This window comes from Oncorhynchus tshawytscha, linkage group LG22 (genome assembly GCF_018296145.1).
Source record: "Oncorhynchus tshawytscha isolate Ot180627B linkage group LG22, Otsh_v2.0, whole genome shotgun sequence".
NCBI lineage: Eukaryota > Metazoa > Chordata > Actinopteri > Salmoniformes > Salmonidae > Oncorhynchus > Oncorhynchus tshawytscha.
In genome coordinates this window covers 25321246-25393334 of record NC_056450.1, presented here as the reverse complement: position 1 = coordinate 25393334, position 72089 = coordinate 25321246, and the positions used below count along the sequence as shown (strand labels likewise).

Genomic DNA, 72089 nt, shown 5'->3' with positions numbered 1-72089 from the left:
CTTCACTTGCTATATGTGGAAATAAAAAAAAGAGGGTTGCTGTCAAAATTATTTATTTTAAAAATGTATAACATTCAGACATAGGTGTGATATGACGGGCGCATGGGCCCCCTGAGCTCGTGGACTCCCCAGCCTTGCAGGGGCTGCGGGGATTTCCGTTTTGCCAGTGGTTGTTGTGCATGAATGATACCTTCAGGCACTAATATACATTCCGACTTCTACAAATGACTTAAGTGTTTGGTACAGTACAGCTGAAGTTGCCTGAGGTTCTTAAAGGGGCAACCCCCCAGAGGAACTCTCCAGGGAAGAAGCCTTGATGGGATGACAGGCAGTGTTGTATTGTGTGTCTCCTGTGTGTAATGTTGCAGGAATGTTTCTGTAACCAAGCTGGTCTCATAGAGTCGTCGTAACATATTAAATTAAAATCCGGGACACTCAAATGAGTATATGTTATGTTTGGTATGCTTACATAAGACAGGAGGTTACTTAAGGCAACAGCTAAATGAGAGTGGTTGGTCGGGGTGGACAGGTGCGCATATAACGTGAACATCTAGCTACCCAAAGGTTGTGTGTTCAAATCTCATCACAGACCACTTTAGCTGATTAGCAACTACCTATTACTTTGTACCTACTTTGCATGTTAGCTTACCCTTCCCCAAACCCACGTGTCAAACTCATTCCACGGAGGGCCGAGTGTCTGCAGGTTTTTGCTCCTCCCTTGTACTTGATTGATGAATTAAGGTAATTAATTAGTAAGGAACCTGGTTGTCTAAGTCTTAATTGAAAGGGAAAAAACTAAAACCAGCAAGTTAGGAGTTAGGTTAAAAAGTTGACCCTTTAACCTAACTCTAACCTTAAGCCTAACCTTAACCCTAACCCTAACCTCTAGCCTAGCAAACATTAGCAACCTTACTAACGCTAAATAAAATGACATTTTATTGGTCACATACACATGGTAAGCAGATGTTATTGCGAGTGTAGAGAAATGCTTGTGCTTCTGTCACGGCTGATGAAAGGAGTGGACCAAGGTGCAGCGTGGTGAGCATACATGTTCTTTAATTAAGAAAAGACGCCGAGCCGAACAAAACAATACACACTACAAAACCGTGACGCTTAAGGCTAAGTGCAATAAAGAAAGTCAACTTCCCACAAACACAGGTGGGAAAAAGGGTACCTAAGTATAGTTCCCAATCAGAGACAACGACAGACAGCTGTCCCTGATTGAGAACCATACCCGGCCAAAACATAGAGAGAGAAAATCATAGAAACACAAAACATAGAAATGCCCACCCCAACTCACGCCCTGACCAAACCAAAATAGAGACATAAAAAGTATCTCCAAGGTCAGGGCGTGACATTCTAGTTCCGACAGTGCAGCAATATTACAATATCTAAGTAATCTAACAATTCCACAACAACTACCTAATACAAGATATGTAAACATTATTTAAAGTGGCATTATTAAAGTGACTAGTGAATAATTTATTAAAGTGGCCAATGATTTCAAGTCTAAGTAGGCAGCAGCCTCTCTGTGTTAGGGATGGCTGTGTAACAGTCTGATAGCCACAACAAGTTGAAATTCGTAACATATCGCACAAATTTTAATTCGTAACATATCATATGAAATGGATATCCACAATTTAATACATACCATATGTAACATATTATATTAATTTGAGTGTCCCGGATATGTATTTACTATGTTACATCTACCCCTGAGTCCAGGTTGCTGTAACAGTCAGACAGCGTGAGGTGACCTTCAGGGAACAGGTGTTGGTGTCAGCGTTTACTCTGTCATGGCACATTTAGCAGCACTCTGCAAACAAACAGACAGACAGACAGACAGACACAGAGAGATGCACAAACACTGCAGATAGTTGTGAAAATATTTAATATTTCCCAATACCGTGGATCAGGTTTATAAAGGGGATACCTAGTCAGTTGCACAACTGAATGCATTCAACCAAAATGTGTCTTCCACATTTAACCCAACCCCTGCGAATCAGAGAGGTGCCGGGGGGCTGCCTTAATCGACTTCCACATCACCGGTGCCCGGGGAGCAGTTGTTGTCTGTGTACATCTGAGGGTTGGAATTAAGATTAGAGAATATACTGTATATGTGACAGGCAGTGGAGGCTGCTGAGGGAAGGACGGCTCATAATAATGGCTGGAATGGAGTGAATGGAACGGCATCAAGCACATGGAATCTATGTGTTTGACATATTTCATACCATTCCACCAACTCTGCTCCAGGCATTACCACGAGACCGACCTCCCCAATTAAGGTGCCATAGGGTTGTGCTCAATTCAGAATTTTGGAATCGACTCCCATTCCACTCATGAGTTGAAGTTCAATTTGAGTTTGAGTGACAGGAAGTAGAATGTAATTCAGTGCAATTCAAAGAAGTTCCATTCAGTCATAGAACATGAGTTTCATTGAATCTGAAAGTTAACACTTCCAGATAACAAAGAATACAGTATATCCCTTTTCTCAATATTCATGTACTCTTTTAACCTTAGTGCTTAGGGCCAATTATATTTCAAACCAACCATTTCATTTGTTTGGCTTTGTCATGTTCATCGTATTGATGAGACCAAGGTGCAGCGTGATATGAATACATTCTTCTTTATTAAACAAAAAACACTAAACTAACAAAAGTGACGCTATAACACGAGTGATGCCATGCAACTACACATAGACAATAACCCACAAAACCAAAACGGAAAATGGCAACCAAAATAGGATCCCCAATCAGAGACAATGATAAACAGCTGCATCTGATTGGGAACCAATTCAGGCCACCATAGACCTACATTTACATAGACATACCAAAACCCCATAGATGTACAAAAACCATAGACAAGTCAAAAACACACATACCACCCTCGTCACACCCTGACCTAACCAAAATTATAAAGAAAACAAAGATGCCTGTCACGCCCTGACCTTAGTTTTGTTTTTGAAGGCTTTAGGGTTAAACTAATGAGTTCTGGGAAACAGCATTTTCCACCATATTGAACAATATTTAAGTGAATTATCCCATACAGGTTTAGTTTTCCTTGATCATTCATTTTAAGAGTTTGTCCTGAAAATAAATAGTTTCAACAATATTATATAAGCATGTATATAACAACATGTTTGATGTTTTTGTATATTTGTATAGACCACACCTAATATAGAATAAAAAAGCCATTTGAATTTCATTGAATTCAATTCTATGTAACTTAATTCAAATTAAAAATCTGTATCCTGTTTACTACTTAAATTCAAATTCAATTCAAATTCAATCATTTAATTTATGAGGCATTCTCAATTCAATTCTTAATTGAGCACAACTCTGATATTTGAGCAAAAAATAGCTGTAAGTAGTAGTAGAAGACGTATTCGGTAGTTGAATTATTTTATTTTTTAAATAAAGGGATTAGAATTGATGCAAACAATTAGTTTGATAGAACAAAATCTATCTGCGATATTAACACTGATCTACCACATCCACCCCCGCAAGAAATATTCAGAATAATATGTTTTCGATATGAACATCCTTCTCTCTATCTCACATCTTGCTTGCACCAACCTCAGGCACCTGAAGAAATGCTGCTGTTCTAATATGTACTATTGATTCCCTTACCCACTTGAATATTTGTAAATAAAGTGTAACTACAGTCCATTATTACTTTGCATACTACCTTTTCTACTATTGGGAAGTTTTGACTTTACTCTTTTCATTGTTATTATTGATTATTGATGAATGTACTTACTGCATTGCTGAGGGAGCTAGCACAAAAGCATTTCACTACACCTTTTTTACCTGCTGTAAACTATGTATGGGAAGAATACATTTTATTTAGATTTTTTTTGTAACTGTCAGTTATGTGAATGTGAATGTCTGTCCTAATAGCCATTACTCAAAGCAACAGAGAACAAAACAAACGTTAGACTTGTGTCATCTATCTTTTCCCTCGAGAAAAAAAACAATAGCCGTTGATGGCGGATATTAGAGATGAGGGTTGATGCAGAAAAACATATAACATAACAACAAGAAGACTAAACAAGGACCAGAGAAGTAGGACCAGAGAAGTATAGAATGGATGGGGACAATGGATCTTCCTCAGAGTCATTAGTCTTCGTATTCTTTAATGATTTGTAGTTTGTTTTGATCCAGGATGCAGTAGTGCAGAATGTTTTCCAGTCAGTGCCCAGGTGGTTTATGGGTAGAGGGAATGGAGTGGCTGTTTAACATGCGGCAGGAATTCGCAGCCATGTCCTGTATGACTCAATTGCTTTCAATTCATCCCCCAAACATTCATCTGGACCGTTGTCACCGGCAGATCAATAGCAGTAAATAAAGACAGAATACCAAGCAATATAATAATCATTCAAGCAACCAGACCTGGGGAGGGGTTGTGTGTGTGTGTGTGTGTGTGTGTGTGTGTGTGTGTGTGTGTGTGTGTGTGTGTGTGTGTGTGTGTGTGTGTGTGTGTGTGTGTGTGTGTGTGTGTGTGTGTGTGTGTGTGTGTGTGTGTGTGTGTGTGCAATGATGCGGGACAATGTGTGTTTGTGTGTGTGTGCGCGCGTACATGTGTCCGTGTGTGTGCACTGATGTGGTACAATGCACCAAAGCCGCTGAGACTCACTCACTCACAACACAACAGACGCTGTCACTTTGGCATAATGAGATTTCCGGGTTTTGCTAATCACTGTATTTTTTCTCATCATGTTGGAGTCTGAAGGAAACAAGCATTTCTCACAAATCTGTGTTCAAGCACAGATCAAACGTGTCTGTAATCTGTGGCTTAGAATGTGTATCCTAGGAACACTGTTTAGTGTATTCTCACAACTGTAGGTAAAGAGAAAAGCACTACTCGCACTACTCTTACTGTTAATGACTTGAATGAACCTGACACAGCAACAATACAATGCTGAGAGCAACTTATAATGGGAGGTTATGTACTGCAGTTCATTGGCGTAATAGATCTATATTATCTGACTTGGTTACCATGGTGATAACAGTTGTTTATTTCCCTTACACAGCACATTGCTATAATCAAGGTTAAAGTGTAGCAGTATATGTATCAAATAGATCCAAAGGAAACTGCAGCAGAGCTATGTCCATATGAAAACCATGACTGTCATGTAATTTAAGATATATGACTAATTATATGTAAATATCTCTGTTTGAGAAATGTTCACTCATATTTAATTTGGCTAATTAATTCACTATGACATTGTGAGAATTAATCAGCGTTAGCTTGCTGAGGTGGTTAGCGCACAAGTGTAAGAAATTAATATGCAGATGGGTTATGGAGTCAGATTTTACAATTAATGACTGAAGAGTTTCTTCCTTGTCAGAAAGCGAGGGTCAAATTCTTTACAGGGCTGTTTGCGTCATATCCCGATTGACAGGTGGAGGATATGTGACTCACCACCTGGATTTGGTCTTATGTAGCAACATTTGAATTTCTGTGTTTTACATTAGATACAAGTAGAGACTCAGAGCTACAAAATGGTATATCATACACCGCATTTGAGGAAACAATGGGAAAGTAATTCTGCTTTGAATGTTGATCAACTTGTAAACTCACTTTTGAGAAAACCGTCTTTCAATGTTTTGGTAGTACTATTGGAGAGCCCTTCTTTGTCTACACCCATTCAGCATTGTTCACACCCTCTTAAGCCTTAGCCTCACCCATCTCTTTAAGGGTTGATCCAACCGTTCTGTACTAACTTGCCAGCTACTTCCAAACATCTAAGAGAGAGATAACAGCTCACTGAACATTGCCCTATCGTTCTATCTGTGGTTTCGCGTTCAGAGCGCACCCTAGCCAATAAGTAGGATTGTTCCGAAAGCTCTGACCTCACAACTACAGTCAAGCACCCAAGCTAACATTGGCTAGCTACTTCCAGACACATAATGAGAGAACAGCCCACTCTGACCATTTTACTCATCCTAGCAGAGCTGGTTTGGCTTTTTTCATGTTATCCAAAGAGAGTTGGTGACTGTAACTGTGTTGCTGGCATCAATTGAATTACTATTTGTTGCTGAGGTTTAACAGGTGTTGAGCGTTCAAAAATGCATTAGTTATTCTGTGGTCTGGCACACTAAGACGAGAGTCATTTGCTAAGAAACGTAGCTAGATAGCTAGGTAAACAATGAATTCCAATGCATGACGTAACATTAGTTAGCGAGCCAGCTAGCTAACGTTAGCTAGCTAGCTAACAGTACACTTGAAATGAAAATACTTTTTCAAAACCAGAGTGGAGTCTTTTGTTTATACATGTAGCTAGCTAGCTAAAAAATGGACCATAATCACAACTCATGACGTTACTACCCTGCATGAATCTGCAGATAGCTAACCAACCCAGTTCTATGGCTATAACTAGTCAAGCAAATGTGTCTGAGAAATGAAGAATAATATCATACACATAACGTTAGCTAGCGACCCAGCCAACGTTAGGTTAGCCAGCTAACAGTACACTTAAAATTAAACCACTTTATATAAAAAAATTTACGTTCAAACAGCTCCCCTGTGAAGTCGTGACTTGCGACATATGCCTAGTTTCCTAAATCGGGTCACGTAGGAGGCTATCTATTGGTCAAGGGACATTTTTCGTCTCTCCCACCTGTGTGCCTATTGGACCTGCATGGTTATATTTGAGCTAGAACTACAGGGGTCATAGCCGCGGCAAGCAGGGGTGCAGAGGGTACTGTAGCACCCCCTGAAAATTCATAATAAATAAATATATAGCTTACTGTAGCGCGGACAATTCGTTTTTTTGTTGTTGAACATTTTTCACATTTCCAAAAGTAGTGCACTGGGCCTTTACTAGTCCTGTACTAGCAGACCAATCTAGTTGTCTCTGTACCCCACCGTCAACAACCCCCCCCCCCAACCTCTTCACGTGGACCCTTATGAGAGGGGTCCTCAAGTCATGATCAAGTGTCTCTGAATTTCCAGGTAGAGAGCCTTTTGTAGGGCTCAATTTTGAGGATATGACTTAAAGTTCCCTTTAGGTACCTTCTTAGAATTAAGACGCAGTGAAAGGACATGTCAAACATTAACAAGATGTGGCCGAGAGACACTGTTTTTGAACGTGCTGTTACATACCTGTAGTGATAAAGAGAAGCAGATACAAAAGTTATATGGACAGTTCTGGCACTTTCTTTAATCTGAGGAATGGTGCACACTTAGCCAGAACTTGTTGCTTCCCCTACTACCACAGTACAACAGCACCATCTATTGGTGGACTAACTACTGCTAAAGCATGTAGAAAATAAGTTTATATGTTAATATGTTTGCTTGGCTCAAGGCATGTAATCGAGAGAGAGCAGCTCAAAGGGTGCACTGCTGGTGATAGAACCCATAGGTGCTTCCTCAGCAACACCGGGATGATTCTGCTTGATACATGCACACTGTCGGATCACATACTCCTCAACTTCACGCTGCATGAATGGCCAGTAGAGTCTTTGCCTGACTAGATGGATCACTTTGTCTGCTCTGACATGACCCATGTTGTCATGTAAGTTCTTCAGCACCACTGGTTTCATCTTGCTGGGTAGCACCAGTTGCTTTCGTTGTCTAGCCTGTCTGTACAGGATTCCTTTGTCTACCAACAACTTGTTCCACTTAAGCAAGTCTCCTTGTTTCAGGTCCCATAAGCTTTTTCTCTTTCTTATTTGGATTCCATTCTTTGTTTTTCAGCGAGATAACTTCTCTGGTTGCAGCGTTCTCGTGCTGTGCCGCTTTGATGTTCTCTGGTGTGATGGCAGGCACACCTCCAGGTAACACGCCACCATCTGTAGAGTTGAGTTGCAATTCACACACCCACACATCCACGTTTCTTGCTGCTTTGCTTCCTTGCCATACAGCTGAGACAACTTCTGGCGGAATAAATTCTGTATATTCACCCAAATGGCTTGGGGCGGCAGGGTAGCCTAATGGTTAGAGCGTTGGACTAGTAACCGGACTAGTAACAGGAAGGTTGCAAGTTCAAACCCCTGAGCTGACAAGGTACAAATCTATCCTTCTGCCCCTGAACAGGTAGTTAACCCACTGTTCCTAAGCTGTCATTGTAAATAAGAATTTGTTCTTAACTGACTTGCCTAGTTAAATAAAGGTACATTTAAAAAAAGATTGACAGAACAATGTGACAGCATGTCAGTGTCTGCATTCATCTTAACAGATCAGTACTTCAGGTGGAAGTCAGACAACTCCCCGACCCAGCGGTGACATACTGCATTGAGTCTTGCTGTGCCTAGAATGTAGGTCAACTGGTTGTTGTCTGTGTAAACGGTAAAGGTCGGTGCACAGAATAGATTGTTTCTAAACTTGTCACAGATTGTCCACTTACGTGCTAAAAACTCAAGTTTGCTCGTGGAGGTGGTACTTGTACAGATGTCCACTGGACAGCAGTCTTGGGAGGTTGAGTTTGTCCATTGCTCTCTTTTTTGCCTGGGTTTTGCAATCTGGTTGGTTTGGGCTTGGCAGTCTTGCTTCTTCTGAACTTTGTAGAAGCTCAAACAGGGGTTTGACCAACTGGGAGAAATCCTGGATGAATGACCTGTAGTAACCAAGGATTCCCAGCAGTGTTTGTGGATCCTTCTCCTTTAGCACCAATACTGCCTCGATTTGGACTCCCTCGCCAGATACCATCCGACCGATGTACCTCACTTGCTGTCGGAAGACTACCGTGCTTCCTCATCCAACACAGCAATCGTCTCAGGTCCTCCACATGTTCACTTAACGTCTTGGAATAGTAGAGAACATCATCCAAATATGGAGAACAACAGTCGTCGCTCATGCCTTCTAGAACTCCTTCCATACACCTCTGGAAAGTGGCTGGAGCATTAGTCAGTGGGAAGGGGACCCTCTCATATAGCCTCCAGGGGGTGCTGAACGTGATATAATGTCTTGGTATCTTTACCACATTAGAAGCTCCATAAGGCACATCTACAAGTTATGGAAATGGCTCCAATCCGCCTGGGCAGTGGCTCTCCATGGATGGCCTGAACATCATTTTTCCTCCCTCTGGCCAGGTTCTGAATTTGCATTTCACCTCTGCTATTTGACCTGTATGAATGGTCCATTTCTTCATGTGTCATAACTTGAATGGCAAAGACCAAGGCTTCAACAGCTCCCTCTCTGACATTCATCACCTCACTTTGCAGAGCACTGAGATTGACACCATCAGGTTGTTCGCTGTTTTCTCTGATCAGTTCCTCTATGACATTAAAGCCTAGTAGAGGACATTCTACACATCCTGACTGACTAGCACAGGCACATGTATGGCCATTCTTCCATGTTAGTACTCAAAAGCTCCAGGAACACTTCTATCCATCCATCAAAGGGGAAAGCAGTGCTGTTGGCTGCAGTCATGTGGAGTTGGCCGTCAGTCTTAAATCAAATCAAATGTTATTGGTCACATACACATGGTTAGCAGATGTTACAATCAATATGCTGATAGAATTTAGGTAGCCTTGTTCTCAAATGTGCTTTGTTAAAATCCCCAGCTACAATAAATGCAGCCTCAGGATATATGGTTTCCAGTTTGCATAAAGTCCAGTGAAGTTCCTGGTCGTGGTATTGGCTTGAGGGGGGATATACACGGCTGTGACAATAACCCGACGAGAATTCTCTTGGGAGATAATACGGTGGGCACTTGATTGTGAGGAATTCTAGGTCAGGTGAACAAAAGGACTTGAGTTTCTGTATGTTATTACAATTACACCATGAGTCTTTAATCATGAGACATACACCCCTGCCCTTCTTCTTCCTGGAGAGATGTTTATTTCTGTCTGCGCAACGCACAAAGAATCCCAGTGGCTATACCGACTACAACAGCATACCCCGAGCGAGCCATGTTTCCGTGAAACAGAGTATGTTACGATCCCTGATGTTTCTCTGGAAAGCAACCCATGCCCTAATTTCATCTACCTTGTTATCTAGAGAATGGACATTAGCGAGTAATATACTCGGAAGCGGTGGGTGGTGTGCGCGCCTCCGAAGACTGACCAGAAGGCTGCTCCATCTATCTCTTCTGCGGCGACGTTGTTTTGGGTCAGCCTCTGGAGTCAGTTCAGATGCCCTGGGTGGTTTGGACAAAGGATCCACTTCAGGAAAGTTGTATTCCTGGTCGTAGTGCTGGTAAGTTGATGTCGCTCTGATATCCAATAGTTATTCCTGGCTGTATGTAATAACACTTAAGATTTTCTGGGCTAACAATGTAAGAAATAATACATAAAAAACTAAATAGTGCAGTTTCCCAAGGACTAGAAGCGAGGCGGCCCTCTCTGTCGGTGCCATTGGTGTTGCTGTGTTTTAAAAAAAAAAAAATATTTCACCTTTATTTAACCAGGTAGGCTAGTTGAGAACAAGTTCTCATTTGCAACTGCGACCTGGCCAAGATAAAGCATAGCAGTGTGAACAGACAACACAGAGTTACACATGGAGTAAACAATTAACAAGTCAATAATACAGTAGAAAAAAGGAGAGTCTATATACATTGTGTGCAAAAGGCATGAGGAGGTAGGTGAATAATTACAATTTTGCAGATTAACACTGGAGTGATAAATGATCAGATGGTCATGTACAGGTAGAGATATTGGTGTGCAAAAGAGCAGAAAATAAAATAAATAAAAACAGTATGGGGATGAGGTAGGTAAAAATGGGTGGGCTATTTACCGATAGACTATGAACAGCGGCAGCGATCGGTTAGCTGCTCAGATAGCAGATGTTTAAAGTTGGTGAGGGAGATAAAAGTCTCCAACTTCAGCGATTTTTGCAATTCGTTCCAGTCACAGGCAGCAGAGAACTGGAACGAAAGGCGGCCAAATGAGGTGTTGGCTTTAGGGATGATCAGTGAGATACACCTGCTGGAGCGCGTATTACGGGTGGGTATTGCCATCGTGACCAGTGAACTGGGCCGGAAGTGGGCCGGAAGTATATAGAATGGTGTCGTCTGCGTAGAGGTGGATCAGGGAATCGCCCGCAGCAAGAGCAACATCATTGATATAAACAGAGAAAAGAGTCGGCCCGAGAATTGAACCCTGTGGCACCCCCATAGAGACTGCCAGAGGACCGGACAGCATGCCCTCCGATTTGACACACTGAACTCTGTCTGCAAAGTAATTGGTGAACCAGGCAAGGCAGTCATCCAAAAAGCCGAGGCTACTGAGTCTGCCGATAAGAATATGGTGATTGACAGAGTCGAAAGCCTTGGCAAGGTCGATGAAGACGGCTGCACAGTACTGTCTTTTATCGATGGCGGTTATGATATCGTTTAGTACCTTGAGCGTGGCTGAGGTGCACCCGTGACCGGCTCGGAAACCAGATTGCACAGCGGAGAAGGTACGGTGGGATTCGAGATGGTCAGTGACCTGTTTGTTGACTTGGCTTTCGAAGATCTTAGATAGGCAGGGCAGGATGGATATAGGTCTGTAACAGTTTGGGTCCAGGGTGTCTCCCCCTTGAAGAGGGGATGACTGCGGCAGCTTTCAATCCTTGGGGATCTCAGACGATATGAAAGAGAGGTTGAACAGGCTGGTAATAGGGGTTGCGACAATGGCGGCGGATAGTTTCAGAAATAGAGGGTCCAGATTGTCAAGCCCAGCTGATTTGTACGGGTCCAGGTTTTGCAGCTCTTTCAGAACATCTGCTATCTGGATTTGGGTAAAGGAGAACCTGGAGAGGCTTGGGCGAGTAGCTGCGGGGGGCGGAGCTGTTGGCCGAGGTTGGAGTAGCCAGGCGGAAGGCATGGCCAGCCGTTGAGAAATGCTTGTTGAAGTTTTCGATAATCATGGGTTTATCGGTGGTGACCGTGTTACCTAGCCTCAGTGCAGTGGGCAGCTGGGAGGAGGTGCTCTTGTTCTCCATGGACTTCACAGTGTCCCAGAACTTTTTGGAGTTGGAGCTACAGGATGCAAACTTCTGCCTGAAGAAGCTGGCCTTAGCTTTCCTGACTGACTGCGTGTATTGGTTCCTGACTTCCCTGAACAGTTGCATATCGCGGGGACTATTCGATGCTATTGCAGTCCGCCACAGGATGTTTTTGTGCTGGTCGAGTAAACCAAGGGCTATATCTGTTCTTAGTTCTGCATTTTTTGAACGGAGCATGCTTATCTAAAATGGTGAGGAAGTTACTTTTATAGAATGACCAGGCATCCTCAACTGACGGGATGAGGTCAATGTCCTTCCAGGATACCCGGGCCATTTCGATTAGAAAGGCCTGCTCACAGAAGTGTTTTAGGGAGCGTTTGACAGTGATGAGGGGTGGTCGTTTGACTGCGGCTCCATAGCGGATACAGGCAATGAGGCAGTGATCGCTGAGATCCTGGTTGAAGACAGCGGAGGTGTATTTGGAGGGCCAGTTGGTCAGGATGACATCTATGAGGGTGCCCTTGTTTACAGATTTAGGGTTGTACCTGGTGGGTTCCTTGATGATTTGTGTGAGATTGAGGGCATCTAGCTTAGATTGTAGGACTGCCGGGGTGTTAAGCATAACCCAGTTTAGGTCACCTAACAGAACAAACTCTGAAGCTAGATGGGGGGCGATCAATTTACAAATGGTGTCCAGGGCACAGCTGGGAGCTGAGGGGGGTCGGTAGCAGGCGGCAACAGTGAGAGACTTATTTCTGGAGAGAGTAATTTTTAAAATTAGTAGTTCGAACTGTTTGGCTATGGACCTGGAAAGTATGACATTACTTTGCAGGCTATCTCTGCAGTAGACTGCAACTCCTCCCCCTTTGGCGGTTCTATCTTGACGGAAAATGTTATAGTTGGGTATGGAAATCTCAGAATTTTTGGTGGCCTTCCTGAGCCAGGATTCAGACACGGCAAGGACATCAGGGTTAGCAGAGTGTGCTAAAGCAGTGAGTAAAACAAACTTAGGGAGGAGGCTTCTGATGTTGACATGCATGAAACCAAGGCTTTTTCGATCACAGAAGTCAACAAATGAGGGTGCCTGGGGACATGCAGGGCCTGTGTGGTGGTGTGGCTGGTTTCTCTGTCTTCACACAGTTGACATGGAGTGGGGAAGTTTTGTTTGCAGAGGTCACTGTCTGTCTCTTGCCAGCAACCTAGACCCATTTCCAGATGTCTGTCTCTTCAGGCAGCTGATGGCTCTGTGGCCTTCTTGAACACAGCGGAAGCAGTGAGGGCAGCTTTCGATTCCCTGCTGCGCACATTCTAGACATTTACCTTTGGTGTGGGCCCTGTCTGTTGTTTGTCCTCTGGATGGAGGGTGGAGGATGTGTGTATCCCTGGGCCTCACCTGCAGCAGTTTTCATAATTTTCTCCAGGTTTTGAGACAGTGCAGACACAGTTGTGGTCAGCTCCTGGATGGATGTGCAGTTGGCTTTCACTTCACCATCAACCTGAGTGGGGGGGGAGACTGGTCACATTGTTCAGTTTCCCCATGTTGCTGTGTTGAGCTGACATTTAGTGTTCTGTCTCTAGCACTGTGACCTAGCTGTTTCTGTCTATCTGCTTCCTCCCTGGCTGATTTTGTTATCTACTCAAGGTTGAAGCCGTCAGTCACACTACAATCAGAAATATGTTTCTTGATGTTGTGTGGTAAAGTGTGTCGAGAAACACCCTGTACCAGCTTCTTTTCATAATCAAACCCGTCAACAATCTGCTGTGATGAGAACAGTACAAACAGTACACTTTGAGCCCCATTAACCTGTATGGAACTACTGAGCAGTTTCCCTCTCCTGCTGAATAGTGTTACTCAGCTCCTGAATGAGCTCTGTGCTACTTTTACCTCTAAGGTGGAACCTAAGAAAGCGTTTAAGCTCAGCTAAAGTATGACCTTCTTTGTTTGCCAACATGTCCCTGAAAATACCTGGTTTGATTACTTTTAGTACATGTCTGACTACCTGACTCATACTTCTCTCTGAGACCCTCATCTATCTGTTCACATATACTGCTGTAGGTAAAATCTGACCCAGAATCAGAGATTTGACCACCATGTGTCTTATACTCTCTACGGGGCAGCAGTGGTGCTACATCAGCAACCCTCACCAACCCAGATATCTGTTCTGCAACAAGGGGTGCTGCAGGCTCTGTACCATTGCTCACAGTGTATTTGGTTGGTAAGGTGTCATTGTTCTTGGTTGGTGTGGTGTCGTTGGTCTTGGTTGAGAACAGTTCATCAAGTTGATCACTCAGGTGAAGCAGGCAGGACAAGCCCTCGTCTTTCAGCTTCAGTAGCTTCTCACCTTTGATTTAGTCCATGATGTAGTATGAACTTTTCTGCTTCGTTGTACTGAGATATCTCTGGAATGTCTCCCTCTCTCTCGCCATCTAGTCCACTGCTAGTGTGTGCATCTGGCTTCCGTTCAGTGATGTTAGCTGTTTCTGGACTTTCCAGAAGATCTTGCAACACGTCACCATCTTCATTGGATACCTGATGTCTCATTCTGCTCTCTGATGACTCTCAAAGTCCTGCCTGTAGCCATTGCTCACTGGATGGCCCTCGCAGCCCTCTCTGCAGTTCCAACGTAAGTATCTCTGTGTTGTAGGATCAGCAACCAGCCAGATGAGCCTGCAAATTTAACTGGCCTCACACTGAATCTGAAGGTGGCCTCAGTAGTGATAAAGAGAAACGGACACAAAAGTTATCGTCTTGAGAGTTCTGGCACTTTCTTTATTATCTTTTAAACTTTTTCTTATTCAGTTATGTCATTTAAAATAACAACAATTGATTCACATACAAGTGCACACATTAACTTAAACCTCTTTGGGCTATACGTGCCGCTATCGATCCACCTCGACAACATTCGGTGAAATTGCAGAGTGCGAAATTCAAAATACAAAATTCATAATATTAAACATTCATGAAAATTCAAGTGTCATACATAATTTAAAGACTTAACTTCTTGTTAATCCAGCTGCTTTGTCAGATTTCAAAAAGGCTTTACGCCGAAAGCATACCATGCAATTATCTGAGGGCAGCGCTCTGGTTACAAAAGAATTAAAAACATTTTCCAAACCAGCAGAGGCGTCACAAAAGTCAGAAATAGCAATAAAATAAATCACTTACCTTTGAAGATCTCCTCTGTTTGCAATCCCAAGGGTCCCAGCTACATAACAAATGGTTGTTTTGTTCAATAAAATCCATCTTTATATCCCAAAAAAGTATGTTTATTTGGCGCGTCCACGCCCGCCAAAAGACTCCAGTCAAAATGAGAGCCACCTTGAAAAACTACAAATTCTAGCTCATTTTTCAAAAAAACAAGCCTGAAACCCTTTCTAAAGACTGTCGACATCTAGTGGAAGCCATAGGAACTGCAATCTGGGAGGATTTTCTTTGATTTTCCCATAGACAGGCATTTCAATGGGTGTACACCCTTAAAAAAATAATTTCCGGATGGGATTCTCCTCGGGTTTTCACCTACCATATCGGTTCCGTTATATTCACAGACATTATTTTAACAGTTTTAGAAACTTCAGAGTGTTTGCTATCCACTACTAACAATATATATGCATATCCTAGCTTCTGGGCCTGAGTAACAGGCAGTTTACTTTGGGCATGTCAGTCATCCGAACTTCCGAATACTGCCCCCTATCACTAAGAAGTTCATAAGTGCACTTTACCTATAGCAGATTTCCTCATTCACACAATAGAAACACGTAAATTAACATAAACAACTGATGTGTCTGAATATTTCTACACATGTAGAAAACAGATAAACATTACATTCAGTTTGCAATGGCGCACCACCATTTTACCAGCTTATACAAAACCAAGAACATGTCAAACAAACTCAGAAGCCTCAAGTAAATGGATTATATATTAAATTACTTACAGGAAATGGTGAACATTTACTCAGAAAAACCCAAAGTCTCTATGTGAATAAAGCTAATATACACTCATTCACTCTCAATCACGTTCTTCCATCACTCAGTCTGACACAAAAATAGCACATAAAACTTTTCCTAAATTGTGATAATCCCTTGACTGGTTTGTTACCTAGCATGTTACTGCGTTCATTCGATATTAGAACGTTTAAACATGCTTCTTCTTCTTTGGGATTGGGTTGGTGGCTCACATGCTAATTTAAGGTGTATACACTGCCACCTACTGTACTAATCAAATCAAAATCAAATCAAATTTTATTTGTCACATACACATGGTTAGCAGATGTTAATGCGAGTGTAGCGAAATGCTTGTGCTTCTAGTTCCGACAATGCAGTAATAACCAACAAGTAATCTAACTAACAATTCCAAAACTACTGTCTTATACACACAAGTGTAAGGGGATAAAGAATATGTACATAAAGATACATGAATGAGTGATGGTACAGAGCGGCATAGGCAAGATACAGTAGATGGTATCGAGTACAGTATATACATATGAGATGAGTATGTAAACAAAGTGGCTAGTGATACATGTATTACATAAAGATGCAGTAGATGATATAGAGTACAGTATATACGTATACATATGAGATGAATAATGTAGGGTATGTAAACATTATATTATGTAGCATTGTTTAAAGTGGCTAGTGATATATTTTACATCATTTCCCATCAATTCCCATTATTAAAGTGGCTGGAGTTGAGTCAGTGTGTTGGCAGCAGCCACTCAATGTTAGTGGTGGCTGTTTAACCTCTTGCGTCGACCTGAGATGCAGACGTCTCATCTAGCCATCAGCAAATGTAAATGCGCTACGCCAAATGCTAATAGCACTCGTTAAAACTCAAACGTTCATCAAAACACACATGCAGGGCACTGAATTAAAGCTACACTCGTTGTGAATCTAGCCAACAAGTCAGATTATTAAAATGCTTTTCGGCGAAAGCATGAGAAGCTATTATCTGATAGCATGCAACACCCGGAAATACCTGAAGGCGACGTAAACAAAAGAATTAGCGTAGCCGGCGCTACACAAATAGCAGAAATAAAATATAAAACTTTCATTACCTTGGACGAGCTTCTTTGTTGGCACTCCTATATGTCCCATAAACGTCACTATTGGGTCTTTTTTTCGATTAAATTGGTCCATATATACCCAAAATATCCATCTATGGAAACTGTGATTCAGAAAAAAACACCGTTTCAAAACGGTGTTTTTTTTTATTAAAAAAGTCGACGATAAACTTTCACAAAACACTTCGAAATACTTTTGTAATCCAACTTTAGGTATTAGTAAACGTTAATAATCTATCAAATTGATCACGAGGCGATGTGTATTCAATAGCTCCACGATTTCAAATCATCTTCCGAAATCTCTCTTCCAAAACTTCCTGTCGGAGACCGGATGGAAAGTGGTCTCTCTTCCTCGTTTGACCAAGAAACAACGAGAAGGCAATTGACAAGACTGGTGACATCGTGTGAAAGCTGTAGGACTTGCAATCTCGGCACCATTTAATTTCGTGCCCCTTAAACAATACATGCAAGTGGCGCATGGATATTTTTTTCAGTTTTCAGTGATCAGTTTTTCTTGCGCTTTTCGATGAAACAGACGCTCTGTTATAGTCACAGCGGTGATTTAACCAGTTTTAGAAACGTGAGAGTGTTTTCTATCCACACATACGAATCATATGCATATACTATATTCCTGGCATGAGTAGCAGGACGCCGAAATGTTGCGCGATTTTTAACAGAATGTTCGAAAAAGTAGGGGGTTGACTTAAGATTAACAGTCTGATGGCCTTGAGATAGAAGCTGTTTTTCAGTTTCTCGGTCCCAGCTTTAATGCACCTGTACTGACCTCGCCTTCTGGATGATAGTGGGGTGAACAGGCAGTGGCTCGGGTGGTTGTTGTCCTTGATGATCTTTATGGCCTTCCTGTAACATCGGGTGGTGTAGGTGTCCTGGAGGGCAGGTAGTTTGCCCCCGATGATGCGTTGTGCAGACCTCACTACCCTCTGGAGAGCCTTACGGTTGTGGGCGGAGCAGTTGCCGTACCAGGCGGTGATACAGCCTGCCAGGATGCTCTCGATTGTGCATCTGTAGAAGTTTGTGAGTGCTTTTGGTGACAAGCCGAATTTCTTCAGCCTCCTGAGGTTGAAGAGGCGCTGCTGCGCCTTCTTCACGATGCTGTCCGTGTGGGTGGACCAATTCAGTTTGTCTGTGATGTGTATGCCGAGGAACTTAAAACTTGCTACCCTCTCCACTACTGTTCCATCAATGTGGATAGGGGGGTGTTCCCTCTGCTGTTCTGCTCTCCTGAAGTCTACAATCATCTCCTTAGTTTTGTTGACGTTGAGTGTGAGGTTATTTTCCTGACACCACACTCCGAGGGCCCTCACCTCCTCCCTGTAGGCCGTCTCATCGTTGTTGGTAATCAAGCCTACCACTGTTGTGTCGTCCGCAAACTTGATGATTGAGTTGGAGGCGTGCGTGCCAACGCAGTCGTGGGTGAACAGGGAGTACAGGAGAGGGCTCAGAACGCACCCTTGTGGGGCCCCAGTGTTGAGGATCAGCGGGGAGGAGATGTTGTAGCCTACCCTCACCACCTGGGGGCGGCCCGTCAGGAAGTCCAGTACCGAGTTGCACAGGGCGGGGTCGAGACCCAGGGTCTCGAGCTTGATGACGAGCTTGGAGGGTACTATGGTGTTAAATGCCAAGCTGTAGTCGATGAACAGCATTCTCACATAGGTATTCCTCTTGGCCAGGTGGGTTAGGGCAGTGTGCAGTGTGGTTGAGATTGCATCGTCTGTGGACCTGTTTGGGCGGTAAGCAACTTGGAGTGGGTCTAGGGTGTCAGGTAGGGTGGAGGTGATATGGTCCTTGACTAGTCTCTCAAAGCACGTCATGATGACGGAAGTGAGTGCTACGGGGTGGTAGTCGTTTAGCTCAGTTACCTTAGCTTTCTTGGGAACAGGAACAATGGTGGCCCTCTTGAAGCATGTGGGAACAGCAGACTGGGATAGGGATTGATTGAATATGTCCGTAAACACACCAGCCAGCTGGTCTGCGCATGCTCTGAGGGCGCGGCTGGGGATGCCGTCTGGGCATGCAGCCTTGCGAGGGTTAACACGTTCAAATGTTTTACTAACCTCGGCTGCAGTGAAGGAGAGGCCGCATGTTTTGGATGCAGGCCGTGTCAGTGGCACTGTATTGTCCTCAAAGCGGGCAAAAAAGTTATTTAGTCTGCCTGGGAGCAAGACATCCGGGTCCGTGACGGGGCTGGTTTTCTTTTTGTAATCCGTGATTGACTGTAGACCCTGCCACATACCTCTTGTGTCTGAGCCGTTGAATTGAGATTCTACTTTGTCTCTATACTGACGCTTAGCTTGTTTGATTGCCTTGCGGAGGGAATAGCTACACTGTTTGTATTCGGTCATATTTCCGGTCACCTTGCCCTGATTAAAAGCAGTGGTTCGAGCTTTCAGTTTCACGTGAATGCTGCCATCAATCCACGGTTTCTGGTTTGGGAATGTTTTAATCGTTGCTATGGGAACGACATCTTCAATGCACGTTCTAATGAACTCGCTCACCGAATCAGCGTATTCGTCAATGTTGTTGTCTGACGCAATACGAAACATATCCCAGTCCACGTGATGGAAGCAGTCTTGGAGTGTGGAATCAGATTGGTCGGACCAGCGTTGAACAGACCTCAGCGTGGGAGCTTCTTGTTTTAGTTTCTGTCTGTAGGCAGGGATCAACAAAATGGAGTCGTGGTCAGCTTTTCCGAAAGGAGGGCGGGGCAGGGCCTTATATGCGTCGCGGAAGTTAGAATAGCAGTGATCCAAGGTTTTGCCAGCCCTGGTTGCGCAATCGATATGCTGATACAATTTAGGGAGTCTTGTTTTCAGATTAGCCTTGTTAAAATCCCCAGCTACAATGAATGCAGCCTCAGGATGTATGGATTCCAGTTTGCAAAGGGTCAAATAAAGTTCATTCAGAGCCATCGATGTGTCTGCTTGGGGGGGAATATATACGGCTGTGATTATAATCGAAGAGAATTCCCTTGGTAGATAATGCGGTCGACATTTGATTGTGAGGAATTCTAAATCAGGTGAACAGAAGGACTTGAGTTCCTGTATGCTTTTGTGACCACACCACGTCTCGTTAGCCATAAGGCATACGCCCCCGCCCCTCTTCTTACCAGAAAGATGTTTGTTTCTGTCGGCGCGATGCGTGGAGAAACCAGCTGGCTGCACCGACTCCGATAGCGTCTCTCCAGTGAGCCATGTTTCCGTGAAGCAAAGAACGTTACAGTCTCTGATGTCCCTCTGGAATGCTACCCTTGCTCGGATTTCATCAACCTTGTTGTCAATAGACTGGACATTGGCGAGAAGTATACTGGGGAGTGGTGCACGATGAGCCCGTCTCCGGAGTCTGACCAGAAGACCGCTACGTTTCCCTCTTTTACGAAGTCGTTCTTTTGGGTTGCCGGCTGGGATCCATTCCGTTGTCCTGGGTGAAAGGCAGAACACAGGATCCGCTTCGCGAAAGTCATATCTTTGTCGTACTGATGGTGAGTTGACGCTGCTCTTATATTCAATAGTTCTTCTCGACTGTATGTAATAAAACCTAAGATTTAACTTTCATAAAATCACAAGTGTAATACATCAAAATAAGGCTTAACTTCTTGTTAATCCAGCCGCTGTGTCAGATTTCAAAAAGGCTTTACGGTGAAACCACACCATGCGATTATCTGAGGACAGTGCCCCACATACAAAACCATGAAAAACATATTTCAACCAAGCAGGTGTGACATGAATGTCAGAAATAGCAATATAATAAATGACTTACCTTTGATTATCTTCTCCTGTTGGCACTCCAAAAGGTCCAAGTCACATCACAAATGGTCCTTTTGTTCGATAATGTCCTTCTTTATATCCATAAAAACTCAGTTTAGCTGGCACGCTTCAGTCAATAATCCACCCAGTTTCCCTCCAACAAAATGCTTACAAAATGAATCCCAAACGTTACTAATAAACTTTTCCAAACAATGTTTATAATCAAACCTTAGGTACCCTAATACATAAATAAATGATACAATTTAAGATGGAGAATCGTTATTGTCTTTACCGGAGAAAAATACCAAAGAACGCGCTCTCATTCACATGCTTGGAAACACTACAGCCAAAATGGGAGCCACCTAGAAAAACTACCATTTCTATTTTTCCAAAGCCCAGCATGAAACTCTTTCTTAAGACTGTTGACATCTAGCGGAAGCCCTAGGAACTGCAATCAGGGAGGACTTTGCCTTATAATAAAAGTGACAGCCATTGAAAATAGTGGTAGGCTGAATTCTTTGTGGGGGATGGTTTGTCATTGGGGTTTTGTCTGCCATATCAGTTCTGTTGTACTCACAGACATAATTTTAACAGTTTTAGAAACTTTAGAGTGCTTCTATCAAAATCTACCAATTATATACATATCCTAGCTTCTGGGCGTGAGTAACAGGCAGTTTACTTTGGGCACGCTTTTCATCCGGACTTGAAAATACTGCCCTCTACCCAAGAGAGGTTAACATAAAATATCCTTCATTGGGAATGATATAAACATTAAAATATTGTTTAATAATTAAGAAATTCTCAGCAATCTAAATCAGAGTACATTTTTCATCAGTACGAAACAAAATCATCATGTTGATACTGAGCATACTTCCATTGGTCAGCATGGTAGAAATAACCATTTCCATCCCCATTGCACCATCTGTAGAAACTAAGATTGGCATATGTTGTTAAACAAATCAAGGTAGTGACTCCCTGTTTAAGTAAAATTGATTCCGTTCAGTGCCTAATGAACATGACCAAGCTTCATGATCCCACTATTTATAAGGCAATGCCTATGGACGCTATTTTACCATCAGCATAAACCTGCTATAGTTCCTGAGTATTATCATTATCAAAATAAATCATCAGTTTCACTCTCAGAATCGGATTTCACCCCCTCCATTCACCAGGACATGCTGAGAATAGTGTCAACATCTTTGGTACACAACTTCTTAACACTTGTCACAATCAGCATAACGACAATCAAAACAATCAATCCATAATACATTAATTGCTCCACTCATATAGTTATTAACATACTAACAACTTACTAAAATCAATCAGTCAGTTTACTCAGTTTACAACCCATAATTAAAACCCAATTAATTATCCAACCAAAATGTAGAATGACATTGCTCAGTGATTCACATTGGTTCTATCACTCAAAGTTAAAACCCTCAACACTGGCAGAATGTACATTTATATTAACATATTCATTTTATATTCTAGTATTAACTTTCTCATCATAATTATAATGCATTCTTAGTCTAAATTACTATACATGTAGCAGTTTGTAGACCTCCACAATCAACCTGATAGCCCAAAATAAACCATTTTAAACAAGTCTAAATAAACTACGGGCACTAAATCAACTACGGCACTCAATTTCCAGGCTTCTCTTCATTGCCTTCTTCAGATAGTTTGGCCCATAATAATGTCCCAATTTCAATGTCTCACCTGAGCCCCACCACAATGCCTATTATGTCTTGTCCATTTTCCAACCAGTATACCAACAATATGAGAGACATTTTGGAACAGATCTCTCTCCATGCTCGCTCCACGTGGACTCATGTCGCACTCCTGAGAGAAAGTGCATGAGAGAAAAGGCAGTTGATAGCTTTGACTGGATGCCGTGTACAGGTTGCTGGCTCAGACTCAGGTCTCTCAGTAGAGGTGGTGCAGGACAGGGCCATATTGATTGCCTTTGTCGCTCTTCTTCAGCCGGTAAAAGGGGGTTTTGAGGTCCACACCGTTTGGTCAAATTGTCCCTGCCATACATGAAGGGCACTTTTCGGCATTTGCTATATGACCGATGAGAATCTCCATATTGCAAATGTACGGTCCCTTACTAAATTTGCCGATGGCGGCGGGCCGTGCATCGGGGCCAGATCTTCCGGGAAGTCATCAAACAAAGTCTCTATGACATTCGGTTTCCGTTTTATAAGTTTCAAATTATGGTCATTTTTCCACTGTCCCGGTAAATTCCACCAGATGGCGAATGGAATCTTATTGCAAATGTACAAAACATCACCAATCACGACATGGCCATTTCTCCTAAACGGAAAAGACTTTGAAGATGAAACTTGGTGAGCATAGGTTTGGACTAATGGACTGTTTGCCCAGAAACAAGATGGCGTCGAGGCCTCAATGCTTCTTGAGTTAACTTGTTATGGCTGCAATCCCGATATCGGGATATGTGTCATCAACAACCGCTGAATAGCATAGCGCTACATACAAAAAATATTACTATAAATATTTATGTTCATGAAATCACAAGTGCAATATAGGAAAACACAGCTTAGCCTTTTGTTAATCCACCTGTCATGTCAGATTTTGAAATTATGCATTACAGCGAAAGCAATCCAAGCGTTTGTGTAAGTTTATCGATCGCAAGATAAAACATTAAGTACACTTAGCATCAGGTAGCTCGGTCACGAAAATCCGAAAAGCAATCAAATTAATCATTTACCTTTGATGATCTTCGGATGTTTTCAGTCACGAGACTTCCAGTTACACAACAAATGTTCCTTTTGTTCCATAAAAATTATTTTTAGATCCAAAATACCTCCGTTTGTTTGTCGCATTATGTTCAGAAATCCACAGGAAAGAGCGGTCACGACAACGCAGATAAATTCCAAATAGTTTCCATAATGTCCACAGAAACATGTCAAATGTTTTTTATAATCAATCCTCAGGTTGTTTTTAAAATATATAATCGATAATATATCAACCGCAGATGTCTTTCACAGTAGGAGAGGGAAAAGCAATAGCTGTCCAAACTCTGTTGCACGAGCAAAATTCATGTGACCACTTGACGCGATGTTATTGTTCTGGCTCAGTTTTCCAAAAAAAAGCCTGAAACTATGTCTGAAGACTGTTGACACCTTGAGGAAGCGATAGGAAAAGGAATCTGGTTCATGTCCCTTTAAATGGAGCAAAGGGAGGCTATGGAACATGGAGTTTTCAAAATAGAAGCCTCTTCCTGTTTTGATTTTCCTCAGGGTTTCGCCTGCAATATCAGTTCTGTTATACTCACAGACAATATTTTGACAGTTTTGGAAACTTTAGAGTGTTTTCTATCCAATACTAATAATAATATGCATATATTAGCAACTGAGACTGAGGAGCTGGCCGTTTACAATGGGCACCTTTTTCATCCAAGCTACTCAATACTGCTCCTGCAGCCATAAAAAGTTAAGGCCATTTTTCTGGGATTAGAGGTCAAAAACAAAAATAGAGAACTATTAGACCAGTTCATGTCAAAGTACATGAACCTATGGTGTCAGGAAAAAAAGAACCATCCATTTATCTATCGTAATTTAAGAGAAGTTGTTCAATGTACAATTGGGGATGGTCAAAGAAATGTGTTTGCTTTTCCTAAAAAGTTACAGATCCAGTTGCTGCGTGTTCAGACAAATACATTAAGGCGGGTTTCGGAGCTCTGCGAGATTTCTGTGATTTTCTGTAATCACACACACTCAATCAACCCTCTGTAAATCAGTCAGTTCTTAACAGAAAGACTTCAAATTCAAAATTCTGTAAGAACCAAGGAGGATATGTGTTCACTTTCAGCTTCCTGCGTCAACCGGAAGTGCCTTAAATTGGTGTCATAGGGGCTGTTTTGAAGGGTTAAAAAGGTCACATCTTTCCAAAACTTCATATGTGTGATTAGGCAACCCTCATGAACTGTAAATCAGTCATTTCTCCCAACAGCTGTCAAAGAAAAACTCACACACACACACACACATAAAGGATGGAGTGACACAGTGTGGGGCTTAAAGACACACAGAGCCTGCAATGGCATTACCATAATTCGACCTCAGGAATGTTCCTGAGGTCCTCCCGATCTATGCAAGCCTAACCTTGACTGTGTGGCATTAACCCTTAACAGAGAAAGGAAGGTGTTTACATCTAACAGTTTGCAATGACTTCTCTCCCCATAGGAATACATTGCCTGCTACCCTAAATTCAACCCGATGCCTATGTGGGTTATGAATGCCTTATGAACCTGTCTTCGATGACAATTCATCAGGCCACTATGAGGTCTACCTGTGTCGATTCTAAGCTTCCTGGAGCAACCGGAAGTGGTTAAATTCACCCTAAAGTTGTTTGATATACCCAACCCGCAGATTGTGAAAACACTGCATTCAACCCTGTGTAAATCAGTCAATTCTTAACATAAAGACTTTAAAGTCAGGATTCTGTAAAAGCCTACCCCAATGAGGATATGTGTTTACTTTCAGCTCCCTGTGCCAACCGGAAGACCCTTAACCTGTCTTGGAACGAACCCCGTTCCGCTGGCGGAACCCTTCGCCAACAGCCAATGAAATTGCAAATATCCCGTTTACTACGGGAACGTTATTTTTCCAAAAATGAAAATACTGCCCCCTAGTCACAAATGGTTAATGCAACCGATGTGTCAGATTTCAAAAAAACTTTACTGACAAATCAAGCCAAACAGATATCTGCCATGTTGGAGTCAACATTAATCAGAAATAGCATTATAAATATTGACTTACCTTTGATGATCTTCATCAGAATGCCCTCCCAGGAATCCCAGTTCAACAAAAAAAGTTTGATTTGTTCGATAAAGTTCATCATTTAAGTCCAAACACCTCCTTTTGTTCGCGCGTTTAGTAAACAAATCAAAACTCACGAGGCGCGGGCAATTCCAGCGGAAATGTCGGATGAAAATTCCAAAAAGTTATATCATTGGTCGTAGAAACATATCAAACAATGTATAGAATCAATCTTTAGGATGTATTTATCATAAATGTTCAATAATGTCCCAACCGGAGAATTCCTTTGTCTGCAGAAAAGCAATGGAATGAGAGGTAACTTTCTCATGACCGCGTGTCACGAGCCCGTGGCTCTCTGCCAGACCTCTGACTCATTCCCCTCTCTTTCAGCCCCCTTTCATAGTAGAAGCATCAAACAACATTCTAAAGACTGTTGATATCTAGTGGAAGCCTTAGGAAGTGCAAGATGACCAATATCCCACTGTATCTTCAATAGGGGATGAGTTGAAGAACTACAAGCCTAAGATTTCCCACTTCCTGTTTGGATTCTTTCTCATGTTTTTGCCTGCCATATGAGTTCTGTTATACTCACAGACATCATTCAAACAGTTTTAGAAACTTCAGAGAGTCTATCCAATAATACTAATAGTATGCACATATTAGCATCTGGGACTGAGTAGGAGGCAGTTTACTCTGGGCACGCTTTTCATCCAAAAGTAAAAATGCTGCCCCCTAGCCCAAACAGGTTAAATTGGGATCATAGGGGCTGTTTCGAAGGGTTAAAGAAGTCAGATCTTTCCAAACCTTCATACGTGTGATTATGCAACCCTCATGAACTGTAAATCAATCATTTCTACCATCAGATTTCCAAAAAAAAGCTCACACACACACAGCAAGGACGGAGTGACACAGTGTGGGGCCTAGAGACACACAGAGCCTGCAATAGTTACCTTCGTTCGAACTATCAAATAACCTTCAGACCTTGAGCTCTGAAACTTTAGAAACTTGTTATAGAGTTCAAGTCGATAGTGCACGGTGAGCTATGTGGCTCTAGAAGGTTCTCACACCAAGAAACAGCCTCGTACATTTGCAATAACTTCAATTAATTTTGACCATCACGAAAATGATGACATTTAGAAAAGTCCCAGAGTCGCAAGACTAGGTGCATTGAAACTACCTCGGCCCATAGAGACAGACCCTAACGTTTCTATCCGATAGCTCATTCAAGGACCCCGTAGCAACGCCCGGAAAATGTGGATTTTCAGCACCAATTAAGGGTGCTGCTCTGGCTCCAAATGACCTATCAAGCCGAAACGTGGGTTTCGGGGTCGCCTCAGCTAGGCCTACACATAATGTCAGAACTGGACCGGCAGCTAGAACGTAACTATGTGTTTTATGTTTTTATTATGGTTTAAACTAAAGGCGCTGTGCATTTTTGGCCTGCTCTGGAATATGTGATAGTTGGCTTCTAAATTAGTTAGAAAAAGTGGGTGTGGTGTCAGTTTGTAACAGTTTGGTGTCAGAATGATATCTAATTGACTGATGGACGGTGTCTTGCTGGCTGACCTTTGTACATTTGCAATATGTTTAAATAGTGATAGACCATCACCAAATTGACATTTTGAAATCAACACCAATGAGTGTTAGAGAGGAATCAAAATCACTGCCCGGCTATCCCGGTTGGGTAGGGAGCACGCCCCACCCATGCCCATCCAATAGGGGGCACCCCTGGTTATTTTGGACATTTTTCAAAAAAATCGAACAACAGAATCCCTCTTCTCCCTCATCATAAATTACAAATATAACATATAGGTTGATTCATGGCTTAACATAGTGCTATATATCATTTGGGCAGTATAAATGCCATTTGGACATGGTTCACTGACTTTTGGGTTTGGAAACCGTCTTCCTATGATTGTACATGGCAAATGGACATACCATCCTGATTTGGCACTTTCAATACTTTCATATTGCATTTGGACATTTCTTATGGCATTTGGCAGTGGTTCACTGATTTTTGACATGGACTTTTGACTTCCTATGAAATCATTGCAAATGGACAAAATACATGGCTTATGGACAAGTAAAACAAAATATGACAATACAATATGACAAAGGTATGTTCATACAGTTCTTATACATGTATAATTGGCAAAGAAATTGAAAGATTTTCGAAAAAGGGTCCAGAAAGCACTTTTTTAGGGGGGTGATAAGTTTTGGGGGGGAAAATCACATTTTCAAAATTTGACCCTTGGTTCTTGACTTGATGTGCATTTGCAATATGACAATTTACTGTGGAGCGCGCTTGCTATCTATTGGATTTTTGCTGTGTGACACTTGACATTTGCCATATGACATTTGCCAAACGTTTTAAATGAAATGCCGTTCATTTGAGTGGTATTGTACATCGTGTCTATGTTTCGTACGGTGCCAATAAGTTCCCATTCATTTTTGTCCATTTCAGGGGGTCTTCCCTTACATGCTTCTAGATACCATTCTCTGTAATTATCACTATTACAAATTACCTTCAAATCAGTATGACATATGAGCTTTAAATCATCACCCAACGTTTTCCAGTGAGGGTGATCAAAACACACTAGAAAGTCAGGACAGAGGTCAAAGGTCATTCAAACCCTTCAAATAAGTATTTCTTTCTCTATTAGATTAACTATTGAAAAACAGTCAAACGTTTCATACATTTTGTATGGGTTACAGTAAATTTATTCAGTATATTTCTTATCAAAATAATTCAGATGTTCAATTAAAACTTCAGAAAATTCCATTTGTGTGCACCTTTAAATATCTTGTCTCTAACCTGTGAAAAACCCACTAAAACCAAATTAAATAGACCACTCACAATAAATCCGACATAGCATTAAAAACCCTAAATAATATTCATAATGAGGTTTTTAGAAGGAAATTTAAGCATTGAGACAATTGAGAAATGGATTGTGTACTGTATGTATGCTGTTCAGATGGTAAATGGGCAAGATAAAATATTGAAGCGCCTTTGAACGGGGTATGGTAGAAGGTGCCAGGCATCCAAGTTTGTGTAAAGAATTCCTATGCTGCAGGGTTTTACATGCTCAACGGTTAATAATAAAGGAAAATATACAAATATACAGTACCAGTCAAAAGTTTGGACACACCTACTCATTCAAGGGTTTTCTTTATTTGTACTATTTTCTACATTGTAGAATGATAGTGAAGACATCAAAACTATGAAATAACACATATGGAAACATGTAGTAACCAATACAGTGTTAAACAAATCTAAATATATTTGAGTAGTTAGATTCTTCAAAGTAGCCAACCTTTGCCTTGATGATAGCTTTTGATAACCCATACACTTCGATTTATTTGATTTGTCTCTTTCTTTGTCACTCAGACAGGAAGAGGTGTGACAATGATAGAAGATTTACATCTACATCAAAGAACAGAATGAGCAAATCAATATAATCTACAGTACATTTTGTTCAGTGGGAGAGGCAGACAACAAAAAGAGGAAAGGGAGAAATAAGAAAAAAGGACATGTATTTTTCAGTAATTGCTTTGAGCTTTCCTATTTCCTGCCATAATCTCTGCTCTGTTTCCCCTGAAACGTCAGATCCGGCAAACAAAGCAAACAAATTACACAGTCAGTCTTGATTGCAGCAGAGCACTGATGGTTTATGTTGTGCCCTGAAAGCACAAGAGGAGATACTTTCTTCTCAACAGACACATTTTAAATTCTTCACTACCCAATACCAGTGTACTAGCTATAACTTGCTTTGCTATCACTGCTGAAGTCTCAGTTTTGTTACCTGTGTACATGACCAATACACTTTGATTTTATTTTCCCTTGACTGTTGGAAAGAGAGTAGTTCTTCCACTGCAGTGTAATTAATCATGTAAATAATCCTCTCTTCACCCTCTGTATTCCTCTCCTCGTCTACAGGCAGAGGAGCACCTGGTGACGGATGTATTTAAAGTGGGGGCACTGTTTTGGATAATTACCTCCTCATTTCGAGTCGGCAAAACCTAATTAAGCCGATCTATATCTCCCGCTCGATGGATTTTGGCCTGGACCGTTTTTCCGACCACGTTGTCAGAGGTTTGTCAGTGTGGGAAGATGCACTAGCCAAAAGGGAGAGGAATGGCCAGCATTTTCCAAAACATTTCCAAACATAGCTGTAGACATAAGGGATATGATTATAATACAGTTGTCAATACGTCAGGGGAATCGATTGACCTCTCACATCTCTGTCGGATTCCAGTCATCTGTCCCCTTACGCCTCTTCAACTATTCGATGCCATATGCTACTACTGACAGGAAGACTCAAAACATGTGTTGCTTACATGTGTTTGGGTTCCCCCGCATTTAACATGTGTGTCCTCCAAACTATATCGTTTATCACTTGTGTAGAGGCTCCATTACTGAGAGCTGATGTTGACGCTATCGGTAGTTAAGTGGGTCTGTATGGCCTGTAGTGGTTTGTTAAGTGGGCATTTGTCGTTTGAGTTGAAGGGTTAATGTGCAGTGTGGGCTGATCCACTGGTCCACTCGATACCCTTTACAGCGCGTGAAATCTCTTTTGTTAGTAAACCTCTGCCTCTGTCCATATCTGACATTGATCACAGTCCTCTCCCTCCCCCTACTCTTTTCATGGAGCTTCGGTCTGGGGAATATTGACAGCACGTCTTCTTCTCTAGGAGGAGAAGAGGAAGCGGGGGATTGATCAAGGCTGCTGGACGAGAGAGAGAAGGGAGGAGCAAGGATGGAGGAGGGAGGGATATGCATGATTTTGTAAATGTTTGAGTTGTATAAGTATTACATGCTTTTGCAACAGACATTTTCATATGAACTTTGCAGAGAGAGAGAGAGGCCTTGGTGTTTGGACACACACACACTGTACATCTCATAGTTCCCCTGACTCACAGCTAACCCCTTTTTAACAACATTGGAGTCCATTCTCCCAGGGGAACAAAAATGCCCATAAATATGAACTTTATCAAACTTAACATACATGTATTGTGTAACATGAAGTCCTATGAGTGCCATCTGATGAAGATCAAAGGTTAGTGATTCATTTGATCTCTATTTCTGCTTTTTGAGACTCCTCTCTTTGGCTGGAAAATGACCTAACATAATCAGATGGTGTGCTTTCGCTGTAAAGCCTTTTTGAAAATGGACACGATGGGTGGATTAACAAGAAGTTAAGGTTTAATTTGGTGTATTGCACTTGTGAATGTATAAAAGTTAAATATTAAAAAAAAAAAAAAAAAAAATTCTGCTAGCGGAACCCCCTAGCCTTAAGAAGATCCAGAGCCTACTGGTTTTCCAACAGTATAATTTAAATAGAAACTGCTAACTTGTGGCTATCAATACTTGCTGCTTAGCTTAGTAACGTTACAGTAGCTCTAGCTTTTGTTTACATAGGTAAGAGAACTGTCAAAGTTGGTGAGATCACAATCATAATCAGTCAGTTGTCATACCCACTCATTACCTTGGGCCCCTAGGGGCTATGTGTGTGTGTGCGTGTAACATTTCACATTTGTCATTAATTAAGATGTTTCTATATTTCAACAGATTCATTGAATTACTTTTGATTGAAGGTCAATCATTCTTTACTTTTAATTACTAAAATATGTGGCTCTCAGAGTAATACATCCCACTGGGCACATACCAGTTGAATCAAAGTTGTTTCCATGTAATTTCAATGAAATTACATTGAACCAACGTTTAATATTTCTGATGTATTTATAATCACTAAACAAAAATATAAATGCAACATGTAAAGTGTTGGTCCCATGTTTCATGAGCTGAAATAAAATATACCAGAAATGTTACAACCACACAAAAAGCTTATTTATCTACAATTTTGTTCACAAATTTGTCAATATTACTGTTACTGAGCATTTTTTGCCAAGATAATCCATCCACTGGACAGGTGTTGTCACGTTCTGACCATCGTTCGTATGTGTTTTCCTTCCTTTGTCTATTTCTATGTTTGGCCTGATATGGTTCTCAATCAGAGGCAGGTGTTAGTCATTGTCTCTGATTGGGAACCATATTTAGGTAGCCTGTTTTGTGTTGGGTTTTGTGGGTGATTGTCCTTAGTGTCCTTGTTCCTGTCTCTGTGTTAGTTTACACTAGTATAGGCTGTTTCGGTTTTCGTTACGTTCTTTGTTTTGTAGTGTTGAATATTGATTCGTGTTTTACGTTTGTTCATTAAACATGGATCGCAATCTACACGCCGCATTTTGGTCCGACTCTCCTTCACACCTAGAAAACCGTTACAGAATCACCCACCACAACGGGACCAAGTGGCGTGTTAACAGGCAACAGCAACAGCGGGAGGAAATCCTAAACGGAGAAGGACCCTGGGCTCAGCCTGGAGAATATCGCCGCCCCAAAGAAGAACTGGAGGCGGCGAAAGCGGAGAGGCGCCGGTATGAGGAGGCAATACGGCGACTCGGACGGAAGCCTGAGAGTCAGCCCCAAAAATTTCTTGGGGGGGGGGCTCAGGGAGAGTGTGGCAGAGTCAGGAGTCAGACCTGAGCCAACTCTCCCTGTTTATCGTGAGGAGCCAAGGAGACCAGAACCACAGCCGGTGTTGGAGGTGAGCGAAGCAGAGACTGTGAAGGAGTTAATGGGGAAATTGGAGGAGAGAGAAATGAGGGAGTTGCTGTGTTGGTGCTTTTTCCATGGAATTCGCCCGACTGAACGTGTCGGGGATTTGATGGAACCTGGGTCAGCGCTCCATACTCGTCCTGAGGTGCGTGTTAGTCGGCTGGTGAAGTTGGTGCCAGCCTCACGCACCAGGCCTCCTGTGCACATCCCTAGCCTTGCACGTCCTGTGCCAGCACGGCTCTCAAGATCTCCAGTACGCCTTCACGGTCTAGCCCATCCTGTGCCACCTCCACACACCAACCCTCCGGTGGCAGCTCCCCGCACCAGGCTTCCTGTGCGTGTTCTCGGCTCAGTACCACCAGTGCCAGCACCACGCATCAGGCCTACAGTGCGCCTCGCCTCTCCAGCGCTGCCAGAGTCTCCCGTCTATCTAGCGCTGTCAGAGCCTTCCTCATCTCCTGCGCTGCCGGAGTCTCCCGCCTGTTCAGCGCAGCTAGAGCCTTCTTACTCTACAGCACTGCTGGAGTCTCCTGCCTGTTCAGCGCAGCCAGAGCTGCCAGCCTGCATGGAGCAGCCAGAGCTGTCAGCATGCATGGAGCAGCCAGAGCTGCCAGCCTGCATGGAGCAGCCAGAGCTGTCAGTCGGCATGAAACAGCCAGAGCTGTCAGTCGGCATGGAGCAGCCAGAGCTGTCAGTCTGCATGAAGCAGCCAGAGCTGCCAGTCTGCATGGAGCAGCCAGAGCTGCCAGTCAGCATGGAACAGCCAGACTCTTCCAGATCTGCCAGTCAACCAGACTCTTTCAGATCCGCCAGTCAGCCAGACTCTTCCAGATCTGCCAGTCAACCAGACTCTTCCAGATCTGCCAGTCAACCAGACTCTTCCAGATCCGCCAGTCAACCAGACTCTTCCAGTGCCGCCAGTCTTCCCAGCGCCGCCAGTGCCGCCAGTCTGCCCAGCGCCAGTGCCGCCAGTCTGCCCAGCACCGCCAGTGCCGCCAGTCTGCCTAGTGCCGCCAGTCTGCCCAGCGCCGCCAGTGCCGCCAGTCTGCCCAGTGCCGCCAGTCTGTCCAGCGCCGCAAGTGCCGCCGGTTTTGTGGGTGATTGTCCTTAGTGTCCTTGTTCCTGTCTCTGTGTTAGTTTACACTAGTATAGGCTGTTTCGGTTTTCTGCAACTGCAAGGCAGTTAAGTACAAATTTTTATTTACAATGATGGCCTACCCCGGCCAAACCCCAACCCGGACGACGCTGGGAAAAGTGTGCACCGCCCTATGGGACCCCTAATCACGGCCGGTTGTGATACAGCCTGGAATCTAACCAGGGTCTCACTGAGATGCAGTGCCTTAGAGCACTCGGAAGGAAAAACTCATTCTGACTCGCTAGGCCTGGCTTCAAGCAACAAAAAATGGACATTTGTAAGATACCCCCCTCACCTTCACATACTATTGTTCCCCAGTTGTGGTATCGACTGCAAAGCGCTACAGAAGGTAGTGGGTATGGCTCAGTACATCACTGGGGCCGAGCTCCCTGCCATCCAGGACCTCTATACCAGGCGGTGTCAGAGGAAAACCTCAATAATTGTAAAAGACTCCAGCCACCCAAGTCATCGACTGTTCTCTCTGCTACCGCATAGCAAGCGGCACTGATTCACCAAGTCTGTAACAAACAGGACCCTGAACAGCTTCTACCCCCAAGCCCCAAGCCATAAGACTGCTAAATAGTTAGTTAAATAGTTCACTAAATAGCTACCGGGACAATCTCCATTGACCCTTTTTGCAATAACTTTTTTTACCCATCACCTAGGCTGCTGCTACTGTTTATTATCTATCCTGTTGCCTAGTCACTTTATTCCTAATTACAGTGCATTCGGAAAGTAAGTTGTTACATTACAGCCTTATTTTAAAACGGATTGAATTGTTTTTTTCCCTCATCAATAACCCATAATGACAAAGCAAGAACAGGTTTATAGACATTGAAATAAGTATTTAGACCCTTTACTCAGTACTTGTATGTGTGTAGATTGATGAGGAAAATGTTTTATTCAATCCGTTTTAAAATAAGGCTATAACATAAAAAAATATGGAAAAAGTGAAGGGGTCTGAATAGTTTCTGAATGCAATGCATATGTACATTTCAACCTAAATTACCTCGTACCCCTGTATATCGACACGGTACCGGTAGGTCTACTCTGTGTATATAGCCAAGTTATTGTTACTCATTGTGTATTTGTTATTGCTTTTATTATGTGTTATTACTTTTCTATTATTTCTCTTCTTTCTTTCTCTCTGCATTGTTCAGAAGGACCCGTAATTAAGCCTTTCACTGTTTATGAAGCATGTGACAAATAACATTTGATTTGATTTATGTTGGTATAGATAAAACGGGTTAGAAAGTTGGAAGGGGGAAATACTCACATTTTCATATGGAAATAGCAGCATGAATGTCAACAGGAAATCAAAACATAATTCCATTAATTAATGTCAACATATCTTGTTTGTAGAGCCGCAAAAGCAACTTTGGAGAAAAATATATATAATTATTTTCCTGAAGCGTTAATAAAACATTTGTGTGGTGAAACTTGACTTTGTCTACAATATGCCTGCACAGCTGCCAGCATGGCTTCATGCTTTATTAACTCCTCTGTCTGTCTCTTCTACATGTGTCATGGAAGAGAGGGTTCAGGAGGAGAGGGAGAAATGGGAGGGAAAGAGGGAGGTAGAGATGGGAGGGAAAGAGGGAGGGGAGAGGTAGAGATGGGTGGGAAAGTGGGATGGGAGTCAGGGCATGGAGAGAAATGGGCGGGGTAGGAAATATTGCACAGATGTAACTCACCACCTTGTTTAGGTCATATGTAGCAAAACCCTCTTAAGCCAGCCCCACCCATCTCTTTAAGGATTCACATGTGCTAAACAGTGAGTAGTGTAGTAAAGGTTAAGACTGAAAGTGGTAGTAACCTACAATAAGGAACCATTCAAGGTAAACAGAGTTTCCAGAATTTAAAAAAAATAAAAATATTAGATGCCTTTTACCCAGACACACTTGTCTAAATGTATGGGTCATGTGAAATAAATGCTATAACCCCCAGCCACATCCAGTGGTGGAAAAAGTACTAAATTGTCATACTTGAGTAAAATTATAAATCAATTCAAATTCCTTATATTTAACAAACCAGACGGCACAATTGTATTTTGCTTTAATTATTTATTTATTGACGGATAGCCAGGGGCACAATGAAGTTAAGTATCAAAAGTTAATGTAAAAATATTAACCATTTCAAATTCCGTTTATAAAGCAAACCAGACTGCACTATTTTATTATTTTTATTGACGGAGAGCCAGGCGCACACCAACACTCAGACATAATTTACAAATTAAGCATTTGTGTTTAGTGAGTCTACCAGATCAGAGGCAGTAGGGATGTATAGGGATGTGTGAGTTGGAAAATTTTCCTGTCAAAATGTAAAGAGTACTTTATGGTGTCAAGAAAAATGTATGGAGTAAAAAGTACATTATTTTCATTATGAATGTAGTGAATTAAAAATTGCCAAAAAAATTAAAAGTAATGTACAGATACCATAAACAATGACTTAAGTAAAAAATACTTTAAAGTACTACTTAATTACTTTACACCACTGCCCAAATGCCTTCACACCAGTACATTAGCATACTTTATATACTGTTACACATGCACTTATCATATAGTATTCTATACATAAGTTAAGTCCATGCAACCTGAGTGAGTTTTTTTTGCTGTACATAAACCATGCTGTACATAAACAGTACTGTACATAAACAGCTGCATGCGCCATATATTTATTTGGTGGACACTTGATACAGTCACATGATATTGTTGTGGTTATGTCACAAAATCATGTTACAACCAGACATCAATATTCATTTCATATATCAATATTTTGCCAAGTCTTGCTAAGTGGATGGTCTCTACAGAAGGTGTAAACTGTACAGCCGAATGGTTACTTGCATTGTAGCAATATCAGAAATAGATAGTGTCAGTATGAATAAAATTTACAGTATGTACAAGAACAATATCAATAACAATATCAGTGATAGACGAGGTAATTATAGGCATACAATCAGGGGTGAAGTGGCTGAGCAGCGGGATAAACAATAGTAGCAGCAACATATGGCGTGTGTGTTAGGACAGAGTCACGTGAATAGAGTCACTGCAGATTAGCGCTGATGACTGGTCCGTCCAAACCACGCATGAACAAGGGAATCTATATTCGGAGAGCCTGTTTCTGTCCTGCCCTTGACTTTGGTGCAGGGCATGTGATGTCCATAGCCTCTTCGTCGCAAAAGTCCCCAATCTTCCCAAAAATACTGTTTGTCTAGCTGTGTCCAGTCCAGGTGGTGCTTTTGCAGGCAGACTATCTATGGGAGGAAGGATGTCAGCGTTGCGCAGCAGCTGAAACCTGGTCCTGACAGTCCGAACGCTCTTTGGCGACATCACAAGGCTCCTGAGCGCCGAAGGTGTAAAACAGGGAACAAATAAAAAATATTTAAAAAAGCGAAGACATTATCACATCAACTCACCTCCCAAGTTTAGATAAGAATAACCTCACACAATGAACATTATTGTTTACCTGAAGTGCTGGTACAGCTTGATCTGTGGCAGCAGCCTGAAGTACAGAGTCAGGTGTTGTTGCCAGCCATAGCTTTCCACCAGCACTGTCCCATCCTCCAGTCCAACCAGCTGTGGGATGTTGACTGCTGTCACAGTGCTGTCCTTCACAATACTAGCAATCTCAGACAAAGAGTCCACTCTGGTCTTTGTGAAGCGCTGCTTGATGAGGCCGAAGCACCAGTTGGGTGCAAACTCGAGGTGGTCTATGATCAGGAAGTGAAGGTCCAGATTGTGGTGGAGCCTGTGCATGGTCCACCAGGCACAATACCAGAGCACAACATTGTTCTTGTTTTGGCCACTGCAGTTAACACAATTCATTGGGCGCCAAAGGGGGATTGTGAGGTTCTGTGTTATACACTATAGCCCTTACCATATCATATGTGATGGAATATTATTTGCTGTTGGCTTGTGTGGGTATATGTGTTATGCAACATAGCTGACTTGAGACATTGTTAACAGTTTCAGGGCCATGGGCCTTTCTTATGATGGAAAAATACAGAATAACATGAAGACAGGAACTGTGCAATGAGTTTGGGGAGGCACATTCAGAACATAGTGTGTTAGATAACAGGAGCCAGGTGCCCGATAACTGTATATTCTACACAACTATAACGACTGACCGCTGGAGCGCCCGCGGGATGGGACCAGCTCTGCGCAAACAATCAACGATAGGCTGGGTGAGTCTAAACCACGCCCAGTCTCTACTCTGACAGACCTGCCCCGAAGCAGGCCTGTCAGAGCTTCTGTCATCAGAGTATATTATAATATATTTGTCAGGAACAAGTCAGTTCTCTGTTTGCCCTGCGAGGTGTGACAGAGAGCCCGTATATATGAAAATTGCATTTACCACTGATTACTTAGCTAATAAAAAATATATAGTACACAACCGGTGACTCAATATCATATTTATCCTGATACCAGATTCGAATTGACGCAACCCTAACAGTGATCAGGAAGTGAAGGTCCAGATTGTGGTGGAGCCTGTGCATGGTCCACCAGGCACAATACCAGAGCACAAAATTGTTCTTGTTTTGGCCACTGCAGTTATCACAATTCAGGTTCATACGTGTTATCCCAACTCTGTAGTAGGTGAAGAAATGGCGCATGTAGTTGATGACTACGCTGCTGCCTTTTCTTGCGCTAGCTCTCTTTTTGATGACTGTATGACTGGTGGATTAGAGTCAGGCATGTTCTACTAATTGATGCTGAAAGATAAATTCCAGATACAAATATTTTAGCATTATTATAAATTAGATGTGAAATGGCATTCTGAGGTATCACTACACACAGTTCCTACAGGTAATGTTAGCTACTGAAACTAGCCAGCCACCTAATGTCAGCTGGCTAACTAACAGAAAGCTTTAACTAGCAATACAAACCAATTGTCATAGCTAGCTAAAGTTAACCAATAGGTTCAATGTTAGCTAGCTAACATTAGGCTATAACTAGCCATGCGAAATGGCATTCTAAAAAACATCACTAATGTTACACACACCTCATACACATAAGTTAATGTTAGTTTGCAGGCCAGCCACCTAACCTCAGCTAACATTAGCTAGCTAACAGCAAGCTTTAACTTGGGATATTTTGTTTAGACATGTAATGTTAACGTTAGCTAGCTAAAAAATGAACTATAATCCCAATCCACAGTGTAATGTTACTAGCAATACAAACCAATTGTCACAGCAAACTAAAGTTAACTAAATAACTTTAAGTTTAATGTTAGTTAGCAAGCCAGCCATCGAACTCTAGCTGGCTAGCTAACAGCAAGCTTTAGCTTGCAATGAAAACAACTTTCTGACAAAATTAGAAACATATTTAATATCTGAATCTGTAGCTAGATTCTTACCTGTATACATGGATGAAAGCTTCACGGCAGACTGCAAACCTTTTATAAGACATCCTTTGTTTCCGTTTAGTTTGCACAGCTTGTTTGGCCTGTTGTGTTCCACTGATTTCAAAACATGTTCTTTTCTGAGTGAGAGTGAGTCAGCATTCATAGTCCAAAAAGTAGTCCAACTTTTTACCACTGACCTTTGTCGATAGTGCCTGATAAATTCAGGGGAGCAATGTTATTGAGAGCAGTAGCAACATATGTGCAGTTCTCCATGGCTAATGTTATTTTTTTTTTAAAGCAGTAGAAAGGATTATCTAGGCATTATGAGCTGCTCATTTTATAGATACAAGATGCCACTCCGCAGACCAATCCAAACTCATCTCTCGGCATGTCCAGCCCACTCCTTATCTCAGCCAATCATGGCTAGCGGGAAGGTTGATGACTTTCTCTGTGGCTAAACCAATTAGGCGCGTAATTTATTTATTTTTCATAATGTATCGTATTTACAGATGGCGTACAAGTTTGATATTAAGGCACATGAAAGCTCACATGTTCGAGATCGCATTTCTGCCAAAATCGCATTTTCATTTAAATAATCATGTTTACGTTCAAAAGGCTCTCCTGTGAAGTTGTGACTTGCGACATAAGACTAGTTTCAAGAATCGGGTCAAAAATACCTCTTTCCTTCCAAACTTTACCCAACTTCGTCAAACTGCTCAACTAGGGAAAGACAGACAGAGAGGTAATTTAAATCTTATAGAGGGTGATTTCGTTAAAAAATAGACATTTGACCAAGAAGGAAAGCGATGGAGTGCTGCATCAGATGACCTGATCTCTACAATCACCCGACCTCAACCCAATTGAGATGGTTCGGGATGAGTTGGACCGCAGAGTGAAGGAAAAGCAGCCAACAAGTGCTCAGCATATGTGGGAACTCCTTCAAGACTGTTGGAAAATCATTCCAGATGAGCTGGTTGAGAGAATGCCAAGAGTGTGCAAAGCTGTCATCAAGCCAAAGGGTGGCTACTTTGAAAAATCTCAAATATATGATATGATTCTATATGTGTTATTTCATAGTTTTGCTGTTTCCACTATTATTCTACAATGTAGAAAATAGTAAAACAATAAAGAAAAATCCTTGAATGAGTAGGTGTATCTAAACTTTTGACTGGTACTGTACATCTAGCTGATTTTTCTAAATGGTTTTCTGCTTCGAGTAAGATTAAGGGGGAGGTGTGTGTCTTTTTGTTAACAACAGCTGGTGCGCGATCTCTAATGTTAAGGAAGTCTCTATGTTTTGCTCGCCTGAGTTAGAGTACCTCATGATAAGCTGTTGATCATACTATTTGTTACTACTGTTTACATCTACATTTTACGTAGCTATGTATTTACCACCACAAACCGATGCTGGCACTAAGACTGCACTCAATGAGTTGTATAGGTCCATAAGCAAACAAGAAAATGGGTTCTGCTTAAAACAGGTAGATATTACAGACTGGGTCAGGCAGAGTTTGAAAATGTCCGTGAAGACACTTGACAGACAAATCCCGCTACAGCCTCCGACAAGCCATCAAACAGTCAAAACATCGATACAGGACAAAGATGGAATCCTACTACGCCAGCTCTGAAGCTCGTTGGATGTGGTAAGTCTTGCAAACTATCAACGATTACAAAGGGAAACAAAGCCGCGAGCTTCCCAGTGATGCAAGCCTACCAGAAGAGCTAAATTCCTTCTACACTCGCTTCAAGGCAAGCAGCACTGAACTATGCATGAGACCACCAGCTGTTCCTGATGTGTGATCTCGCTCTCCATAGTCGATGTGAGTAAGACCTTTAAACAGGTTAACATTCAAATGGCAGAGGGGCCAGACGGATTACTAGGACTATCTTCCCATAGCACTCACATATACAGCCATGAAATGCTTTGAAAGGCTGGACTTGGCTCATGTCAACACCATCGTCCCAGACACCCTGGACCCACTCCAATTCACATACCGCCCCAACAGATCCACAGATTACACAATCTCTATTGCACTCCACACTGCCCTCTCCCACCTGGACAAAGAGAACGTCTATGTGAAAATGCTGTTCGATGACTATAGTTCAGCGTTCAACGCCATAGTGCCCTCCAAGCTCATCACTAAGATCAGGACCCTGGGACTGAACACCTCCCTCTGCAACTGGATCCTGGACTTACTGACAGGCCACCCCCAGGTGGTGAGGGTAGGCAACAACACCTCCACCATGCTGACCCTTAATACGCTGGTCCCTCATTGGAGCGTGCTTAGTCCCCACCTGTACTCCCTGTTCACCCACGACTGCGTGGTCGCGGACGACTCCAACATCATCATTAACTTTGCTGACTCCACCGCGGTGATTGGCCTGATCACTGATGACAATGAGGAAGCATATTGCCCCTTGAAACTCAACTCTGGACCTCGAAGCCAGTCCCACTGCATTTTTTAATTGTTCCCCTCTAATCAGGGACTGATTTAGAGATGGGACACCAGGTGTGTGCAATTAATTATCAGGTAGAACAGAAAACCAGCAGGCTCTGGATCTCGTAGCGTAAGAGTTGAGTACCCCTGCTATAGCCTATATTCTCTATCCATTGTTGAGATGGGCCCGTAAATAAGCATTTCACTCTCCGTCACCAAATAACATTTTCATTTAAGGAAATTAAAGTGAACATTCTCTCCAGGCACCTGAATACAGTCAAAATGTAGTTGGTCCAGCCTAGTCAACCAGAAACACTACAAAGAACAGTTACTTGCAAACATTTCACCAAACAAACTCCATGCATACAACCCAACTCATGCACGTATTTTCTGCATACTGTATCTCAGCTCATCCCTGAGTCCTTGGTGCTCACTCATGGTCAGTGTATTGTTAGGATCTGTATGAGCAGCAAATGGCTCTGCACCTGGTTGACCCCTTTAATTTACACACTGATCAAAGCTTTTAAGTAGTGTTTCTGGCTTCCTTTCCGTTACGTTGCCAGTGATCACGGAGCTGAATTCAACAGATGTTCTGAAGCTGACGAAGTGAGACTGGTAAACATTAATTTAATTGTTTTGTTTGTTTTTATATGGAAGGATTTGCAGTGTCTTCTATATACACACACAAGTGCATAAACTAGGACAAACTTCTCTTTCTATCCCCCACACACTACTATGGCAGCGGGTACTAGTACTACTACTGCTACTGCTACTACTACTATTACTATTGTTACTACTACTGCTACTTCTATTACTATTCTACTACTGCTGCTACTACTACTACTATTACTATTACTATTACTACTACTACTATTACTAATATTATTACTACTACTACTACTTCTGCTGCTAGTGCTGCTTACTACTGCTACTGCTACTACTATTACTACTGCTACTACTACTGCTACTACTAATATTATTACTACTACTGATACTTCTACTGCTACTACTAATACTGCTGCTGCTGCTACTACTATTGCTACTACTACTACTGCTATTACTACTACCATTATTACTACTACTGCTCCTTCTACTGCTACTACTGCTACTACTACTACTGCTACAGTACTACTTCTGCTACTACTACTACTACTACTACTACATTGTAAGTGATGGGTGGTACAGGAGTATGTTGCCATGGAATATTGTAGCAGGCTCTGAAAAACTTGTCACATAGAATTAATTGTTACAGCACTGACAACAGACTCCTCCCAGAACTCTGTGGAGGAGCTGGGGTAGAGCAGCCCAGTTCAGTGTGGAAGGAGCTGGGGGAGAGCGACGGTGATTGGCTCTGCAACTTGTGAAAAGCGTTCAGCTCTGATCCACTTTTTGTAAGAAATCATTAGCAGCAGAAAATGCAGCTGTGTCACACAGGTTCACAGCTCAAACGCTTGGGTTCACAGCCCCCCCCCTTCAAGACAGGATGAGAAAAAGGAGACGTTCTAGCACTCCTCCACACCATCAAAACTTTTCCTTTTTTCTTTTTATGTTTATTTATTTCATTCCTTAACGAGTTGACCCTAACGAGCGCTAACAGTGCGTCTGCCGTCTGGGCCCTCTTGTCACTGTCACCATGACAACGCCCTCCAGAGTGAGGTGGCAGTGCCATTTGTAAAAGAGGATGTGAGGAGCTGCTGGGCTATGTTTAACTAGCAGGCGACCGTGAGTGAGAGCAGCGCTCCTCATCTCAGCTTAGCTGACCCCTGCTCATATGTTCAAAACATTCCTCTGTATTGTTCTCTTTTTTTCCTCTACAGTCGATTGTGAGATTTGAGAGTCTTCGGGGAAGAGATGAAAGACCCGTTGTCAAGCTGTCGGTTTCGCGCATGACACCCACTCCGTGGTGCTTTTCATTAGAACATGAAGAGGTGACATGAGGGGACATGTTGTGATGTCCCAGTAGACTGCACATTTTTCTTACTTTCCAGTGTCGTCCATCCTGCTGTCTTGAAAAGTTGCCTGACCTGCTAATGCATTCTATGACAGACAGGGGACAGACTTGGTTTGAATCTCAAAGGCTCAGCCCCACCTCTTAAAGTCATAGCATTAACTCAGACACAGCTGACACAATTTACACTGTAGATGCTGTAGTTTAGCAGGTAAGCATCAGGCAAAACTATTTAACCCCCTATAGTCGATGTCTGTGCCCCCATGGAAATGTAATTAGATTTTCTTTTAAATCCCCATAAAAATCTGTCAGTTTAAACTAGGGATATCTTTTTTTTGCATTGGATGCATCTCAAGCCACCACATCAGGGCACTTCCAAATCTGCGGTGAAAGGTGACAGGGCTAGAGTGGTGTTTGTCAGACCATGGGATATCCCTAAAATTAGTCTTCTTACAAAATCGATTGTATCGTCCGAATGGTAACTGAACAAAAATGTGTGACTTGTTTCAAGAAACTAGGCTCTACTTCACAGGAAATGCATTTGAAAGTAAATGGTTTTTTTAATCCAAATGCATTTTGGGGAAGAAATTCCTTCTGGAACGTGAAATGTCATGTGCCTTAATAACAAACTTGTATGTCATCTGTAAATACTAATAAAATATTTAAATTACGAGCCTAGTTGGTTTAGCCACAGAAAAAGGCAGTAACCTTTCCTTTAGCCATGGTTGGCTGGGATAATGGATGGGTTGGACATGGACATGCCGAGAGATGAGTTCTGATTGGTCTGCCTTGTAGCACAATTCTGTCTATAACATGAGAAGCTCAGTATGTGTAGGTGATCCTTTCTAACGCATCTTTTTTTTAAGATATCACAAAGAACTGCATAAGTGTTGCTAATGCTCTCCACTTACTGGAGGACAGGGTTTTGAAATCAGTGGAATGTCCGGTGGAAGCAGAGTATGATAGCTAAGAAGGTGGAGAAAAGTTTGGGATTTGATTGAAAATATGCAGATGGAGTCGAAAAGAGAACACGCAGAGGGCTGTTGTATAAAACACCAATCTCCGGATTACATCATCAAACTAAGGGCAACCATGGCATCCGTGACATAGATGGAGAAGAGTTCATTCATGTAAACGGGTAAGAGAGTCTAGCTAGCTACGTTTTCAGGTATTATACATTTCAAATTTTGTCAGAAAGCCGTTTCATTGCTAGTTAAAGCATCCTGTTAGATAGCTAGCTCACGTTAACTGACTGGCTCGCTAGCTAACATTATGTGTATGATCTGTGTATAATAATATTCGTATCTCAGAGCCATTTGCAATGCTAGTTACAGCCTAATGTTAGCTAGGTAGCTAGCTACAAATGTGGGGAGAACAAGTATTTGATACACTGCTGATTTGGCAGGTTTCCCTACTTACAAAGCATGTAGAGGTCTGTAATTTTTATCATAGGTACACTTCAACTGTGAGACGGAATCCAGAAAATAACATTGTATGATTTTTAAGTAATTAATTTTTGTATTTATAATTTTTCATAAAATGGTGTGACCACCATTTGCCTCATGCAGCACAACACATCTCCTTTACATAGAGTTGATAAGGCTGTTGATTGCGGCCTGTGGGATATTTTCCCACTCTTTAATGGCTGTGCGAAGTTGCTGGACATTGACGGGAAATGGAACAGGCAGTTGTAACCGTCAATCCAGAGCATCCCAACCATACTCAGTGGATGACATGTCTGGTGAGTATGCAGGCCATGAAAGAACTTGGCCATTTTCAGTTTACTTGAATTGTGTACAGATTCTTGCGATTTGGGGCCATAAATAATCATGCTGAAACATAAGGTGCTGGCGGTGGATGAATAGCACAACATTGGGCTTCAGGATCTCATCACAGTGTCTCTGTGCATTAACATTAACATAGATCAAATGAAATTGTGTTTGTTGTCAAACTTTGAGACATCTGTGATATTATGTTGTGTGACAAAACTGCACATTTTAGAGTGGCCTTTTATTGTCCACAGCACAAGGTGCACCTGTGTAATGACCAAATGGATGGATTATCTTGGTAAAGGAGAAATGCTCACTAACAGGGATTCAAGCAAATTTGTTCACAGAAATAGAGATAAAGAAGATTTTTGTGCATGTGGAAAAATTCTGGGGTCTTTTATTTCAGCTCATGAAACATGTGACTAACACTTTACATGTTGCGTTTATATTTTTGTTCAGTGTATTATTACCCCTACATGGAAAGATGAGACTCTCATGAACAAGATGGTGTTCTCTGTTTTGCTCTACAGGCCTCACAAGACTCATCTGAAGGCCGCCCAGTACCAGTTGAAAAAATAAATTAAAGTATATTTATGGAGACTGTTTAGTGCCAAAAATAAGGGTTTAAAAACATGTATATATAGATATATAAAATGTATTAAAAATAAACACTGAAATATCTGAAATATGCATAAGAATTCAGACCCTTTGTTCAGTACTTTGTTGAAGCACCTTTGGCAGCGATTACAGTCTCGAGTCTTCTTGGGTATGACGCTATAAGCTTGGCACACCTGTATTTGGGGAGTTTCTCTCATTCCTCTCTGCAGATCCTCTCAAGCCCTGTCAGGTTGGATGGAGAGTGTTGATGCACAGCTATTTTCAGGTCTCTCCAGAGATGTTCGATCAGGTTCAAGTCTGGGCTATGGCTGGGCCACTCAAGGACATTCAGAGACTTGTCCCGAAGCCCCTCCTGCGTTGTCTTGGCTGTGTACTTAGGTTCGTTGTCCTGTTGGAAGATGAACCTACGTCCCAGTCTGAGGTCCTGAGCACTGTGGAGCAGGTTTTCAACAAGGATCTCTCTGTACTTTGCTCTTTGCCTCGATCCTGATTAGTCTCCCAGTCCCTGCTGCTGAAAAACATCCCCACAGCATGATGCTGGCCACCACCATGCTTCACCATAGGGATGGTGCCAGGTTTACACCTGCTTACAAAGCTTACAAAGCTTAGCATTCAGGCCAAAGGGTTCAATCTTGGTTTCATCAGTCCAGAGAATCTTGTTTCTCATAGTCTGAGAGTCTTCAATACTTTTGGCAAACTCCAAACGGGCTGTCAGTTGCCTTTTTCTGAGGAGTGGCTCCCATCTGGCCACTCTACCATAAAGGCCTGATTGGTGGAGAGATGCAGAGATGGTTGTCCTTCTGGAAGGTTCTCCAATCTCTACAGAGGAAATTTAGAGCTCTGTCAGAGTGACCATCGGGTTCTTGGTCGACCTCATGGCTTAGTTTTTTCTCTGACATGCACTGTCAACTGTAGGACCTTATATAGACAGGTGTGTGCCTTTCCAAATCATGTCCAATCAATTGAATTTACCACAGGTGGACTCTCAATGATGATCAATGGAAACAGGATGCACCTAAGCTAAATTTCGAGTTTCATAGCAAAGGGTCTGAATAGTTATCTAAATAAGGTACTTCTGTTTTTTTACATTGTCAGTCATCAGTCATTACAGGAACGGGGAGTAATTCCTGGTAATGTCAAGTGTTCTGGAAAAACTCCAGGTCCTATAAGGATGGCTACCAGTCAAATTAGACAGACAAAATCATCAATTTTGTAAACACAAATTGCATTGAACTTTTCAAACCCCAGCCAAACTATGAATGTGAAACACTAATGAACAATTTATCTCAGTGAATTCATTTGTCTCTCATTAGTCAGCAGTCAATGTTTTAATTTTGCGTGTGCATCTTCCAAGTCGCTCTCCTGGGTGTTTGCTGAAATTATGCATTTTTCTTTTTTATCTTCATTTTTCATTGAATGTCCCGTGTTTTGGCTTTGTTTTGTTGAATTTCGAGGTTGATCAAATCTGTCTGAGGTTCCCCTATGTAAGCAATGTGTTTTACAGAGTGCTATCGTTGATCCATGAAATACTACTTTTTTAACACTCTATTCCAAATCCCACTGTGCTCTAAGCTTTAGTTCCTTCAATACTTAGCTCTGTTTCACTCGCTCTTCATTTTCTATCAACTTTTCATGAACCTAAACTGAGGCCTCTTGAGCAGTAATTTGAATAGACAAGGGATAACTGTCACACATTAAATAGTTATTACAATAATAAGTTTGCCAATTCCCTCACATCTACATTACAAGTTGCCTAATAGGTTGGCAGGGGACTAAATAAATGGATGTGGCTTGGAGTGAGGACATAACAGAGGATCTGAATAGCAAAGTTAAAGTGGCTTTGAATTCCCTGGTCTTAATTTGAGTCAATCTAACTAATCACGTTTGAAAGGCTCCACTATGCGCATGGGGCATTCACCAGGCTGTCTAAAGAAGAATACCATATGAAAAAAAACAGTAAGAAAAATAGCTACAAGGGGTAAGGGGTTCAATAAATAAAACGGAGTTCAGGGTCTTTAGAACTGTAAATGAATTACAGTCAATTATGAAACCGGAAACAAATACACAAATGCCACTCAAAAATGTAGCTAACCAACTCACGCTAACATAAGACTATATCGTCTTTGTGTAATCTGTGCTTGTATGTGTTTCGTTCATGTACATATTTCAGAATTTCACACTAAACAAGATATGATTATGTTCAATTGGTAGAAAAATGAATATAAATTGTTGATGTTCTGCTTTGAATCATGACCCACCTTTTATCTAATTCTAATAACTGTTTTCTTTATTGAAAGTGTTTTTCCAACCCAATTTGACAGAGTGCTCAACAACAATAAAACAAGAAAGCACATTAGATATACCACCAACACTAACAGAAACCTCTTTGACAAATTCCTTAAAACCACTATACCTTATCAACATTTTTAAAAGCATGGTGTGATCTATTAAGGAAATATGTAAATCCTATCGATTATTTAACTGTATTGATTGTTTGTTTACTTTTGGGTCTGACCCTGACTGTTCTTTAGTGTCTTTCCTCTTATCTCTATGATGGTCAGTCACCTTGTAGCAAAGGCAAAGGGATGTAAACAACGAATTGGAAAGAGAGGGGCCTATGTTTGGAACATTAGAGGCTAAAACAGATAACAAATACACCTACATTTTACCAGGTTAAGAGCAACGTAGAGTAGTGAGTAAATATATTTTCATATTGGTCCCCCATGGGAATCAAACCCTCAACCCTGGCATTGCAAGTGCCATGCTCTACCATCTGAGCCACATGGGACCTACACGGGACCTACATGCGCATACACACACAACATTAAAGCATTTCCCTATGTCAGATATGATGAGTTTGGGTCTACTCTACACCTGGTTTTGAGGTTAGGGGTTGTTACACTCTTATAGGAAATTCAGGTTCTATGAGTCTGTATGTACTTTGTCTGTGGGTCTCTGTGTGTGTGTGTGTGTGTGTGTGTGTGTGTGTGTGTGTGTGTGTGTGTGTGTGTGTGTGTGTGTGTGTGTGTGTGTGTGTGTGTGTGTGTGTGTGTGTGTGTGTGTGTGTGTGTGTGTGTGTGTGTGTGTGTGTGTGTGTGTGTGTGTGTGTGTGTGTGCGTGTGTGTGTGTGTGTGTGTGTGTGTGTGCGTGTGCACTCCCTCTTTCTGTTCCAACTCTAAATTTTCCCAATTGTCTGTGAGAATTCACGCTTAAATATAGGTTACACTTGTGTGATGAATTGCTGGACCAAACATTTATGAGGAAAATGAACTGTTCCCCTGAATAGAGGCTCCTGCTAATGCCTTTATTTTTCCACTTATCTGCAAAGTTCCTCCATGGATTACCCCTAATCCCCTACCAGCTCAGCCACAATGGTTCCATTAAATAACCTGGCATATTGTAGCAAAAATGTGTTTGTCACATAATGAAAGTGCTGAAGATACGCCAGGAGAGCAATGAGGAATACCCAAAGTGAAGGAAGTACATTTAGCTGAGTTCAGTCTAATAACACACTGGCTGGGGCCAACAGCATATTAGAAGACAAAGGGCTTTTTTTATTTCCGTCCATTCTCTAACGCCTCAATAAAGATTAATCAAGATTAATTGGACAAAAGGGTATGAATAAGAAAATGTGCAAAATTTGCTGAGTGTGCATGTAGTGTTTGTAAAACGCCCAGAGGCCTACAATAACAAGGATGAAGGGGATACCATGGTAGTAAATTTGTAAGCATTCCTCCCGCCGTAAAAACAATAGTGATACAGAAGACAAAAGGGGGAAACTGGTAAATACAGTCTATTGATACACAGTAAATGCATATATGTAGGCCGGCCCAACCCCCGACCTCTCTCTTATCAACACTGTATGCAAGGGTTCCTTTGTTGTCTTAGGAATGCTGCATTATCTCACCAACCCTTCCTTGTCACATACCTGTGAAGCAAGTGATGCTGTTGTCTTTCCATCCTGTAGGTCTGATATCTGATTGGAATTTAACTCAACAGTAATGCTATTGGTTACAACTCGGATTTTGGTCAAATGGTTATAAAAGGGTCTTAGATTCATTATGTCTCTCTTTTGTTTTTACCTGCTCTGGTGAGATACTTACACTGCGTCTCTCGCTCTCTCTCCTCCCCATGGACTGTTGGTGCATGGCCTTTCTCTCAATTACATTTCAATTTAAGGAGCTTTATTGGAATGGGAAACATATGTTTACATTGTCAAAGCAAGTGAAATAGATAATAAACAAAAGTGAAATAAACAATACAAAATTAACAGCAAACATTACACTTACAAATGTTACAAAAGAATAATGTCAAATGTCATATTATGTCTATATACATATTATGTCTCTCTGTCTCTCTCTCTCTCTGTCTCTCTCTCTCTGTCTCTCTCTCTCTCTCTCTCTCTCTCTCTCTCTCTCTCTCTCTCTCTCTCTCTCTCTCTCTGTCTCTCTTTCTCTCTCTCTCTCTCTCTCTCTCTCTCTCTGTCTCTCTCTCTTTCTCTCTCTCTCTCTCTCTCTCTCTCTCTCTCTCTCTCTCTCTCTCTCTCTCTCTCTCTCTCTCTCTCTCTCTCTCTCTCTCTCTCTCTCTCTCTCTCTCTCTCTCTCTCTGTCTCTCTCTCTCTCTCTCTCTCTCTCTCTCTCTCTCTCTCTCTCTCTCTCTCTCTCTCTGTCTCTCTCTCTCTCTCTGTCTCTCTCTCTGTCTCTCTCTCTCTCTCTTTCTCTCTCTCTCTCTCTCTCTCTCTCTCTCTCTCTCTCTCTCTCTCTCTCTCTCTCTCTCTCTCTCTCTCTCTCTCTCTCTCTCTCTCTCTCTCTCTCTCTCTCTCTCTGTCTCTCTCTCTCTCTCTCTCTCTCTCTCTCTCTCTCTCTCTCTCTCTCTCTCTCTCTCTCTCTCTCTCTCTCTCTCTCTCTCTCTCTCTCTCTCTCTCTCTCTCTCTCTCTCTCTCTCTCTCTCTCTCTCTCTCTCTCTCTCTCTCTCTCTCTCTCTCTCTCTCTCTCTCTCTCTCTCTCTCTCTCTCTCTCTCTCTCTCTCTCTCTCTCTCTCTCTCTCTCTCTCTCTCTCTCTCTCTCTCGATCTCATCATGCGAACGTTATGAAAACGGTGTTAATGCCGGTAATGCCATGTAATTTAAGTTCAAGCCTTGTATGTGAATCCATTCCCTTTACAAGCTATTAAAATAATACTTGTGTTTTACATTCGCTTCTCATTACCATTTCTTGATCTTAGTTAGCTAATCTCATAGTACTTCACTACATACACAGCCAGGTTAACAATGAGGTAATTGCCACAACGCATTTCTTTGATTTGTTTCTGTTCACCATATCAGCATTGTGCTCTCTCTAAATTGGATACTGGAATGTACCCATTAATGAGATCAAATTGTATTTATCATCAGTTTTCTCATATTCTGATCCCACTCCTTTTGCTTTGATTTATAGAGTAATTCATGTTTCCATATGCCTCTACTTACCTCATATATCAATAGGGGTTCTCCCTCGCCTGGCCCTGCCTCGCAGTTATTTCCACACTAACAAATCAAAAAAGAATCAAATCAATATATTTAAATGTGCACTTCATCCCATCATGCCGTCAATGAATTCATAGCACAAAACAAAACAGCCTGCATTATTCATGCCGTGGCTTGATGTTGTTGCAGAGCTGGGGAAGCACAGTGTAAAATAACTCTCAAACACCAGCCCTCTCTCCCCCACCACTTTGAGAGCATATGTTATCCAAGAACTGAACTGGTAATTAAGGATAGTGGGGCTTTTGAAAGCACAGTTTGAGTCACATGTTGTTGTTGTTTTACATTTATGCAGCACTTGCAAAAAGGAAGTAGAAAAATCAGCTTGTGAGAGCTTGCCAATGGAGGAGCAGAGGAAGCAGACTGTTTGTACTTCATTGTGTGCTGTTTCTATTAAGCCACTCTAGATCAGTGTTGAAGCAGTTGTATGACCTCTTCATCATTCATCCACTTTACACACTGTGCATGATAATACTTAATAATACTTATATAATCACACTGTGGAAAATGGGTCCATGAATTGTGAGGAGGGGGAAGTATAGATGTAGGTAGAGGGTGGATGTGGAGAGGTGGAGATGGGCGTGGTGATGTTGGAGCAGAGATCAGGTGACAAACAGTTACTGCAGCTCCAGAGAGCCTCCCTCCCATCCTCTCACAATCACTCACCGTGCATCATGATTCACACCCTCAGTGAAATTCAGCTTCCCCACCATTCTCCAGTCTGTTCTATATTCTGTGGAAGTGTTTGTTAGAGCTAGTTAAACTCTGTTGGTGTAGTGTGACAGAGATTAAGCATGGTAAAAGGAGGTCAAAGCCTTCACCATGGCGAGGTAGAGGTCACCAGAGGGTCTTCCCGGTGCTTTTCTGTATCTCCCAGTCTTTTTGTTTTTCTTCTCCTTCCTCTATCTATTGATTTGGACTCGGGGAGGATTCGGAAATAATCCTCTCGCCACTTTGCTCCTGTTTGAGATGGATATGTGTAATTAGGACCTGCTGAGTTGTCAGATTACACACACCCCCACGCACACACAGACACACACACACACAAAGAGATAATCCCCATAGCAAACAAACAGCAAAATTATCAAAATAGAAATTAGTTTGGCCAGAGTAAAGAAATCTGCTATCACAAGAAAGAGAGGAATCTTACTGAGTCTGTCTGTCTGTCTGTCTGTCTGTCTGTCTGTCTGTCTGTCTGTCTGTCTGTCTGTCTGTCTGTCTGTCTGTCTGTCTGTCTGTCTGTCTGTCTGTCTGTCTGTCTGTCTGTCTGTCTGTCTGTCTGTCTGTCTGTCTGTCTGTCTGTCTGTCTGTCTGTCTGTCTGTCTGTCTGTCTGTCTCTGTCTCTGTGTGCATCAGTGTGGGGTTAACATTTGATTTTAGACCACTCGGTTATCCTTCTCTCAGTGGGGGAGGTGTCATCAGCTCTGCTTCAGCTCCTGCATCTCTCAAGGTTGTGGTAATTAATTGAGTGAGAGTCTTATTCTGCAGGCCTACAGTACCTGCCTCTCCCAGAGGATCCCACTGTCATGCTTAGAATCACCTGGAGTGAAGGTGTAAAAACGCTGGCCACAATAACTGCTGTGTTGTTCATTATGAGTACAGACCTATGCCATGAAAAGGTATTCACTTGAACTGTGCTAAATGTCGCAATAATTCTTAGCAGGCTGTGAAAGTTGCACTGATGCGGTGTATTGGTCCTATGACAGAGAGGAATCTGTTACACACATTAAAAAAACGAATCAATACTTAAATCATGTGTTGTCACCATTTGTTAGACAATACAATTGACCACTTTGCCAAAAACAGACTGCTGCGATACTCTTATTTGAAAAACATTTAGGGATTATACGATTTATATGAATCTCACCGTGGACTCCACATTCAGTGATGATCCAGCTCAACTCCCCCCAACACTACCTACCCCTTCCTCTGTCTCTCAATTTAATTCAAGAGGCTTTATTGGCATGGGAAACGTATGTTAACATTGCCAAAGCAAGTGAGGTAGATAATATACAAAAGTGAAATAAACAATAAAAATGAACAGTAAACATTACACTCAAAGTTCTAAAAGAATAAAGGCATTACAAATGTCATATTATGTCTATATACAGTGTTGTACAAATGGTCACAGTACAAAAGGTCAAATAAATAAGCATAAATATGGGTTGTATTTACAATGGTGTTTGTTCTTCACTGGTTGACTTTTTCTTGTGGCAACAGGTCACAAATGAGGTATTGTGGTATTTCACCCGGTAGATATGAGAGTTTACCAAAATCAGGTTTGTTTTCGAATACTTTGTGGATATGTATAATCTGAGTGAAATATGTGTCTCTAATATAGTACATTGGGAAGAAGGTTAGGAAGTGCAGCTCAGTTTCCACCTCATTTTGTGGGCAGTGTGCACATAGCCTGTCTTCTCTTGAGAGCCAGGTCTGTCCACGGCAGCCTTTCTCAATAGCAAGGCTATGCTCACTGAGTCTGTACATAGTCAAAGTTCTCTATCTTTCTCCTCCCCTCTGACTGTTCCTGGCTCAATGGAAAGAGACAGTGGACAGCAGGCACCAGTTTCCCTCTGAAGGTGGCAAACTGGGGAAACTGTGTCAGTGTCAGGGGATGTACAGATGCATGCTGAGAGTCTCTGTAGGCCTAACCTTCGTGGCGTGCTAAGTGCTCTGCCCCTGTTCCTGTGGATGGGGTCCCTTAAAGGCATGTCCCACTGTTTGCCCTTGCTTCCCACAGATCGATGTAAGACCTCTGGGGTTTGTCTTTGACAAGGTAGGTGAGGGGTGGTGAGAAATGGGTCTCTCTCTCCTCATGTCTTGTTCTTGTTCTATCACCTCCCTTCTTCCAACTCTCCCCAACTTATCTACTTCTGCTTCCTTCTTTGTGATGTTAGCACACACACACACACACACACACACACACACACACACACACACACACACACACTTGAGCCATATCCCCTTCCCTGTCAGAATGAGATAGAGAGGGAGCACTTTCAGTGAAAGCAGTGAGATTGCATTGGGGCTCAGCCTAAAGACTCTCGGTCACAGGACTCTCATTTAGCAACGGGTGGAGAGCTGCTGCTTATTCATGACTCTGCAGATTTTTTAATAGACTGCGAGCAAACGCAGCCCTCAGCTGCATCAAATCACATGCCCAAAACACTAACCACCAAACCAAACAAACCACACAGTGAGTCCTTCTCCCTACTGTACCGTACATGGCAGGCTGGAGGTATGGTTTCCCCTCACAGATATTCCCAGAGTTCCTGTCATTTTTAAAGTGTGGCAGTGTAGCAAGCGCCCTTCACTTTGCCCTCTGAGTCTTTCCTGAAGAACTGCTGTCCAATCCACCAGGAACTGGGAGTATTCTCGCTGCGACAGTAGAACCCAAACTTCGTCTGTCACCTTGTCATCCTCCCCAACTCAACCCCCCTCTCCGTCTGTTCCTGGTGTTCTCTGGCCTATGGAGGGCAGGGCACGGTGTCGCACGGGGAGGATCGGGGCAATCATAGTTCATCACCTTCTCTGCACCTCACTGCCCTGCCAAGAGCAGCACTCTCAGACACAGCCCTGAAACTTGGCACTTCGTCCTTTGGAGTTCCCCAAACTGTTAGCATTGCAACAATGAAGAAAACAAATCTCTCAGCTCAAATGTCACCAAACCCCCAAACTGTTTGTATACAAAACCTTGGTCCCTTTAGACTCTCATCCCATTGACACCAAAGCTTCAGACTGTTCACATGACATCAGCCAGGCTCCTAAGTCACAAAGTATCTACTCTAAGGCCCAAAACTATTATCATGCCGATAATGAGGACCCAGACTCTCGGCATATTGGCCCCAAATTGTCAGCATGTCAACGGCTGGGCCCTGAGCCCACTCAACACAATGAGATTGATCATCAGACTGACAGCATATCAATAGTCCAATAGATACTGTTAGCGTCGCAGCATTCTGGTTCACATCCCCTAACTGTTAGCATATTGACATTGCTTTTCCAGACAATTCTCGCCTGTTTCCTTTTGTCCGTCTACCTCTTCAATGTCTTACTTAGAAAATAGACGTCCCTATAGGCACTGCTTGAAGGATGACTCAGAACCCAGCAAAGACATACTTTTTATTTGATAAAGCATGCAAAGAGAAAGTTTCAGAGATATATCACGCTAAAAATCACACTACCATGGGGATGTTGTCAGAGCATTGTACAAACGGAGAGAGAGAACATTTGGTCAATCAAGCAACTTTCAGCTCAAAGTACTGCAAAAAAGGTCTAGCTCCATAAACCTATCTTATCTGCTTTTATGCAAACATGCCTGTGATAATGTTTGTTCCCAGAATGTTTTGCCGCCACTACTGAAACATCAAGGGAACAATCTGAGACACAAAGGTTTGATGGGAACGAGCTGTGGAATCCTTGTGACAAACAGCTCCTGTTGGTGCAGTGTGTATGCCACAGTCACGAGATTTAGCCATGTAAATCAAAGCAGAAGACGTGGATTAGTGGATTTGGCTATTTCAGCCACACCTGTTGCTGACAGGTGTATAAAATCAAGCACACAGCCATGCAATCTCCTTACACAAACATTTCCAGTAGAATGGCCTTACAGAAGAGCTCAGTGACTTTCAACTTGGCACCATCATAGCATGCAACCTTTCCAACAAGTCAGTTCATTCTGCCCTGCTAGAGATGCACCGGTCAACTGTAAGTGCTGTTGTTGTGAAGTGGAAACGTCTAAGAGCAACAACGGCTCAGATGCTAAGTGGTAGGCCACACAAGCTCACAGAACGGGACCGCTGAAGCGCGTAGTGTGTAAAAATGGTCTGTCTTTGGTTGCAACACTCTGCCTCTGGAAGCAACGTCAGCACAAGTACTTCGGGAGCTTCATGGAATGAGTTTCAATGGCCAACCAGCCGCACATAAGCCTAAGATTACCATGCACAATGCCAAGCGTCGGCTGGAGTGGTGTAAAGCTCGCTGCCATTGGACGCTGGAGCAATGGAAACGTATTATCTGGAGCGATGAATCACGCTTCACTAACTGGCAGTCCAACGGACAAATCTGTGTTTTGATGTTGCCAGGAGAACGCTACTTGCCCCAATGCATAGTGCCAACTGAAAAGTTTGGTGGAGGAATAATGGTCTGGGGCTGTTTTTCATGGTTGGGGTTAGGCCCCTTAGTTCCAGTAAAGGGAAATCAACACTACAGCATACAATGACATGCTAGACAATCCTGTGCTTCCGACTTTGTGGCAACAGTTTGGGAAAGGCCCTTTCCTGTTTCAGCATGGCAATGCCTCCATGCACAAAGCAAGGTCCATGCTGAACTGATCAGTGTGGAAGAACTCCACATTCATTGGAATGGGATGTTCGAAGAGCTGGTGTCCACATACTTTGTGGTCATGTAGTGGTCATGTAGTGTATCTCATTGAGGAGGCTCAGATACCAAACTGACCTTATGGCTCTTCTAAGGAGATGCTAGCACTTCAGCATTTAGCTCAGAGATTGGTCCCTGTAGATGTAGCTAAGCCCCAAGTGCAGCTGTCTCCTCATCCATGTCCTCATCTGGATCTAACACTCTAACCATTCGTCTCCCTACTGGGACATGGGATTTAAAATGAGGAAGTAAAGGGTGGATGAGAGAATGGAGGGGTGGAAACGAGGGACACTTGAGCGAGTTGCACACACATCACTTACAATCTTCCCCATATCAGTAATGAATTATGATGTGCAAGCGGCATGATTTGATCAGCCATGACAAACCTCTTTCTGGGAATTAGCAAGGTTTTATCAGCCTCCATTAATGTGTCGTCAGGAGCTTCTAATGGGCTGCATTTGGATAAGCAAGTCAAATCAAATGTTATTTGTCACATGCTTCGTAAACAGAGAAATGGTTAGTTCCGGGCCCTTTTCCAACAATGTAGAGTTAAAGATAAAAATGATTAAAATAGAGGTAAAAATAGCAGTAAGGGGCTGCTTCTGTGATCTCTGGCTGTGGCCTGCTGGATCTGATCTGATCATCACACCAGATAGCTGTCATGGTCCAAACACAGAAGAAGGAAGAGACCCAAAAAGTCTCTCTCGGCATATCAAGCAAATGGCAGGACTTTTTCAGATTTCTTCAGACACCAAATTATTATTTTTTAAATCATATTGGAACAGGTGACTGAAATAAAGCAAAAAAGCAAAAAAGCAAAAAAGATTTTTTTAAGCTAAAAAGTCTGAACTTTTGAATGTGCATAATTAAATGTAAACTAAAACGAGATATTAAGGTAGATGACATCACACTGAGCACAAACATCAATTCAACATCTATTCCTTGTTTGTTCAATGTAATTTAAATGAAATTACTTGGAAACAATGTTGATTCAACCAGTGTGAGCCCAGAGGGATTCTCTTGAAGCTTTCAAATCTATGTTTTTTGCACTGTGTCAATTAAGTAATTTGTATCAATTCGAAAACACTGACTTTGCAAACAAGATCATGGTTATTCATATGTCTCCCTAATACTCATTGGTTTGTTGTGTTTGGTACTCTGAGATTTCTGTACACAAATAAATTGTTGGAGTTCCTAAATTGATTAAACTCATACAGTTGAAAGAGTGAGTAAGATAAGCTATGGGGATATGTAGGTTTCATCAATATTTATCACTGTTGGATAATTAGCATTGCAAAGTAAAGCAAATTAGTGCAATGCAAAAACACATTTTCAGGTCCATGAAGCCCAGATACTAAATTACTTTCCTCTTGTTCCAGAGCTGGAAACCCTCGTAACGTTGTTGAGGATTGGTTATCTCAGTGCAAGGGGCAAGAGGAGGGACAGTGTGGGTAGAATAAGGTAGGATTGAGAAATGGAATGCGAATGACACGTTTGGTATACCTACTCCTTGAATTTCATTAATTTGATGGGAAACTAATTGGAAACCAAGAGAGCTTACTGCCAATTGATTTTCTGACAACTTAAACACTATCTACAGCAAAATCCTGTGTAGTGAAATAGACTATATGCTATGGATTCCCCAACCCCTTCTCTCTGTCACATACACACAGCAGGTAGCCTAGTGGTTCAGAGCGCTTGGCCATTAACCGAAAAATCTGCTGTTCTGCCCTTGAGCAAGGCAGTTAATCCCGAACAACAACTGCTCAGACAACTACGGGATCGGTGTCCCTAAACCGGGACGGTTGTTGCGCAATATCCGATAATGTGACAAGAAAACGTTGTATACAACAGCCAACTTTCCAGGAAATAGACATCTTCTATGGGCAGAAAGCTTACATTCTTGTTAGTGTAACTGCAGTGTCCAATTTGCAGTAGCTATTACAGAAAAAAGTACCATGCTATTGTTTGAGGATAGTGCACAACATCAAATACTTTTATCACGGCAACTGGTTTGATACATTCACCTCTGAAGGTAAATAATGCACTTACATTACCGTTCAAAAGATTGGGGTCACTTAGAAATGTCCTTGTTTATGAACGAAAATCACATTTTTTTCTCCATTAAAATAACTTCAAATTGATCAGAAATACAGCATAGACATTGTTAATGTTGTAAAGGACTATTGTAGCTGGAAACGGCAGATTCTTTATGGAATATCTATATAGGTGTACAGAGGCCCATTATCAGCAACCATCACTCCCGTGTTCCAAAACACCAGTCTCAACATCAACAGTGAAGACGCGACTCTGGGAAGCTGACCTTCTAGGCAGAGTTCCTCTATCCAGTGTTCTTTTGCCCATCTTAATCTTTTATTAATCTTAGAATCTTAGAAGGCTTAGAAGGCCAGCATCCCGGAGTCGCCTCTTCACTGTTGACATTGACACTGGTGTTTTGCGGGTACTATTTAATGAAGCTGCCAATTGAGGACTTTTGAGGTGTCTGTTTCTCAAACTAGACCCTCTAATGTACTTGTCCTCTTGCTCAGTTGTGCACCGGGGCCTCCAACTCCTCTTTCTATTCTGGTTAGAGTCAGGTTGCGCTGTTCTGTGAAGGGAGTAGTACACAGCATTGTACGAGATCTTCAGTTTCTTGGCAATTTCTCACATGGAATAGCCTTCATTTCTCAGAACAAGAATAGACTGACGAGTTTCAGAAGAAAGTTCTTTGTTTCTGGTCATTTTGTTTCTGGCCACAAATACTGATGCTCCAGACACTCAACTAGTCTAAAGAAGGCCAGTTTTATTGCTAATCAGGACAACAGTTTTCAGCTATGCTAACATAATTTCAAAAGGGTTTTCTAATGTTCAATTAGCCTTTTAAAATGTTTAACTTGGATTAGCTAACATAACGTGCCATTGAAACACAGGAGGGATGGTTGCTGATAATGGGCCTCTGTACGCCTATGTAGACATTCCATTAAAAATCTGCTGTTTCCAGCTACAATAGTAATTTACAACATTAAAAGCTGTAGTGACGCCCAGCCCATCTGACACTAATGAGCATAACGCAACGAAGATAAATCTTCCTAGAAAATCTTCCTATTCATGAAAATCACAAGTGAAATATATTGGAACACAGCTTAGCCTTTTGTTAATCACCCTGTCATCTCAGATTTTCAAAATATGCTTTACAGCCAACGCTAGACAAGCATTTGTGTAAGTTTATCATAGCCTAGCATAGCATTATGCCTTGCTAGCAGCAGGCAAACTTGTCACGGAAATCAGAAAAGCAATCAAATTAAATCGTTTACCTTTGATGAACTTCGGATGTTTTCACTCACGAGACTCCCAGGTAGACAGCCAGTTCATTTTTTCCCAAAATATTATTTTTGTAGGCAAAATAGCTCTGTTTGTTCTTCACGTTTGGCTGAGAAATCGCCTGGAAATTGCGGCCGAAAAATATTCCAAATTAGCTCCAGAATATCGACAGAAACATGGCAAACGTTGTTTAGAATCCATCCTCAAGGTGTTTTTCTAATATATATTCGATAATATATCCGTCGGGACAATTCCTTTTTCTCTAGGACCGATCGGAGTAATGGCTACCTCTGCACTTTACGCGAGAATCTCTCTCAGAGCCACCATGTGACCACTTACGCAATGTGCCCCCATACGGCTATTCTTCAACAGAAATGCGAGAACTACGTCACAATGCTGTAGACACCTTGGGGAATACGTAGAAAGCGTAAGCTCGTTGATGGTACATTCACAGCCATATAGGGAGTCATTGGAACGCAGCGCTTTCAAAACCTGGGGCACTTCCGGATTGATAAAATCCATTTTTATAGTCAAATGTAGGAACTGGGTTCTACAGTTTGACCCCACTGTTTGTCTTGGTACTATAGCCCCCTCCCCCCTAATCAGATATTGTGTACAATGGCAATAAGTACTGTACAGTTGAGAGGAATGCAGAACAGTGAGAAAATAAGGTCAAAGCAGGTCAGACAGTGAGAGAATGAAAGGATGATAGAAATACCAGAAGAAATGGATGGTGAGAGAATTACTTGGTTATATGGGAGATGAAGATGGAGAACTATGTGCTTTTTCTTATTTTCTGCTGTCTGCTGTTGATTTGTTTATCTGTTTGAGTACATCTTTCTGAGGGCTTAACAGACTTCAACCTCTTCCGATCTGCTTGTCGGAGAATGATATGTTTACAAAGCAGATATTGCACCCTTGGATGGGTCATATCTCCACAGGGAGATATGGCTGAAAATAAGTAAATACAAATCAAACTCCAAAGTGCAGAGTTCTCTTCAAAGTGAATCCTTTAGCTCAGATCAAGATTGGATGCATCTGCCATGTTTGCGTGGTGACTACCTTTGAGGTTTCTGTTGATAATAGTCATCCATTTTCCTCAGTGCCTGTCCATCGGAGTGGAGAAATATCGCTCATACTGATATCTGGTAATCACTCAGGCAGTTACACAGGGAACAAAGACAATTTGGTGGGGGAAATGAAAAATATTCTGCCTGGGTTCATTTTTCTGCTTTCATTCCTCGTTACTTTGTTTGCTACTGACGGTCAGGCATCTGTAACAAAAGTGTTTGTAAATGTGCAAGTCACTCTGTCTCTCGTGTTGATGTATTCCACGGCAGGACGACTTTCATCAAAAAGTCAGTGTCAAGACTAGGTTCTCAGTCAAGCTAAACACTGAGCTTCTCACTTTGAGTTGGAATTAAAAAGCATGTACTATGAATCATTATGCAGCTTTAGGCCAGCACTACTTTACTTTTAAGCCTAAAATGACTCAGAAAACACCTTCTTCCAGTGAATAAACAGCACTATTATTCAAACCATGCAGGGGTTTAATGTCTCATTACTGCGGTCACTGTGTAACAGCACAGTGTGTTGACTGCATCCGGTTGATGCATTGAGGTATTAAGAGATTAGGTGCGATTAGGTGCGACAGCTCGACCTGTGGAAGTTTCCACTCAATGGTGTGCCACCGCATGCTCCCCAGTTAATTGCCTCTAGTGGCGGTGAGTACCCCCATCGGTACTGATCCATTTAAGCTGAAGATGGCCAATTCAATTTTGCCCCCATACCATTGTCCAACGTCATCAACTGGCAGGTCACTGTGAGCTACCTTGGATCCACCTCTGGGGTGACAGGTGTTTTTCAGGCTGGTTGGACAGGGGCAGTCATCAGTTGGCTTATGCTGATTCAAAGCAGTGGGATGAAGGTAGGGCCACAGCCAGAGGGCATGTAGGGTTGGAGCTGGGGCCTGGGGTGGAACAGGTGAAGGGGAAGGATAGGAAATGACAGTGAGGGAGATGGGAAGATTTCATGGCTGTTTAAGCAAGTGAAGACTTGGGAAAAAGAGTAGGGGAGGCTACTTAGAGGGCATCCCAAAAGGGTCCACTTTATCAAATGTGGGGCAGATTAAAAATGTGCATCTATTAAAGGAAAAGTAATTAAGTTTCCCTCCCAGTCATCAGCCAAATACAGAGAGAATTTAGCAAACAATTCCTTCTGTAGATTTTATTTTAGAAAGTGTCTTGTTGACTCCACTTTATTTTCTGTAGCTTTCTCAACATGAATAAGATGAAAAGTGCTTGAACAGGTGAAAATGTTGATGTACTGACAGTTAAAAGTGGATCACTGTTTGAAAAGGTGTTGCACGGTCTATCAATACATTTCTATCAATAACATAATGTCATTGAAATATTTTAGATTAGCCTGTATGTATTTCACCAAGTTATTTGTTTTGTTGTTTGTAATTTCTCTTATTCCTCCAAGTGACAAATGTTCAAAAAGCATCTGAGCTGTTTCCACCAATTTTTATTATTATTATATATTAACTTTTTTTACTTAACTTTCTATTTATCAGGCGTCGTTGAACAGCCTATTAATGCCTTAATTTAACTTTCAGGTGGTGTCTGAGAGCAGAATAAGCTCTTCTATTTGTTCCAAATTCACACTCCTAAGTGCTTCTCAGATTTGCATATTTTATTCTCTAGAAATAGTAAAAAGCAGCCTTTTAAGTGGGAGTCAATTATAAAAATTGGCATGGTTCAAGACGACTGACACACCACTAAATTTAAGAGAGAAAGCAACAACTTTATAATGTTCGTTTGAACCAGATTATCAAGGTATTGGAATGCATTGAAAGCAGCATTCAGAAGGTGTGGAGGGGTGTAGAGTTTTTTGTTCCCTAACTTTGAACTTTTTCGATTGACTTTTATCTACCTACTTTTTCGACAGTGTTGCAGGGGATTAAAGACTCTTCCTCTAGAATGATCTGTTGTGAGCTATCAGCATTCAGGAGCAATATCTTATATACTGTATTATTTACAGAGGCACTCCGATGCAAAGAGCACATTTGGGTCATTATGTATGCTGGTTATCATTACAAATAAGGACGTCCTTTCCATTCACCCACCCCTGTCAGCTCTGGAGGTGTGTACGAGACATTTAAATAACTTAGTTTCTCTTTTCCAATCCAAACACACACACACACACACACACACACACACACACACACACAGAACCTTACAACATCCAACATTCCCACAATGTTAACACAGACACACACACACACCCACTGTGTAAATGCATACGTATGTGTGTTTACCACACTTAGTCATCAAAGGGAGAGGAAGTTTGTAGAAGTTTGCTGAACCTCCCTTTTCTGTCAAAAAAATATAAGCCATTTGACTTTTAAGCACAATGTGCAGGGTAGAGCTTTCTCTCTTCCTCTCTCACTTCCACTCTTTCTCTCTCTCTCTCTCTCTCTCTCTCAGTGTATATTTAAACTAAGTACAGAGGGAATGTTTATGTGGCTCAGTAAAGAGCAAATATGTCAAACTGCAATGTGGAAATATGATGTCAAATGGTGTCAACAGGAAGGGGAAGAGGCCCCATTTCAGGACTGTTTTCTCCCTGGAAAGAACAGAGATAATCTCTAAGCGATGGAAATGTGAAATATGTTTAGCAGAAGTTCATCCAGAGAGACTGACAGAAGCAAGTCATCTGATCTTCGTCAAACTTCAACAGTTTATGAAAACATCTACATTTCATAAACGTGGAAGTTCTCTGGTTGGTCAATCATTTGATATCTCACTTCCCCCTCCCTCCCATCACGACCAAGTTGAGCCTTGTTTTCACCTGTGCTAATTTAGCACCGGTCATTTTCAGAACTAAAATCATGGAACTCTCTTTACTTTAAATACATGTAGAAAACTAAGTTTTGCTGAATGACAAAAACAAAGTGTTCAATCATCTGTATTATATTTGAAGACCTTCAGATCATATCTGAAAATGTATGAGTTTTGATTTAATTTGGTAGCACTACAAGGAATGTAGTTGCCAATAATTCCACAGTACAATACAGTATGGCTTGAGAGGCACGCTGAGGTGTCAGGAACCAGAATGATTAGGATTCATCGAGGAGACATGAAAAGAGTGACCCTGCTTTAAAATACAACAAACATGAAATGAGCGCCAGATCCCCTTTAAAAACCAGCAACATGAGTGACCCTGTTTCAAACCTCACCACATGAAAAAATGACCCCATTTACAGTCACATGAACATGTGGGAATGAAAAAGGGTGTTGGGAGCTAGGGAAAGAAAACGTTTAAAATACCCTTAAAAATATGCACATTTTGTAAAGACAATTACTAGCTGGGCTTGACGTAAAATGCTCAGCTCTGCCTCCAGGACAATATTCATCCCAATAAATGTCAACCTGTCTCTGAGTAATTCCCTACAGATAGTACACTGGAGAAATAGTATCAGTATCAGCTATTGTTGAATCCATTTCAGCACCACTAGAGCTCTACTAAAGGGGATAGCAGACAGGTTTCCCTTCAGAACCATGGACAGCTCCTCTTCATCTCCCAACTCTGCCCATGTAGACTAAATCAACCCTGCCTATGCTCTACATACAGTATGTGTTGGGGAACATGTATAAGATGTTTTTTTAAAGTATAATTAAAACTAGGGGGCGGAAGAGATAGAAGGAGTGGGGTGGAGGGGTGGAGAGATAGAGAGAGGGTGGGAAAGGAAGAAGGAGAGGGTGGAGATAGATTGATTCCCAAAGTGCTTAAGGTGTGTTTGTTAAGAGTGTGGCATTTGGTTTATGGTGGCAAGGGGGCTGTGGGGTGTTGTGCAAAACAAAGTAAACAGCAATTGGATTGTCTCGAACCAATCAGAGTATCAAAGGCAATGACACATTTTCTAACCACCGCTTTACCCACGTGTGTTCTGGGTCTAACACAACCAACCCATTGGTTTCTGGACCAATCAGATGGTTCCGAATGTGTTCGCATTTGGTAAAGGGTAAGGGAGTTACTAAGATCCAGAGTCATTGCGGAGAAGAAACTAGCGCCTGTGGGTGTGGCGTAGCATTTGGCCCGGAGAAAGGAGTCTGGGTAGCCAGGCAAGCATCCATAGCTCTGTCTATGAATTTGAGAGTGGTTACTTTTCTCTAGCCCCATCTATCAGCTTGTTAACAAACAGAGGCGCGGAGTAGGCTTTGTGATTGTTTCAATTAAGAATTCTAGCATTAATGTCCTTTAAAGGATACAGAAACACCAGTTGGCCCTGACAAAGAGCTGGCTGAAGGTTGCCTTGTTGTGTTGTGTTTGGTTTTTAAGTTAAAGGTGTCACTCTGGTGATCCACTCTGACCTTTCACTGTTCTAAGCACTTCTCTACAAGTTTCCCCACTGCATTGTCCTTTCTTTCCCCAAGGAACAGCCCAGTCACACTGTTAGTAAAAGGCCATGTTCACAGTGTCTCGTCATTTTATGTTTCACAGACATTTTACAATTTATTTTTCGTCCATGACACTCATCAAACATGGTTTGTCTGTATCCAAAGTGATCAGATAGGTGATGTTAACTTGTCTAACTTGTCTAATTCACACTAGCGCTAGTGAGTGCCCCACGGCGTTGATGTTTAAAAGACAAATGCTTGTCATCCCACTCACCGCAGTCATTTGGAAAACTAATTAAAGTTTTCCAGTACACAGCCCCCTGAAGCTTACACTGTGCTGCAGAGAGGGAGGGAGAGAGAGTGGGAGAGAGGGGTAGAGGGGTGGAGAGATAGAGAGAGGGGGGGAGAGATAGGGAGAGGAAAAGAGAGAGAGAGCGAGAGGAAAAGGGAAAGGATGAAGGAGAGGGTGGAGAGAAATTGCTTCCCAAAGTGCTTAAGGCGTGTTTGTTAAGAGTGTGGCATGTGGTTAACTCAAACATGATTAGCTCTTTAATCTACTGTAGGTTGATAAAGCAAATGTGATGGATATTTGTTTTGCTTGTTTGTGTGGCTTTCGCTTCTTAGACAGCCGAATGCATACCAGTTCCTGGTTTACATTGACTAACTAGAGATTGAAACAGGACATTTGTCGGTACATGTCAGAGTATGGCTATGGCGTCTGTGTAGTTGAATCACTTTAAACAAAAAATGTAGGGCTGATGCAAAGTTCCTATTTACTTTGCTAATACCAAAGGTTTCTGTGACTCTGAAGTGTGGACTGAACCCTAATCATGCATACGGCTGCAGGCCAGCTTTAACGTTCACTCCCCCATCCTTCATTTGATTTATTTAGCATTCTAACAAGCTAATGCATAGTTTATGCATAACAAGTAATGATTTCTCTCATAGATATTAATGAGATATGGTGTTTTAATTCTGTAATTCTCTTTCAGTGTCATGATGTAATATTTATAAATTATCGCAATTAGTCTTGCATTTAACATCATTGTAGGGCTAAATTATATTTCAGAAAAGCTTTTTCCAAAGAAATGCTTTTATAACATTCTGATCAGGAAACATTCAGCCTCACAGCATGCCTGGGGGAAAGGATTTTTAACATTTTAATTCAAGACTATGTTTGGGGTGCATAATTACGACACTCATTAAACTCTCCTATGCTGAAAACGGCGTCCAATAGAAGGAAGTATCCTTGGCAGTAATCCAACTCATTACAATCCCTGATGATGGGTTATGGGATTGGCTTTTTATTAGCAGTCACTATTTACTGTAGAGCATAATGAAAATATGACACATAACTTATAATGAATTATGGGTGAGTCTGATGGTTAATTCTTGTCACTGAAAGGTGTTCTGTTTGGCCTGAGTAGAGGGCAGACTGAGAGCTGTGCATCACACTGGTAACAGTCACAAAGGTGACCTAGAAGGCACACTGCGTCAGTTTTCTAACCTAACTTTGTTTTCTTCATATCTCTGTTTAACTTTTCTTGTTTGCACTTGATGAGATGAGTACTAAAGTGTGGGATCTAGTAATCAAAGTTATGTTTGTTTTAATATCACTGTGAGAACCATTTTAAGTCAATAGGTGATGTCTCATTACTCAGCCTGAAAGAGTTCCTGACATGATGTCCTTCAACTGAATACAAGACTCATGAATGCAAAGCTAAGAAACAAAACTCCTCCTGAAGAAAGGAAAAGCTTTCTTGAGTGACACTGATTTCACGTGTTTCGCGTTTAAACAAGAGAAATTGAAGGTCGCTCTCTTCATAAGTACTATGTAATCTCAGCCGACAGACAAAAAGTGAGTGCTTTGTCTCAGGCCCTGGGTTGCGAAGCAGGTGGCTGCAGGCCTGCACTATTAAACTGAATAAATCACAGCTTGATTATCCACCCAAGGCCTGGGTGTTCTTTCTGCTGCTCCTGCTGAATGAAAATCTACCTGAGGTGAACTTCATCTAACGCAGTAATTAAGAGAGTCTGTGTTATATTGATTCTCATTACATCCTCAAATGCCACCCAACAGAACCACAGAAGAGGATGGTGTGTGTGTGTGTGCGTGCGCGTGCGTGTGTGTGTGCATATACGTGCGTGTGTACGTGCGTGCATGCGCAGCTTTGACCAAATTTTACATCTGCAGCGACATCTATTGGTAACTGATGGAAAAAGAGATGGACGCAGCACTAAATCAATATTGAAGTCATATTCCTGCACAGGTACAGTACACACAAAGGTTCTAAAAACAAAGGATCAAGTATGCACTTAAAGCTGACCTTGTAGAACATGTCGTAGAGAGAGACTCAGTTAGACTGACACGTCAGTACATGTCTCGTCATTTTGATGAGTCTTGAATCCTAATCAACATTTTCCTGTGAGACAAGCACTCTGCTATGGCCACCCCTCTTTAGCTCTTTAGTAAAACACATGTAAAGTCACATTAATTCATTAGAATACATTCATTTGTATTTCTGTGACTGAAACTCACCTCTGGTCTATTCAAGCACTCCCATACACATAAAAAGGCATACCTACAAAGCCAAACAAACCACTATCTTGTCAGGGACACATAATATGTGTGTGTGTGTGTGTGTGTGGGTGCATGTGTTATTTATGCACCCCCCCACACACACACACACACACACACTGGCGCACACACACACACTCTAGAATTCCCTACAGGGTATGTATCATTGGTGTTTGAGCATGGGGTGTGCGTGTGTACGTGTGTCGTGTGTGTGTGTGTGTGCTGGCTATATGGGGGATACTTGGCTAGAAGTCAATGTGGCTCTGAGGCGGCTCTCCCTGCCAAGCTTTATGGTTAAGCAGCCAGCAAATTGGGAATGTAGCTTTATCTAATTAGAAAATACATTCCTTTTAGCAAGCAGTCCCTCAGGCATAATCATCATTATTTAAGCTGCCTGGCCTTGCGAGGGAGAGAGACAGCAGCATTCAGATACATATCTAATGTCCACCGTCTTAATTCAAATGCTCAGACTGAGATGTGCATAGAATGAGAGGCTTTCATTCTGTCTTTTCTCCCTCTGTTTCTGTGTCTTTTTCACTCTTCCTCCATCGGTATCCTTAAGAATCTATATTCGTAAGGACCAAGACATACACACACTCACTGACTATACAGACAGATACACTATAGAGTGCATTTGGACAGTATTCAGACACCTTGACTTTTTCCACATTTTGTTACTTTACAACATTATTCTAAAATGGATGAAATTGTTGTTGTTTTTTCATCAGTCTACACATAATACCCAATAATGACAAAGCAAAAACAGGTTTAGACATATTTGCAAATGTATTTCAAAGAAAACTGAAACATTACATTTACATAAGTATTCAGACCCTTTACTCAGTACTTTGTTGAAGCACCTTTGGCAGCAATTACAGACTCAAGTTTTCTTGGGTATGACGCTACAAGCTTGGCACACCTGTATTTGGGGAATTTCTCCCATTCTTCTCTGCAGATCCTCTCAAGCAGGTTGGATGGGGAACATTGCTGCACAGCTATTTTCAGGTCTCTACAGAGATATTCAAACGTGTTCAAGCCCGGGCTATGGCTGGGCCACTCAAGGACATTCAGAGACTTGTCCCGAAGCCACTCCTGTGTTGTCTTGGCTGTGTACTTAGGGTCGTTGTCCTGATGGAAGGTGAACCTACACCCCAGTCTGAGGTCCTGTGCGCTCTGGAGCAGGTTTTCATCAAGGATCTCTCTGTACTTTGCTCCGTTTATCTTTGCCTCGATCCTGACTAGACTCCCAGTCTTGCCGCTGAAAAACATCCCCACAGCATGATGCTTCCACCACTATGCTTCACCATAGGGGTGGTGCCAGGTTTCCTCCATACGTGACGCTTGGCATTCTGGCCAAAGAGTTCAATCTTGGAGTCATCAGACAAAATAATCCTGTTTCTCATGGTCTGAGTCTTTAGGTGGATTTTTGGAAAACTCCAAGCAGGCTGTCATTTGCCTTTTACTAAAGAGTGGCTTCTGTCTGGCCACTCTACCATAAAGGCCTGATTGGTGGAGTGCTGCAGAGATGGTTGTCCTTCAGAAAGGTTCTCCCATCTCCACAGAGGAACTCTAGAGCTCTGTCAGAGTAAACATCAGGTTCTTGATCACCTCCCTGACCATGGCCCTGCACAGTTTGGCAGGGCGGACAGCTCTGCCAAGAGTCTTGGTGGTTCCACACTTCTTCCATTTAAGAATGATGGAGGCCACTGTGTTCTTGGGGACCTTCAATGCTGCAGAAATGTTTTGGTACCCTACCCCAGATCTGTCCCTCGACACAATCCTGTCTCTGAGCTCTACAGATTTCTGTAGATTTCTGAGGAATTATTTTTATTTAATCCATTTTTGAATAAGGCTCTAACGTAATAAAATGTGGAAAACATCAAGGGGCCTGAATACTTTCCGAAGGGACTGTATGTACCGTATCTCACTCCCTCTACTGTCTCATAGTCTGCATGCAATGTTCAGAACCATTTCTGTTTCTCCATTTTGACATGACACATCCTTCAAATGCACCCATATCTGTGATGTGTGTCTGTGTATGTGGCCATGACAAGGCAAAGACAAAGCCCCTAGGAATATGGCCAGCCAGGCAGATTAGAGTAGAGCCAGGTCAGACTGGGAAGCAGGACAGAACGGAGCCACCAACACATCACTGTATGATCAAGACAGGTGCTTAACACTAACCCTATACATACAGCATACACACCAGTCATAGGTTTAACACTAACCCTATATATACAGTATACACACCAGTCATAGGTTTAACACTAACCCTAGACATACAGCATACACACCAGTAATAGGGTGTGTGTGTGTGTGTGTGTGTGTGTGTGTGTGTGTGTGTGTGTGTGTGTGTGTGTGTGTGTGTGTGTGTGTGTGTGTGTGTGTGCGTGCGTGCGTGCGTGTGTGCGTGTGTGTGTTTGCGTGTGTGCTGTGTGTGTGTGTGTGTGTGTGTGTGTGTGTGTGTGTGTGTGTGTGTGTGTGCGTGTGTGCGTGTGTGCGTGTGTGCGTGTGTGCGTGTGTTTGCGTGTGTGCTGTGTGTTTGCGTGTGTGCTGTGTGTTTGCGTGTGTGCTGTGTGTTTGTGTGTGTGTGTGTGTGTGTGTGTGTGTGTGTGTGTGTGTGTGTGTGTGTGTGTGTGTGTGTGTGTGTGTTTTTTTGCGTGTGTGCTGTGTGTGTTGTGTGTGTGTGTCTGTGTGTGCATATTTGCGTGTGTGCTGTGTGTGTGTGTATGTTTGCATGGAGGTGTTTGTGGGTGGTGATATCCTTTGCTGTCAGCACCTACTTTCAGAGGGATTGGATATGGCTGAGGAGAATCATTATGCTGCTGTTTGCAGTGTCCCTGTGTGTGCATGCGTGCCTGTGTGTGCATGCGTGCCTGTGTGTGACATTTATGCCAGTTTGAGGAAATCACTAAATAGAGCACACAAGGCCAATGTGGGATAAACATTGGACAGACACATGTTAGACAGCCTGCACACACACACACACACACACACACACACACACACACACACACACACACACACACACACACACACAGCTGCCCCCTCCCAGCCTGGGCTGATTCCTCAATAGTCATTTAAAATGTAAAATCCCCAATAGACAGGGAAAGTCAATAAGGGAGAGAGGGATGCGTGAGGGAGGGATGAAAGAAAGAAAGATAGAAAGAAAGAGAGCGAGAGAGCGAGAGAGATAAAACTACCCTGAGTCTGATATGAGTCCCATCTCCTACACCAATCTGAGTGCAGAGCCAAGTCAAAGAGAATCTGAAGTTCCGCTCAGCTAATTTTTCTAGCAGTCGTCACGTAAATGAAAAAGCGCCTACACACTAACATGCCACTGATATGGTATATACAAGTTTTGATGAGGTTAATACCCTCAATATATCACAGCTTTCACAGAAGCAACTTCACCCTCCTGCCATGCGATCCAAAATAGGCTTGGTAAAATAAAAACAATTCAGGGTTGAAAATATCCAACACCCTCTTGTTTTCCAAAGCAATTGGTTATTTTGGGAAATTAGCAACTGTGTGTGGGTTAGAATCCCCGAGCCGACATGGTGAAATGTCTGTTGATGTGCCCTTGAGTAAGGCACTTAACCTTAATTGATCCCGTAAGTCGTTTTGGATAAGAGCGTCTGCTAAATGACTAAAATGTCATGTAAACACCAGAAAACTCATCCCAGTGAAATAATGCAGCGTAACCTGGAGAAAAAGGAGTGGCTATTAAAATTGAAAAGCATGAAATTAATATTTACAGTCAGACGGCATCAGGCAGGGCTTTGCTCAGCAGTACAGGTGAAGGGCTTTCTAGGGTAGATTAGAAGCATGGAAACAGAGAGGTAGGTGAGGGAGAGGACAGAGCACATCTGAGCATATTGGGTTCTACCTTGTCACATGCTAAGAGGAGGAGTGCTTGGGCAAGAGTGACCTGTTGTCAATGAACTGAACCATGCTAGAACATACAGGACCAGTCAAAAGCTACACATCGCCCCCCCCACACACACACACACACAAACACTCACACACTGTTAAATATACATATTTAAAAATGTCCTAAATGAGAAATGTATTCACGCATTCATTTATCTTACACAGTTTACTGAGACAAAAATAAGTAACACTCAAATGAACTGTTATATACAGCGCCAGTCAAACGTTTGTACACACCTACTCATCCAAGGGTTTTTCTTATATTTTTTATATATTTTTTCTACATTGTAGAATAATAGTGAAGACATCAAAACTATGAAATAACACATATGGAATCATGTAGTAACCCAACAATTGTTAAGCAAATCAAAACATATTTTATATTTGTGATAGTAGCCACCCTTTGCCTGGATGACAGCTTTGCACCCTCTTAGCATTCCAGCTTCACCTGGAATGCTTTTCCAACCGTCTTGAAGGAGTTCCCACATATGCTGAGCACTTGTTGGCTGCTTTTCCTTCACTCTGGGGTCCAACTCATCCCAAACAATCTCAATTGGGTTGAGTTCGGGTGATTGTGGAGGCCAGGTCATCTGATGCAGCACTCAGTCACTCTCC

The 72089-nt window shown here is 42.2% G+C and overlaps 1 protein-coding gene across 1 annotated transcript; it reads right to left on the bottom strand.

The window, feature by feature from the left end:
* Positions 1 to 35702: 35702 nt before the first annotated feature.
* LOC121840507 lies at positions 35703 to 37538 on the bottom strand. Its single transcript, XM_042304380.1, has 2 exons — positions 36690 to 37538; positions 35703 to 36563 (listed from the first exon to the last, which is right to left on the bottom strand). The coding sequence occupies exons 1-2, from the start codon at positions 37046 to 37048 to the stop codon at positions 36242 to 36244; spliced, it is 681 nt and encodes a 226-aa protein (XP_042160314.1). The 5' UTR covers positions 37049 to 37538; the 3' UTR covers positions 35703 to 36241.
* Between the last annotated feature and the right edge of the window lie 34551 nt (positions 37539 to 72089).

Coding starts and splice junctions, on each gene's coding strand:
- LOC121840507 (XM_042304380.1), bottom strand. CDS start 37,048: ATGAATTGTGTTAACTGCAGTGGCCAAAACAAGAACAATGTTGTGCTC. Junction 36,564..36,689: donor AAGCTGTACCAGCACTTCAG/GTAAACAATAAT, acceptor TTCGGCGCTCAG/GAGCCTTGTGATGTCGCCAA.